The sequence below is a fragment of the Octopus sinensis genome, linkage group LG25 (assembly GCF_006345805.1).
Source record: "Octopus sinensis linkage group LG25, ASM634580v1, whole genome shotgun sequence".
In the NCBI taxonomy this organism is placed as follows: Eukaryota; Metazoa; Mollusca; class Cephalopoda; order Octopoda; family Octopodidae; genus Octopus; species Octopus sinensis.
The window spans coordinates 23,754,441-23,816,940 of record NC_043021.1 but is presented as its reverse complement, the minus strand read 5'-3'; the positions used below and the strand labels follow the sequence as shown (position 1 = coordinate 23,816,940).

The 62,500-nt window shown below is 37.6% G+C and overlaps 1 protein-coding gene across 1 annotated transcript; it reads left to right on the top strand.

Moving 5' to 3' along the window:
- The first annotated feature begins 27,775 nt into the window (after positions 1 to 27,775).
- On the top strand, positions 27,776 to 44,365 carry LOC115224535. Its single transcript, XM_029795445.1, has 4 exons — positions 27,776 to 27,881; positions 31,540 to 31,700; positions 41,273 to 41,499; positions 44,260 to 44,365. Exons 1-4 carry the CDS (start codon positions 27,776 to 27,778, stop codon positions 44,363 to 44,365), a joined length of 600 nt encoding a protein of 199 aa, XP_029651305.1.
- Positions 44,366 to 62,500: the final 18,135 nt, after the last annotated feature.

The following is a 62,500-nucleotide window of genomic DNA, read 5'->3' as shown; positions in this document are numbered from 1 at the left end:
GTATATATATACAGCCTTTTGACAGCAAAAATTAGAATGGCTTTTTTATACATCTCAGAATTTTAAGTACAAGGCGAGAATATGTTTTTACTGACCTGTTGGGATTAGCAGAAAGGCTGAACTGAGAGAACAGAGGAAGTAGCCAAGTGGTGTATACTTCCCCTTTATGCATGAATGATTTTGGGGTTATCAGGAGGTTAGTATGCGGGTGTGAATAGATGTGTTCGTGCCCGCTGGTCAGATAGCGTCTGTTTGTCACACACATATATACACACACACACACACACAATCAACAACACCACACACCACACACACACATAGTAAACAAACACACACCACATACAAACAACACACACACACCACAGAACACACACACCCACACACAACGCACCCACATATATCACATATACACACAGCACACAAATATAATATGTATCTATATATAACATACACAGATATATAACACACATACAGTATGTGTGTTATATATCTGTGTATGTTATATATAGATACATATATTTGTGTGCTGTGTGTATAGTGATATATGTGGGTGCGTTGTGTGTGGGTGTGTGTGTTCTCTGTTGTGTGTGTGTTGTTGTTTGTGTGTTGGTGTGTGTTTGTTTACTATGTGTGTGTGTGTGTGTGTGTTGTTGAGTGTGTGTGTGTGTGTGTGTGTGTATATATGTGTGTGACAAACAGACGCTATCTGACCAGCGGGCACGAACACATCTATTCACACCCGCATACTAACCTCCTGATAACCCCAAAATCATTCATGCATAAAGGGGAAGTATACACCACATTGGCTACTTCCTCTGTTCTCTCAGTTCAGCCTTTCTGCTAATCCAACAGGTCAGTAAAAAAACATATTCTCGCCTTGTACTTAAAATATTCTGAGATGTATAAAAAAGCCATTCTAATTTTTGCTGTCAAAAGGCTGTATATATATACCGAAGATTGTATATATATACATGTAATGTGACAATTTGCGACAACCAATAATTAACGCAACCAATTCCCAATAATATATTTGTTTTTTATCCTTTTCTGCCAAATTTCCCAAACATTCTCATCACACTATTGAACTTCTCTGTTACCAAACACTATATCTATACATGTAATGTGACAATTATGTATAAAAAAACATTTTTGAATTCATAATATCCAATGTGACAATTATGTAAAAACCTTTTTGAATGCATAATACTCAATGTGACAATTATGTAAAAACCTTTTTGAATGCATAATACTCAATGTGACAATTATGTAAAAACCTTTTTGAATGCATAATACTCAATGTGACAATTATGTAAAAAACTTTTTTTGAACCCATATTATTCAATGTTTCCTTAAATGTAACTTTTGACAATCTTTTACCAAAGAGTGAAACCGGTTAAGTAAATAAACATCGTTAAATTGCATTTTCAAACCTTTTTTCTTATAAATCCCACTCGTGCGATACCCCACAACTCAACTTTTTTATATATATGTATATATATATATATATATATATAATTATATATAATATATATATATATATATATATATGTATATATATAATATATATGTATATATATATATATATATATGCATATATATATATATACATACATATATATGACGGGCTTCTTTCAGTTTCCATCTACCCAATCCACTCACAAGGCTTTGGTCGGCCCGAGGCTATAGTAGAAGACACCTGCGTAATGTGCCACGCAGTGCGACTGAACCCTGAACCATGTGCTTCGTAATCAAGCTACTTTATTTCATAAAAGTTGTCATATAGACAGTACAAAGATTGTGTAGCTTTGCGGGCTGGACAATGCGACCATATGCGACACTCCTCCCCAAATCCTTTAAGCCTTTCCCATAAGGGAAACCTTATGACCTCCACAGCTATCTGCGGAGGCCATTCGGGATCCCGTGTGAAGGGCATACCTACTGTCTCTTTATGTTCTTCTACTATTTTTCCACCTCCCCGCCCTTGCAGAAAAAGATAATTAATTCAACGTCTTTAAGGGTGGGGGTCGTTTCTTCCACCGTGGGTGGCACAACTTCGGGACATGCAAACGGCACACCATTTCCACCCTGCGATGACCCGTTCTTCTTTCTTTTTTTTCTTTCTCATTTCGGGAGAGTGGAGCTCTTCCGCTTTGTCCGGACTCTCTGCTTCGCCTCCCGAAGCCTTAGGGTCCTTCGGCAGGCAACCATTATTGCCCGCCTTCTTCATTTTTAATCCTTTTTGGGTTGAGGTATTTGTGTATATACGTTGAAGCAGTCTCAGGAGATCTGTAACGAAAGAGCTTGACAAAGAAACAAAAATGATAATATTGAACCTGAAGCAAAGACCAACCTTACAGTGCGTGTGTTTAAGTGGGAACCTATAACAATCCCATATTTAACAATATCTGTTTCAACATACGATTTCACATCATGAGTTTAGCAAAACAAATACATAAAGACGTGTGTATGTATGTGCGTGCGCGTAACGTCTGCGCGCGTGTGTATGTGTGTAGGTGTATGCACCTGCAATTATGTTCTGTATCAACCTGTGCCTTTTGGGATTAGATGTTTGTGGTTGTGTACGTGTGTACGTATGTGTATGCGTGCATCATTGCTTTTTATATATGTGTCTGTGTGAATAGTCACAACTAAAAGTGTGTATGGGTTCATTTTAAACAATCTCCGATAGAGAATCCTGGATATGTTAAAAAATTTTTTAGAGTGCCACTACTATGTAAGTGTATATGTATGTATGTATGTCTGTGTGTATGTTTATATTTATTCGAAAGCAGCAGCGATAGATACGAGAATCCACACCAATGTACATGATGATTGCACTGTCGTTCTGGGTCAGCACGGTCCTGGGAGTAATGGTAATTTAGTGGTGATTCTGCGCTCACCACAATTCCCAAATTTCCGAACAAGAGCCTCACCTGTCATACCCAGGACTTACGTACATACATACATACATACATACATGCATACATACATACATACGCCCTTTGACTGTACAACTTTTCCATGTGAACCATGCGACACTCCTCCCCAATGTATGTATGTATGTATTTATGTATGTATGTATGTATGTATGTATGTATGTATGCATGTATGCATGTATGTATGCATGTATGTATGTATGCATGCATGTATGTATGTATGTATGTATTTATGTATATATGCATGTATGTATGTATGTATTTATGTATGTATTTATGTATGTATGTATTTTATTTATGTATGTATGTATTTATGTATGTATTTATGTATGTATCTATGCATGTATGTATGTATGTATGTATGTATGTATGCATTCATGTATGTATGTATGTATTTATGTATGTATGTAAGTATGTATGTATGCATTCATGTATGTATGTATGTATGTATGCATGTATGTATGCATTCATGTATGTATGTATGTATGTATGTATGTATGTATGCATGCATGCATGCATGCATTCATGATAATTGGGACAGAGGTCAATTTATATTCTGATTATAAGAGCTGTAACTTTCTAATTAGTTTTCCTAAATTTTTAATAGTATTCTTGCATGTCACCGAGCAGCAAGTCTCTACAACAGCGGCATACCTTTAGCTCCGTGTGCCATATAATAATATCAGGACGATTGCGTTTATACCAACTTGTTGTTTTTATTGGAATGTTCCAATATATTTTTAACGAACGATGATTCTAGTTCTGGTTCTGGTTGTGTGCGTTGTGACGGGGATAATATCTTCAACACTGGTATACCAAAACCGACAAGCAGCCTAACTCTCTTGCTGATGTCTTGCAAACAACTTGCACATGCAAGTGCTACCAGTTAAAAGCTCCGTATATCGGAAGCTAGCAAGTGCATGGGGTCATCAGTAGAGAATGCGCGCCGTTTCGGGGCCTACCTCTCGACGGCATCAATGCGCACCGGCCCCCCTCAATGATATGAGGCCCCGCTTGGTAGATCAGCTGGTTATGAAAAAACGTAGCCTTCTTTGATTATAGCAAAAACGTAGCCTTCTTTGATTATAGCAAAAACGTAGCCTTCTTTGATTATAGCAAAAACGTAGCCTTCTTTGATTATAGCAAAAACGTAACCTTCTTTGATTATAGCAAAAACGTAGCCTTCTTTGATTATAGCAAAAACGTAGCCTTCTTTGATTATAGCAAAACGTAGCCTTCTTTGATTATAGCAAAAACGTAACCTTCTTTGATTATAGCAAAAACGTAGCCTTCTTTGATTATAGCAAAAACGTAACCTTCTTTGATTATAGCAAAAACGTAGCCTTCTTTGGTTATAGCAAAAACGTAGCCTTCTTTGGGAAACGTGATTTATCTCTCACAGGTCCAGAAGACGCTGCTATTCCATGTATAACTTTCTATTAACATAATGATTGCTTCCCCTCCAAGTTTCTGTTTAAAAAGGTTAGTCCAGCTACTCTTGGTTCACATGGAAAAGTTGTACAGTCAAAGGGCGTATGTATGTATGTATGTATGTATGTACGTAAGTCCTGGGTATGACAGGTGAGGCTCTTGTTCGGAAATTTGGGAATTGTGGTGAGCGCAGAATCACCACTAAATTACCATTACTCCCAGGACCGTGCTGACCCAGAACGACAGTGCAATCATCATGTACATATGTGTGTATGTATGCATTTAGGAATGTAAGAGTTATTCTTCTGCACGAAATCTTTGTGAAACATCAAGCTTGACGATTAGATTAACCTGTCTCAAACGACTTTTCGCATTACTGCCTTCAATTCCACCTCATACATTTTCTCCAGTTTCAATGCATTATATTGTATACGTTTATATTTATTCGAAAGCAGCAGCGATAGATACGAGAATCCACACCAAATTGTAAAACAGAAGAATCCGAGGAAAGAGTAATCTCCATTCTAACACATTTCTTTGTCCTCCAGTTGAAATTCACCGTACACAAACAAGGTGGAGAAGAGGAGGACGTGGGTATGTGTTGTTAAGAAAGTTGAGAGCAATAACAAATAGAAAAAAATAAGTTCGCAAAAAAATTAAAGCGATGGGCAGTAATCAACAAAATTGTACAGTGATTGAATTAGAAAGTGAAAGGAGATGCTAGGTGTACCAAAGTGTCATACCAAACATACAGGGCGGCACGTTTTGCGGCACATCGTCCGCTGCTACATCCGGGTGCAGATTCCACTGAGGTCGACTTTGCCTTTCATTATTTCGTGGCAGGTGAAAAGAGTACCAGTCGGGTGTTGAGATCGATGTAATCGTCTATCCCCCTCCCCCAATGTCAGGCTTTGTGCCTATATTAGAAAGTATCTCTTATAAATAGATTATTTTTCGTACATATAAGTGCATCATGGTTTTAGTTTCTAAAATCCTTAAAATTTTCCCCAAATTTCCGTGAAAATGAAATTATCAAATTAATGATTTCCTCATACAATTCCCATAAGTTTGAAATTGTGTAATCAGAAATCTAAATGCCTGAGCTTTAGAGTTACTGTTACGTGCTGAATACAAATGAATGGAATTAACGAAAGAAAACAAAAAAAAACATGGAAAGATGCAGTGAGTTCTTCTGACACCAAAACAATGGAGTAGCGAATTCTCTTTCTTTCTCTTAAGACATTATGTTTTATTTATATTCTTTAACTAATTTATTATACTCTGCCAGCTTGTTAAAGATAGCGTGTGTATTATGCGTACGTATATGTGTGTTTGTGCTCACATATTCATTTCATATAGGAATACAATACATACGTACATTTCTCTCTCTCTCTCTTTCTCTATGTATGGATGTATATATATACATGGAAACATTTGAAATACTAATGTATAGAAAAAATAAGGAAATTTTATTGAACAGCAGGATTGAACTGGGTAATCTTGTATCCACGCTCGAACTAGGACTCTTAAATATTTTAAATGATGTTTTAATTGATAACAGTATATATTAAAATCACTTTCTATGAAATCACTTTGAATTAAACTTTACTCCTACATATTATATTATATTATATATTTAATTAGACAGCTACGATCTAATTAGCTATGATTATATTCTCTCTCTAACTGTACTAGGTGATACTTATTGATTTAAGTTATTTGATTTAATTCTTCATTCTATTAGACTATGTAGATAATTTAAATCTTTTCTCTCTATTTTTTCTCTCTATTTCTTAGTCTATTTCACTTTAACCTACTTATAGGAAATTAGTTAGTTAAACTTCTTAGTTTCTTTTACACTAATAACTAATTCTGCTAATCCCAAACCTATTATAATATAATATATTATAATATAATATAATTGTATGGTTTCATTAGAAAATAACTCCTTTTTCTTTTTTTCTTTTCTTTTCTTCTGACCTCTCATTGTAACCTGACAATCTATTAATAGTAACATTAATAAATAAAGAAATAAATTAAATGACCTCAGTTCGAATTTTGCACCAAATAAGCTAAGATGTTTTCTTATAGTAACAACTTGTGACCCTCCCTTTTAGCTCCCCGTTCCCTCTTTATATAGCAATTAATAGCAGTAACTGGTCAAATTTCAACTTTCTGCCTTAGCTCTGTGATTCTTGTAAATTTCAATAACAATCTGTTCTTCTACACGAAAAGACTGTCGCTTTGCTTCTTACTCGGATTATAATACAGCAGTTCTCAGAAATTTCGCACGATTGTATCCAAAAAATCTCTTCACATAGCTTGATTAACAATTTACTATGAACTATATATGGACAAGCACATATTCTGTAAGTTCAAGACCTCTCATCGGATCTCCAGGAATCAACCTTTCTTCAATACAGTTAAACTCACACCCTCATTTGTATCTTCACTCTCTGGAAAACTAGGATGTTTTGAAAAAACTTTTTAATAACCTGATATATGACTGTATAATACTAATTGAACTCTTAGAAACCAATATATTATCTAAATTCTCATTTTTATAGAATTTTCCATGATGTTTCATAAGTGTAACATTACCCCCTTTGATGTTTGGGAATCTCTGATGTTTTTTCGGCTGATGAGTACGAGCCACCTATATTTTTTCCTATATATATATATATACATATTTATATATACAAATATATATACATACATATATATATATATATATATATATGTGTAAATATATATATATATATATTATATATATATATATATATATATATATATATATATATATTCCTTCACCTGTTTCAGTCATTTGACTGCGGCCGTCCTGGAGCCCCACCGCTAAGTTACGGGGATATTAACACACCAGCATCGGTTGTCAAGCGATGTTGTGGGGACAAACACAGACACACACACACACATACACAAATGTATACATATAAGTATATATACGACGGGATTTTTCCAGTTTCCATTCACCAAATTCACTCACAAGGCTTTGATCGCCCCGAGGCTATAGCAGAAGACACTTGCCTAAGATGCGATGCTGTGGGACTGAACCCAGAACTTTGTGGTGGGAAAGCAAGATATTTGCCACACGGCCACGCCTGCGCCTAGGAATGGCTGTGTGGTAAGTAGCTTACTTACCAGCCACATGGTTCCGAGTTCAGTCCCACTACGTGGCACCTTGGGCAAGTATCTTCTACTATAGACTCGGGCCGACCAAAAACTTGTGAGTGGATTTGATTGACGGAAAATGAAGCAAAAATGTAACAAGAACATAACAAAACATCCGGACAGTTAGACGATACAAAAAAGGACAGGAAAAAACAAGGACGGGTCATTCGGAGTTTTCTATCTTCAGTCGCGTTCGAGATTTTCTCAGCAGACAATTTCTATAAAAGAACTATTACAGAAATAAATGCATTAGTCAAGTGCTCAAAAGTAAGCAGAATGACATTCACCTGAAGAAGTTTTTTTTACTTCTTGATGATCTCCCATGTGAACTCAAAATTGCAAAACTAGGAACCCTCACCAAAAATCTGGAACGAAAACACCCTGTAATCTTGAGGATAATAATGACGTGAAAAAAAAACTTCTTTTTGGCTCATGGTCATTAAGTTACGTCGTAATTCAAAATTTGTGCCAATCGCAAACGTAACAGGCATGATACAATACCTTGTGATAGAAAGAAAAGTCGTATATATTCACATTGGTCAGGTATTCGTGCGATGGGGATATCTCTGCCAAAATTATTAAGAAAAAGCACTTTATGGATAACTACTTCTGTCTCACTCACTATGAATTCATATTTCCACCAATAATTCTTGGAGTACTTGGATATACATTTTCTAATTTAGCTATGTTAGAAAATGTTTAAGCCATAGTCTTAGCTATGTTAGAAAATGTTTAAGAGATCCAAAGGAAAAGCTAAGCTTTTCAGGTGAAGAAAGTGACCAGCTAACACCTACTTCACCAATGCAATCTGTTTGCGGAACAGTACAATTATAAGACATTTCAACATATAACATTTATTGTTGTCTGTATCCAAATTACGGTCTTCCTTATAGGAAGAATACGAAGGCAAAAAGGACATACATACATATAAACAAACATACATACATATATATAAAAATACGTACTTACCTACATGCATACATACATTTCGAGATTACACGTTCAGGTTTATACCTGTAATTACTGGAACACGGGGATATGTAACATACTGCTTAAATAACAAACTTGAAAATTTAGGCTTCTCAAATTCTGAAAGGAGAGAACTGATTCGAAGACTACAGATCGAAATCATCACTGGAACTGTAAAAATCTGTTTAAGTATGTATGAACATATTTAGACGTTCAAATATACGAATGAGCATACATGCATAAAACAAAACATACGAATCTGCACATATACATATATACATACATAATACATACATGCATACATACATACATACACACATACATACATACATACATACATACATACATACAAAAACGCCCTGTTGATGTTCTTGAAATTCCAATGAAGGAGCCTCGGATCTTGGTTAGAAACCGGTTCTTGACGCACATACATATATGCATACGAACACATTGTTCATTCATTTAACATACATTCACATAAATGCGTTTACAGCTACCATATTGCGCAAGATATATTCATAAATCCACATGCCATCGTAAATCAAATGCGTTATGCCAAACATCTAGACATCTTTAAGCTAATGGTTTTTATTACTAAATAGAATACAGTCATTACTTAAGACGATATACTTATATTTATTGCTATTGCCTTTTACTAATTGTTGTGGTCACCCAGTGTAGCACATGTCACCAGTTGGAACCTACCGCCTGACACTATACTAAATCAGTCATATAGATATTATCGAATTGAGCAATGCTATGTCAACGAAATTTCAACGGAAAAAGTGATGAAAGCCTATCTATAGATTTATATAATATATATCTATATATATATATATATATATATATATATATATATATATATATATATATATAACTTGTATGTACAGTTTAGATCTACATTTTTAAGAGTTAAAGCTCTCCACGTAGATTATCATTATCCAATCAGCTTCCAGTACAGCAGTTAGTCTACCACTAGTCTTATCCAACAAAGAGGATGATTACCAATATCCTTGTGTAGAACGTTTGAATAAGTGCGAAATAATATATATATATTGGCTTGTTCGGAAAGTTCGTGCCGATATTTAAAGGAAAGAAAAAGGCCAATAAATACTTGCCATTACATTTTTAATCAACCAAATATAAATCATTTTGTTGTACAATGCGTCTCCATCTTTCCTTTTACTTGAAAATACCCTCTTCCCAAAATTAAGGTGGTTTCATGGCAAAGAATTCATCAAGGTATCTTTTTACGTCAACCAAAGAATTGAAATTTTTACCATTAAGACTATCCTGTAGAGACCTGAATAAGTGGAAATCCGAAGGAGCAATATCTGGTGAATATGGAGGGTGGGGTAACACATCCCAGCCGAGCTGCAACAATTTTTGTCTAGTTCCCAAAGCATCAAATGCCGAAAAGGGACTTTCTTATCTTCCATTTTAAAGGGTTACAGAATTAACACAGGTTATAGGAACATAAACTTTCTTCCACAAAAAGATAGCTTAAACTATGCTCTAAATGGAGGTATAGTCAAATCCTATTTTATGGACTCAACCATGTTTTAAAATAAGTCGAAAGGTAAGCTACTATAAATCGGCATGAACTTTCCGGACAACCCAATATATATATCAAATGCAACGCAGTGTCGTGCGCTCATTCTCAGTGTTTGCTATTACCGTATATATAGTGTATATATATATATATATATATATAATATATAATATATATATATATATATATATATTATATATATATAATATATATATACGTTTATATACATTTTTTCCAAGATTTTTGCTGTGATATCGTGTGTTGAAACAGATATTGTTGTATTTAGGAATGGTCATTTTGCCAGTTTAGTCAATAAAAAAAACACACGCACTATATATTTGGTGTTACTTTGCTTCAGCGTTATTTATTTTTTACATTAATCTTAATATTATTTCGGCCACAATTCTTTCGTCACACTCCTGTGACCGCATCAGTGGTCCTTTGCTTTCTTCTTTCTTATTTGTTTGTCTCCCCTTACTAACCGTCAGCCATTTTGTATTTCTATTGTGTGTGTCTTCATTTGCGTATATCTCTATGTGCGTCTATGTTTAGTTAGTGTGTGTGGGAGGAATGTCTGTAATATTTATATCTCCTGTTTATATTACAGGTATTCTCCCCCCCCCTACACACACACTAACTACACATAGACACACATAGAGATATACGCATGCGCAAATGAAGACACATACAATAGAAATACAAAATGGCTGCAGTTTAGTAAGGAGAGACACACAAATAAGAAAGAAGAAAGCAAAGGACCACTGATGTGGTCACAGGAGTATGACGAAATAACTCTGGCCGAAATAATATTAAGATTAATGTAAAAAATAAATAACGCTGAGGCAAAGTAACACCAAATATATAGAGCGTGTGTTTTATTGGCTAAACTGGCAAAATGACCAATCCTAAATACAACAATATATCTATCTATCTATCTCTCTATCTATCTATCTATCTATCTATCTATCTATCTATCTATCTATCTATCTCTCTCTCTCTCTCTCTCTCTCTCTCTCTCTATATATATATATATATATATATATATATATATATATATATATATATATATATATATTATATAAAATCCGTTCTGTCTGTCTGTGTGTATATCTTCTAGGATTTAGGACATCCTCCATCCGATTACACTCAAATTTGATCTGTAGATACATACGGTATCAGAGCGTGTATAAGTCTTGAAAAAACAACTACTGTACCTGAAGGTTCTTTTTATACCTCTTGCAGATTACACTTCGATCCTTACATATTACTATGTAAATATAAATATATATATATATAGATATAGATATATATAAAAGAGAGAGTGATATTCTGTCTGTCTGTTTGTCACAAAAAGTGAAACTAAAACCAGGCACCATCTCTCTATGATTTTCTTTTTATGTCCCCTCTGTTATCTCTCCCCCTCTATATTCTCTGTCTGCCTGCATGTCTGTCTCTCCGCCATCCTACTTCTGCCTCCTTGCTTGTCCTGCAAAGTGAAACTAAGACGAGATGCCAACTCCATGACTTTCTTTCTCTCATTCCCGCACAAAAAGAACACATACACACACATCTTTCCTAATCTTCTTCATAATTACAATACAGATTTAATATTTGAAGCGAGCTATTATTTTTATTAAGCATTCATAGATAAAGTACAGCACCGGAGAATGACTATTAGCAGTTTAGCCTAGCTCAGCCTATAGGCAAGCGATTCGACTTAAGTCGTCTCTTCTGGAACCAATTAACAACTTAGAGTGAGGTATACTTGTATATATATATATATATATATATATATATATAATATATATATATATATATAACAAAATAGTAAATAAAACATATGCATATATACATAAATATATGTACGTACCTACATCTATATGTATATATACATGCATATATAGGTACAGGACACCAAAAAACGTCGAACACAATGAGAAACGATAACATAAAAACAGAACCATGGAAACGGACATTTTTTTTAATGTTTCGAAGGTAAAGGCGAGACACGACTCCGGTGAAACGGTCCTTCCCGCAAAACAAATTAATAAAATTTGAGGTTATTTGCGGAGGGGTAAAAGTGGTAACAAAAAAAGGCACGTGTGTGTGTGTGGTGTGTGTGTGTGTGTACTTTATATTTGCACTTCAAAATTGCCGGAAGTGATACGGGAACACTCTAGCTTTCCTTTTATTATAATATTACTCATTATGTGAAAAGTTTGAAGAGTCTATGACCATCTCTGGAGCACAAGGGATTTATATTTCCAGCCTGAACGAAGTCGGATGAAAAATATTGATTTTAATAAGGAATCAATAAAAACGCCTGTACATACACATACACACACACACATACATACACATGCACACACACAAACGCACACACAGATATTATGCCAAATCCATTGCCTCCAAATACCAGATCCACAAGAACGCAGCTATTGCAGACAACGCAAAGTTCAATATCCTAATAGCGGACTTAGTGACAGTGATGAGGAATGTGACCCACATATGCGACCCAATGAAATTGGAAAAAGACATACAACACCTCATCCACCGCAGGCAATTCTCTATTTACAACTGAAGGGACAAATCTAGAGTGTACAAGGGAGCCGGAATACAAGGTCATCATAGAGAGTGATGTAAATAGTTTCTGCTCGCTATATTGGAGTAAATCCTGGAACACCACGGAAAGGACCAAGAAAAAATAGATAACGCCAACTCATGGTATAACAACAAAAATACCGGAGTGTAATGTTTGTTCAGACTGCTCCTAGTGGCGAACTAACATACCTTTTCAGAAAAGAATTAAATAAGTTAAATCTGCGGATTAAAGTAGTAGAAAGGCCAAGAAGCCCCATAAAATCCCTGAACTTATCCCTTCGATCGGTCCCCATGTGCGGAGAACAATTGTATATTATTTAGGATGAACCCACAGGTTAGTTGTAAGATTAGAAATGTAGATTATAGCTTATGGTGTACTGAGGGACGGTGCAGAAACAAGACAACTTACATCGGGGAGACGGCGCGTAGCATAAGGGAGAGAATAGACGAAACACTGACGGAAGTTCAAGGAGGAGAAAGGCTCGCCAGTGCTCTACCAACATATTCAAGTAGAACATAGAGGATCGGTTAATAACACAGAGGTTAAGGTATTATCGGCGCATAGAACAGACACAACACTTAGATTACAGAAGGCACTCACATGCTAATAGACAGACCAATCCTCAACAGAAAACACGAATGGAACAATAACACCCCCATCACCACACCACGCAACACAACGACTAAAGACAGACGGGAAGAAAAAAGACAGGTATGAACAGTGAAATACACACACAAAAGACAAACAAACACATATTTATGATGAAATATAAGAAACAGAGATATATAAGTAAGCAGAAAACTATATACATGATATGCATGCAAACAATATAGCAAGCAAACCCATACACACACACACACACACACACAAACACTCATACAGTGCTAAAGATAAAGCAGGTTGGACTCAAGATGTAAAACTAAGAACCTGGCTTATAGATGCAAAGTTACCACAGAGGGAAGATAATACGTTTACATAGAAGCCGGCTCTCTTTCTTTCAAAAAGAGACTGCCCAATCATTTAAATTCTTTGACAAATAGTAAATATTAAATAATACAAGCCTAACTAAACTAATTTTATCAATTAGAGACGAAAACAATAGCTATTCTATCGACTGGCAACTAATTAATCCTGCTAAGTCTTATCAAGTAAGGGGAAATATATGCAATCTATGCGCAGAACTTTACCAAATATTTTTATCAAACGCACATTAATTAATATGAGATATGATGTTTGCACAAACACGGTAGGACCTTTAAGAGATATGCGGATAATTCAAGAGAGCCAATGCCGCAGCAACAATTGAGCTTGATAAAACAAATAGAATAACATACACTGAACGTAAAAACATTAAAATATTTAATAACCAGCATGAATAAAAAAGAACCCTACACAATTTATAACACAAATCATGAACAGCCCAACTAAAAATTTATATAAACAAATATGAACGCTTCAAATACAAGCACTACGCTCGAAAACAAAAGCAACAAACACAACAATTAAAACGAACAAAAATAATAATCTCAATGTGGGCCTATTTTAGACAAAGCCCTAACTTCGGACAGAGACTGGGGTGAAGATGAGTTCAACAGCACATACCTATAAATAACAAGACCCCATCTTCCACAGAGCGCTATCTAACAAAAATTTACTTCGAAGATACCAAAAGGACAAACGTTGATGAAGCTGCACCGACAATATTGCAACAATGAGTAGTGTCTGCAGCGGAAACACGTGTAGATCATTATGATATGCAGTATATAACTACAAATTGAATTCTGTGTATGTACAAGTCTCCATACACTTTATTATTGTTAGTATTAATATCACGTGATCACGTGACCGACCAGACCATCAGATGTTGTTACACATCGCTGGTCACAATGCGTTCGCATTGTTTTAGCCTTCGAATGACACCACCCTGCTGGCTAAGCGAGCAGGCCAACTGCAGAAAGAGTGAGAGAAAGAGTGGTGAAGGAGTACAGCAGGGATCACCACCCCCTGCCGGAGCCTCGTGGAGCTTTAAGGTGTTTTCGCTCAATAAACACACACAACGCCCGGTCTGTGAATCGAAACCGCGTTCCTACGACCGCAAGTCCGCTGCCCTAACCACTAGGACACTGCGCCTATATATTAGTATTAATATATACTCCAAAATATGTTTACCGTCCAGCGAAGAGTATGCGGAATTGCACATCGGAAGAATTCACGGACCGGCTAACAACAGTATCTAATGTCACAGACATTAGATACTGACCGACGTGGTTAGCCGTTAACTGGAACTTAACTAAGGGCTAATACGGTATCCGCCCGGATAGTATATCCTTCCAGACTCACATTTATACACACACACACACACACACACAGATAGATAGATAGATTGATTGATTGATTGATAGACAGATATATTTATAGACAGAATGACAGACAAACAGATAGACAGACAGACAGAGAGACAGACAGATACACAGACAGATAGAGAGATAGATAGATAGATAGATAGATAGATAGATAGATAGATAGATAGATAGATAGATAGATAGGCAGATAGATAGATAGATAGATAGATAGATAGATAGATAGATAGATAGATAGATAGATAACTTTTTATTGTAGCCACACAAGGCTAAACACAGAATAAAAATGGACGAAATACAACGCAGAGTTTTTTCTTTTCGACGTGGGATGGGTGGGACATACAAAGAAAAAAAAACGTTCAATCAATAGGGATCTGTGGGTTGTGTGGTGTATAAAAAAGCAATATATATATATATAAGTTCACAGTTTAGGTGTAGCCTTGGAAAGAAAAACCTACTAAAAAGACCAAGGTCACCTCAGACAGTTCGAAATAGAACACATGAGTAAGTCACATTACCTCTCGTTGTCTCTTTTGGTTACAGATTTACGCTTAAAATAGTGTTGTCTTTCATACTGACCATTTTTGCCACTTTTACCCACTTTTTATTAAAACATTCGTTCGACAAAGACTTCCTCTCTATTCTCATCCTCCTTTTCAAGTGGTACTTGAAAAACTTGACGAGAGACTGACCAGAGAGGAAGGTGTTTGTTTGCAGTCCTTTCAAACGCGTCCACCACAGGCATTCGTTCGCCATAGCCATCAGCGTAATGTAAACCGTTTTCCCTTCCCGTTTAAAATAATGTGGTGGAGCAATATTCACGATAGACTCGGCCGATAAGCGGGCCCGTCCTGCACGCGACAACAGCTGTTCGACGAAGGTCCACAGCTCTGAAATATCTGGACACTGCACGACTGCGTGCAGAACGGTTTCGTCGCTCTGACCGCATCTCGGGAAGGTCGGTCCGGTGATGGTTTTCGAACCGTGCCTGTAGCTCTTCTCTCGAACATGTAGTGCGTCTCGATAGCACTGCCAAGCCAGGGATTTCTGGAAGTTATCCATAGGCCTCGGCCCGAACGACGTCCTGAACAGGCAGGTTAGGAATTTCTCGTCGACGCCCAAGTTTGCCCCGAGTGTGTCGTCGGACCTCCCCTCCACTAGTCCTCTATTGAACGCTTTAGTAGTTTGTAAGTTGCACAAGTTTGACCCTGGTCGGCAGAGCTGCTGTAGAGCTTGGCGACACTCTCGGTGCCAATCGCCCAGTTTCGGTCTCTTTTTGATCCACGTTTGCAGTTCGGTCAGTGAGACGAGCTGCGGGAAGGCGCGCCTCACAAACGGCGCCCACACCTGTTCACCGTCGTCGATGAAGTTCCAGAGATGTCGCAGTCTCAGCGCATGCCTGCGCATCATCAACCACGGCATGCCCAGTTTCCCATTTAACGGATGTTGACAGCAAATGGACTTCCTCACCATCGGAACGCCACCCTTCCACAGTAAGCGGAAGAGTATGCGTTTCAGTTTGGTGATGGTGGCGTCGGGACAAGGCACGACGGTCAGGCGGTAATCGATGACGGATGCGATGTACGCGTTCGCCACCTCTGCCCGACCTTTTAGAGACAGCTTTCTCTCGGCCCATGTTTGGCTGAGAGCGACCACTCTACTCATGATCTCGTCCCAGTTCTTATCCATTTGGAGGTTCGTGCTGAACCAGAGCCTGAGCAATTTAACCGGTCCGTCCGTCCAGTGTCCCACTAATGAGCCGCAGTCGGACGGCATGGGCTTGCTTCTCCAGATGCCGAGTAGCAAACCCACTGACTTTTCCGGGTTAATCTTCGCTCCCGTCACCGTTTCGTATTTTCTTAGTGCCTCGCCTATCATCTGGATGTGTTTTTCGTTCGACACTATGACGGTGACATCGTCCGCATATGCCGACAAATCTGCGTTGAGCAGAGTGATGGGCCTGAGATTATCTATAAAATTCCCATTGTTTGGGTCTTTCTTCAGCAACGTCACTGCACCTCGGCTCACGAAACCGGGGTTTCTCCCGTTTTGTTGCCAGTTGCAGTAGACTGATGCCAAGAGGTCGCCAAACAAGTTTGGCATTTGACAATACAGCTCATAGGGTAAACCATCCAATCCAGGCGACTTATCCCTCGCGCAGCCCGCCATCGCATCCCGCACGTCAGCGGCTGTGATGGGACTTTCACAACACTCCGCTTCTCTTGCCGAGAGCCGCGGCAGGTCGGTCAGGTAGGCACTGAAATCCATCCCGCGTTCCGATCCACCACTCGCACCAAACAGTCGAGCAAAGTGCTGTTGAAAGGCCTCACACATCCTTTCGGGTTCGAGTAAACTGCATCCCTGTTGATCTATTAGAGACCGAATGGTGGCTCTGTGGGCACGTTGCGCCTCCACTACCCGGGCCTCTCGCGCAGCTTCGATCCCTTCGTTCCTTAAGGCACGCATTTTAGCTCTGACGACGCAACCTTCGTGCTTGGCGTTGAGGTGTTGGTCGAGGGCCATCCTCGCAGCCAGCACGTTGGTTGTGCTGCCAGTGGCAAGTGCCTCTTCTAGTTTCTTAACCAGGTCTCCCTCTACTCTATTTCGATCTATCGCTAATTCCTTGCTAAACCTAATTGATTCCGATTTTATTGCCATTTTCAGGGCGTACCACCAGCGGTTGTTAACGACGGCTCACTCCAACGCCCTCTTAATTAACTCGCTAATCCGGTTCCTGTAAACCTGTCGCGCTAAGAGCGACGTGTTCATTTTCCAGTAACCGGGACCCTGTCTATATGTCTTATCTAAGTCGAGCGTACACGTCACAAATTTGTGATCTGTGTAGCTGATTATTTTAAATTGTGGACATCCTACACTATCCCTATCCGCTGTCCTGCATAGAATTCTATCTAGATAAGATCTCGACGATCCGACGCTGTTTGTCCAAGTCCACGTTGGCACGTTCGGATGGTCGAGTCGGAACCTGTCAGACAAATGGAAACGTCTGAGTAGGTCTTTGAGGCACTTACACCCCCTTTTATTCCTATCCATTCCCACATAGTCTAGATGCGTTTCCAAGGTAGCGTTCCAATCCCCTACTAACAGTAAAGGTCTAGACGTACCCAGGAAAAACTCTAGACGTCTGAAGAAATCCGTCCGACCCGTTACGTACGGTGCATAAACTGCCATCAGACGGAATGCACACCCATTTCTGCCATCCACGTCCAAGACAACCAGCCTACCCTCCGGGTCTAGGAATATTGTTCTTACTTTTACATTTAGACTCTTTCGAAAAAGCACTGCGGTACCTCCACCACCCATATTCGGCAGACAGGGAGAAAAATAAATGTCGAATTGATCGCCAAACATGGACGCGAGGGCCCGCGGCTTGCTGAGTCTGGTTTCACTGATAGCTACTATGTCCACGTTCAGTGATTTGATGTCGTTTAGAAGGTAACCTTGCTTCCAAGCCGACGCCAAGCCACGTGCATTCACACAACCTAATTTAGGCATAATTGAAGTTTAAGAAATTTGTGTTTCACACACTACATTGGAAGAGACAAGAGACAAGAGGGAAGGTCACTTTCTCATTTCGAAAGTTTCAGTTTTTTCTTCTTCTTTTGTAGTGTCTTTGAGGAGGTGTTTGTATAGTTTTTTGGAGAGGTATCGTTGAAACCCGCCTACCGCATTTGGAAATATTGTTTTCAGTGTATGGTGTTGTGTTTGTCTTATGTGTACAATTCTTATGTGTTTCGGTGGTGTGGTGCGCGGATGATTGTCTTAAAGTCATCTTCACAGATGTTCGTGTTGGATGCAATTTAATCCATTAGTTTTTCATTGTCTGTGTCTATTTGTGTGGTTTCGAGGGGGTCATTGATTTTTTTTTATTGTCTAAGGGGATGCTGTCCGGAGTTAAATATCTTCCTGCTTTACTTACTTGTTTGGTGGGCTTTTTTTATCTTTTCCTTTTACCCCCTGTGGCTATTTGCCATTACGTCGAACTTTTGTCGTTGGACGGCGAGTCCGACGAATCAGAAGCGGGTAAAGGCAAAGCATTTGCGTTAATATATATGTTTGTAGAAATTGTTGATGTTTTGTGCGGTGTTTGTGTTGTGGTGTTAGGGGTAGAATTTGTTTTCTCGTTACTGTTTTCTGTTTTTTTAGTTGTCATCATTGGTGCTGGTGTTGGTTTACATTTTGGTGTTGGTTCAGTATGTTGAATTGGTTGCGACGTCAACTGTGATTGTGTTGGTGCTGTTTCTTTTCTTGGTGATGTTGTTGGGGATTGTTTGCTGGTTTGTTGTTTTTCTTGGCATTGTTCCATAATTGAGTGTGGCGTTGGTGTTGGTAGCAAGGGTTTTTTATTTGTTTTCTGATTTGTTCTTTCTTGTTATTTTCTGTCCTAGAATGCACTTTGCAATTAAGTGTTCTGGTCTGCCACAGTTGTAGCATCTTGGCTTTTTCCCTTCTGCTACAACATATAGGCTTTGCCCATTTTCTAAATGGATTCTATCAGGTAGGTTCTCGATAGAGGACCCATCAATCTGGATGGTAACTTCTATCGATTTACCACCCCAATTGTAATTTTTGTACACGGCGATTTCTAATATATTTATCGTTTTTAAATGGTAACATATCGCCGATGTTATCCATTTCGGTGGTATATCTGTTGGGACATTTTTAATTCTAATTTTGCTCACTCTTTGTCCTTTGTAATACGGAATCATGATGATTTCATCATTTTGTAAAGTCTCCGTAGAGTGAGCTTTTTCCACTTCCTGGTTAGGGAAGCGGACCACCACTGTATTAAACTGGGGATCCCAGTTTATATATTCTTTTGTTTTCATGTTTTTTGCACACTTTTCTATGTCCGTTTTTGTTATCTGTTCATTTTGTTTTTTGCTTTTTTTAATAATTTTATATATAATCGTTTTGTTTTCTATTTGTTCCTTTACGTGTTGAGGTGTATGCAATACTAAATCCTGCCCTGAGGTTGTAAAGAGTGCTCTCGTTTCTATCAACTCTTCATTTGTAAATTTTATTATTTCCTTTTTCTGACGCAGGGTGTCAGCGAAATTCACTGTTCTATTCTGGCAGTTGTTGTCGTTGTGTGTTTTTGTTGTTGTTGTATCCAAAATATTCTTGGACGTGGCTTTTTCAGGTACTGTTGTTTCTGTTATGTTAATAATATCTTCACTATTGGATGATATGATATTTATTTCATCTTTGTTGTTGTTATTCTTCTTGTTGTTGTTGTTAATGCTATTTGAGTCAGTTTCATTTTTATCATTTATGTTGGTGGTGGTAGTGGTGGTGGTGGTGGTGGTGGTGGTGGTGGTGGTGGTGGTGGTGGTAGCAGTGGTAGTCTTGTTGTTGTTGGTGGTGGTGGTGACAGGGCTGTTAACGAAAGTGGTTGCAGCGTTCACTTCCACGTCACTCAGATTTGTCTTTGATGTCTTGCTGGTCATGTCTGTTCTATTCGAATGTGTGTGCGTGCAGGAGTTTCAAGGCTAGGAAAATGCTGGTCCATGAAGGAATTTGACCAGCGTTCGACAATAAAATTTATCGACATTTTTTAATGTCGAGAAGAAAACTATACAATTTAATTAGGGTTGAAACTGCCCCTAGGGGCTAATTCCTCCCTTGGAAAAGCACTCAAACGAAAGTTGGGTGCTTTACACACCTTATTTAGAAAAATGTACACAAAATGTGGGCTATAAATAGTCAGAATAAACGATTACCTTCGGAGCCGATGTGACAACACGTCAGTCGATAGATAGATAACTTTCTTTTATTAGCCACTCAGGGCTGAATACAGATGGGACAAATACAAATGTAGAGCTTTTCTTTTCGAGGGTGGAAAAAAAGGAAAATAAATGTAAGATTGCTATCAAAAGGGATCGAGAGGAGGCAACAAAAAAAAAAGAAATCGTGTATCACAGAAACATTGATAAAAAAACATTGATAAAACAAGATTAGGTTCATCCGTGGGAAGAAAAGCCTACAGAAAAGACCACGGGAACCTCAGTCAGGGAGGAAATAACCACATGAGAGCAAAATGCTCTCTCTCCTTCTTTTTTACGATCTACAGGATCATGCTCAAAATGGTTTCGTCACTCGCACGCACCATCTTTGCAACATTCACCCATCTTTTTTTGAATCTTTCGCGAGACAAACTTCCCTATCCATTCTCACCTTCCTTTTCAAGTGGTACTTGAAAAAGTTGATGAGCGATTGGCCAGAGAGGTAAGTATTTGTCCCTAATCCTTTCGCTCGGGTCCACCACACACATTCTTTCACTATGGCCACCAGTACGATGAAAACTGCCTTGCCTTCCCGGTTGAGGGAAGGGGGCGGAGCAATTTCCACGATAGACTCGGCCGTTAGGTGGACTCGTCCCACACGTGACAGCAGCCGTTCGGCATAAGTTTATAGGTCTGAAATGGTTGGACATTGCACGAGTGCGTGCAGAACGGTTTCGTCGCTCTGACCGCATCTCGGGCAAGTCGGTCCTGTGTGTCTGGGACCGTGTCTGTAGAGCTTATCCCGAACAGTTAATGCTTCTCGATAGCACTGCCAGGCCATGGATCTTTGGTGATTGTTCATAGGTCCCGGCCCGAAAGTTGTCCTGAAAAGGTGGGTCAGGTGTTCCTCGTCGACGCCCAGACTCTGCCCGAGTTCGTCATCGCACCTTCCCTCCACTAATCCTCTATAGAATGCCTTTGTTGTGATGGAGTCGCACAAGTTCGATCCCGGACGGCAGTGTTGCTTGAGAGCAACGCGACACTCGCGGTGCCATTCGCCTAGCCTCGGTCTCTGCTTGATCCATGACTGTAGTTCGGCCAAGGAGACGAGCTGCGGGAAAGCACGCCGCACAAAAGGCGACCACACCTGTTCACCGTCGTCTATGAAGCGCCGGAGATTTCGCAGTCTCAGTGCATGTCTGCGCATCATCAACCACGGCATGCCCAGCCCTCCATTTAGCGGGTGTTGACAGCAAATGGATCGCCTAACCATCGGGACGTTTCTCTTCCACAGGAAGCGGAGGAGTATACGTTCAAGTTTGATGATGGTAGGGTCGGGACAAGGCACGACGGTCAGACGATACTCGATGACAGATGCGATGTACGCGTTCGCCACCTCCGCCCAACCTTTTAGGGATAGCTTTCTCTCAGTCCATTTCTTGGTGAGAGTAGCCACCCTAGTCGTTATTTCGCCCCAGTTCTTCTCCATTTGGAGGTCCGGACCGAACCAGACCCCGAGCAATTTAACCGGTCCGTCCGTCCAGCGTCCCACGATGGAGACGCTGTTGGACGGCATGGGCCTGCTTCTCCAGGTGCCGAGCCGCAAGCCCACTGACTTTTCCCGGTTAATTTTTGCTCCCGTTACCGCTTCGTATTCTTTTAGTATCTCGCCGACCAGCTCGATGTGCTGGTAGCTCGTCACTATGACGGTGACGTCATCCGCGTATGCAGACACGCTCCTCCCGCATCCCAGCTCTCGTGGGATGCCCGTCAGCATCGCCAGTTTCCGCAGTAGTGGCTCAAGAGTCAATACATACAGAAGCGATGAGAGGGGGCATCCCTGACGAACCGAACGCATGATGTTAAAAGGTCTGGATAAATGACTATTTACGCGAACTACTGAGCGGATGCCGCTGTATCAGGCAGCGATCCAACCGCGGAAAACTGGACCGAAACCAGCCGCTTTAAGGACAGCCTCCAAGTAGTGATGGTCTACCCTATCGAAAGCTTTTGATTGATCCAAATTGATCAGCGCCCCACCCATGCCAGGATTCTTGACTACCCTGTCTATGAATTAGCGCATCAGATGGAGGTTGTCATGAATACTTCTACCCGACAGGGCGCATGTTTGCGCCTTGTCGACTAGTTTCCTGATGACAAGTGCCAACCTCTCGGCTAACACCTTGGCCAAAATGTTCAAATCTGCGTTGAGCAGAGTGATGGGCCTGAAATTATCTATGACGTCCCCCTTGTTTGGGTCTTTCTTAATCAGTGCCACAGCTCCTCGCTTTACAAAAGCAGGGATACTCCCGTTTTGCTGCTAGTTGCAGTAGACAGCTGCCAAGACGCCACCAAACAAGTCTGGCATATGAAAATAAAGTTCGTAGGGCAGACCATCCAAGCCTGGTGACTTGTCTCTCGCACAGCCTACCATCGCATCCTGTACGTCCGCAACTGTGATTGGCCTTTCACAAGACTCCACCTCTCTTGCTGTGAGTCGTGACAAGGCATGCAGGTAGGCACTAAAGTCTACTCTGCGTTCTGACCCACCACTTGTCCCAAACAGTTGGGTGAAGTGTTGTTGAAAAGCCCCACACATCCTTTTAGGCTCGAGCAATTCGTGCCCCTGTTCATCTGTAAGAGACTTGATGGTGGCTCTGTTGCCTCGTTGCGTCTCCACCACTCGGGCCTCTTGGGCGGCTCCAACTCCTTCGTTCCTCAGATCACGCATCCTAGCTCTGACAACGCATCCTTCGTGTTTGGCGTTGAGGTGTTGGTCGAGGGCCAACCTCGCTGCCAGTACGTTGGACGCGATGCCACTCCTAAGTGCCTCTTCTAAAACCTTAACTAAGTCTCGCTCTATTCTATTTCGGTCTAATGCTAGGGCTTTACTGTATCTGACTGATTCTGCTTTAATTGCTTTTTTTAGGGCATACCACCATCTGTTGTTGATGATGGTACCCGTCAAAGCTCTCTTAACTAATGTGCTGATCCGGTCCCTGTAAATCTGTCGTGCTGTAAAAGACGCGTTCAGCTTCCAGTAACCAGGACCCTGCCTATGTGTCTTATCTAAGTCAAGTGTACAAGTCACAAACTTGTGATCTGTGTAACTGACTATATGAAATTGTGGACAACCTACACTATTTTTATATATTGTCCTACAGAATACTCTATCTAAGTACGATCTGGACGACCCGATGCGGTTACTCCACGTCCACATTGGCACATTCGGATGGTCCAGTCGGTACCTGTCAGACAGTTGGAAACGTCTGAGCAGGTCTTTGAGGCATTTGCATCCCTTTCTATTGCTATCTCTGCCCACGTAGTCTAGATGCGTGTCCAGGGTGGCATTCCAATCCTCCACTAAGTAAAGGACGAGACGTTCCCATGAAAGACTCTAGACGTCGAAAGAAATCTGGTCGGCCTGTTAAGGACGGTGCATGAACTGTTATCAGTCGAAAAGCATACTCATTGCTGCCATCGACATCCAAAAACAACCAGCCTACCCTCCGGGTCTAGGAAATTTGCTCTTACTTTGAGGTTCAAACTCTTCCGGAGAAGCACCGCGGTGCCACCTCCGCCCATTCTCGGTAGACACGGAGAAAAATAAATGTTGAAATGTGTGCCGAACATGTGCTGGAGTGCCCCCGAGCTGTGGAGTCTGGTCTCACTGATGGCTATGACATTCAGATTTAGTGACTTGATATCATTTAACAGGTAGCCTTGTTTCCAAGGCGACCCCAAGCCACGTACATTTATACTGCCTATTTTGAGCATGCTCCTATAGAAAATTGTGTTTTACACACGAAAAGAAAGTGCGAAGAAAGGAAAGAGAGAGAGAAAAGGTTACTTATCGTCCGAAAGTCCTTTGTTTTTCACCTCACAGTCTTCTCCCATGAGGTTTTGTAAAGTTTCTTTGATAGGTATTTTTGAAATCTCCCTACTGTATCAGGGTAGAGAGATTTCAGGGTGCTGGGTGTGTGTTCTGTGTTACGTGTATTATTTTAATATGTTGTGGTGGTGTTGTGCGTGGGTGGTTATTTGTTTTTATGTCGTTTTCAGTTATGTTGGTGTTTGACCTAATGTATTCCATTAGGTCGTGGTTATTTGTGTTTATGGCTGTCAACATTGTTGGGGGGTTTGATGATGGTGTGTTTGTATTTAAATAGTGGCGCAATTTTTATTTTTGTTGTCATTGTTATTGTTGTTGCTGTTGGTAGTTGAGGTAGTGGATGAGGTGGCGGCGGTGGTGGTGGTGAAGGCGGTGGTGGTGGTGGTGAAGGCGGTGGTGGTAACAGTAGTAGTCTCTATGTTGTTCTTGCTAGTGGCGATGTTGGTGACAGGGCTGTTACTACACGTAGATGTAGCGTTCATTGCAAAGTCATTGATAATTTTACTTTGCGCGCAAAAATTCTTTTTTTCTCCTAGCGTTTCCAGTCTAGGAGAAAGCTGGTCGATAAAGGAACGCGACCATTGTTCTACAATACAATTTCTTGACATTTTGAAAATGTCTAGAAAGAAATTACAAAAATTAAATAGGGTTGAAACTGCCCCTAGGGGCGAATTCCTCCCTTGGAAAAGCACTCAAACGAAAGTTGGGTGCCTTACACAACTTATTTACAAAAATGTACACAAAAATTGGGCTATAAATAGTCAAAATAAAGAATTACCTTCGGAGTCGATGAGACAGCACATCCATAGACAGAGATAGATAGATAGATAGATAGATAGATAGATATATAGATAGATAGATAGATAGATAGATAGATAGATAGATAGATAGATAAGTTTCTTTATTGGCCACACAGGGCTGCACATAGATGGGACAAGTTACAAGGTAGAGCTTTTCTTTTGGGGATGAAAAAAACAAAAAACAAAAGAAAAAAAAGGGGTGGCGTAGGTTTTCGATCAAGAGGGATCGTAAAAGGGAAGAAAAGAACAAAAAAATAAATAAAATAAAATAAAAAGAATAAAAAGAAAAAAAAGAAAAGGAAAAGGAACAAAAGAAAAGAGAAATGAAAAAAGAAGAAAAAGGGGGAAAAAAGGGGAAGAGGAAAAAAAACGATCAATAGGGATCGTGTATCACAGTGTTATGATATATGGTGTAAAGGGGAAAACAAGTAAGGTTTATCTGTGGGAAGAAAAGCCTACGAAAAAGACCACGGTAACCTTGGTCAATATTGTTACATGTTACCACATTTGTTTGCAAGTGGGTAACCCTCTGTTTTCAATTTCTGGGTTCATAGGATTATGCTCAAGGTGGCTTCGTCATTCATACGTGCCATCCTTGCTACAGTCACCCATCTTTTTTTAAAACATTCGCTAGACAAAACTTGCCTCTCTAATCTCACTTTCCTTTTCAAGTGGTACTTGAAGAAGTTGATGAGAGATTGACCAGAGAGGAAAGTGTTTGTCTCCAATCCTTTCAGACGCGTCCACCAGATACATTCTTTCGCCATAGCCACAAAGATGATGAAAATAGCTCTTCCTTCCCGTTTGAAGGAAGGAGGCGTGACAATATTGACGATAGACTCAGCTGATAAACCGACTCGTCCCACACGTGACAGTTGTTCGACATAAGCTCACAGGTCGGAAATTGTTGGACACTGCACGTGTGCGTGCAGAACGGTTTCGTCGCTCTGACCGCATCTCGGGCAGGTCGGCCCCGTGTTTCTCGAGCCGTGTCTGTAGAGCTTATCCCGAACGTGTAGCGCTTCTCGGTAGCACTGCCAGGCCAGGGATCTCTGGACGTTGTCCATGGGCCCTGGCCCGAAAGTCGTCCTGAACAGGCGGGTCAGGTACTCCTCGTCGACGTCCAGGTTCGCCCCGAGCTCGTCGTCGTACCTCCCCTCCACTAATCCCCTATAGAATGCTTTGGTTGTGTTGAAGTCACTCAAGGTCGACCCAGGACGGCAGAGTTGCTTGAGAGCAACGCGACACTCGTGGTGCCATTCACCCTTCCTCGGCCTCTTTTTGATCCACGACTGCAGTTCGGTCATGGAGACGAGCTGCGGGAAAGCGTGCCTCACAAACGGCGACCACACCTGTTCACCGTCGTCTACGAAGAGCCTGAGATGTCGCAGTCTCAGCGCGTGTCTGCGCATCATCAACCACGGCATGCCCAGTCCTCCTTTTAACGGGTGTTGACAGCAAATGGATAGATAGATAGATAGATAGATAGATAGATAGATAGATAGATAGATAGATAGATAGATAGATAGATAGATAGATAGATATGGGTTATTATTTAACTGTTAATTATTGACTGCAAATGATAGGGAAGAATTTGATAACACCATGTAGGTTTGAGTTTACCGATGCCAGGCAAATTTTGGAAGCCCTTAAATTCAAAATGGTTGAAGTACAGGTATGTCTCCCTTTCTCTTTTTGCGAATATTGTTTTATGAAAACGAATCATATATTTTTTTTATATTCCTTTAGCTAATATATCAGTGTTTGTCAACTTGACAGAATACCAATGAATGAGTTAGCGGGTTGTCTGATGAGCGAGTGCGTTGGCATACATACATACAAACATACAAACATACGTATATATATATATTATATATATATATATATGCGTTCATACAAATATATATGTATGTATAGACACAGAGAGTCAGACACACACACATACATATATACGTGTATATATATATATAATATATATATATATATATTATATATATATATATATATATATATATATTATATATATATATATATATATATAATATATATATATTATATATATATATATATATATGTATATATATATATATATATATATATAATATATATATATATATATATATGCATATGAAGAGAGTGACACTGAGACAAGAAAGTGAGAGGGGGAAAATAAATTGTAACAAAAACTATATAATGCAGACATCAGTAATACAATTCGAGAGAAGGATTTGAAGAGAGCAGAACACATTGATAGCAGCACAAGACTTTGGTATTTAAGTAGGCAGAAAGAAGTAGAAAACATGTGGAGGTTTCTCGCGGTTCTTTTGATGTCATTTGTATTAGCAATCAAAGGATTTTATTTTCACACTGAACTTGACCCTGCTCGTGTTATTAAAGCCAAAGCAGGTGAGTGCATCAGTGTTTTTCTTTTTTGCATCAGTGTGTCTGTGTATATATTTATTAATATATATTATTTGTATTTTATGTGGAGCTTCTACATCAGGTCTCGAATTGTGTTTCCAAAGATTTCGGCACCTTCAAACAGTATCAATACTTATAGTGTTCTCTAACACTGTTATTTGCTAACAGGGACTGTTTAAATTGATTTGACCCAATGCATAGCTCACCGTCTTCCTTCTGTTAACAATGTAGTCACCTCACCTAAACAGTCGTTGTTGCAATAGCTAAGTAATTTTTTTCTGTTTTGGACAATTACAGTTTAATTTCAACCTTGTCTATCTCACAGATATATCTCATGGGTGGGGAGAACAACAAGCGTTTTGGAGTGCGAACAGGGCCCGGTGATGACAATGGGGTCATCAACTGTATCCCGTCCTATCTCTAACTGTAGTGACTTAGTCTTGTCACTGGACGATTTCCAGTATAGTGTAATGTATAAATGCAGACACATCAGCAAATATAATATACATACATACGAAGTGGTATCAAAAGTTTCCGGAACAGTCACAATTGTTGCTAATATTCCAGTACTCCATGAACAGGTTATCAATGCGCAGGATTGGCTGAGTAGTAACAGACGCAGGCGTGGCTGTGTGATAAGAAGTTGCTCCTCAAACACATGGTTCCGGGTTCATTACCACGGCGGGGCACCCTAAGCAAGTATCTTTTAATATAGCGACGGGTCGACCAATGACTTCTCAGTGAATTTCGTAGACGGAAACCGAAAGAAGCTCGTCGTGTATATGTATATATGTGTATATGTATATATGTATATATGTATATATATATATATATTATATATATATATATATATATATATCTATATATATATATATATATATATTATATATATGTATATATATTATATTAAATTAGTCCCTAATATTTATTATATGTATATATTATATATATTATTATATATATATATATATATGTATATATATTATATTAAATTATTCCCTAATATATATTATATGTATATATATATATATAATATATTATATATATATATATATATATATATATATAATATATATATATATATATATATGAATAAATAAATAAATGGAGTTGAACGAAGATGTTAATAAAATAAGAGAACAAAGAGTGATTCTCTACGCCATGTGTAACCGGATTACATAAATTAGTAGAGTGATATAGGAATAAAGTCTGAAAATCCGAAGGAACTACATGAATCTTAGCTTAGGCAATGTATGTATAACGGGGTTACATTATATTAGAAGGAGTGAGGAATTAAAATCTGGGGGAGCGATAGGTTTCTTGCCACAGGGAATGGTTTCTGATCTCGAATGCCCCTCGAAGTGAGTTCATATCTCCTCAACTCAAGCATTTCCAAAACATTTGTCTTTCCTCCTCTTGTCACCCTTGTGACCCATCGAGTTAATAACCACAGCACCCAGTCCATCTTTCCTCTAACTTACCTCCTTGTACATGTCTCTCCTGCAAGTCTTCAAGAGGAATATTAATTTTATTAATCCCATAGATTTAGGAGGGTCTTTCGACATGCTTGATTGCGTTAAAAACAGACAGTATGTACATGTTCAGTAGTGAAATATTAAAAAATGCTTTCTTAGATATTAAAGATCTCGACACATGGAAGGCTAATATCAAGGATTACTTTGTAGCATTTGTTTCAATATCTATGTTCTGAGTTCAAGTCTCCCAGAGGTCAAATTTGCCTTCCACCATTTTCGGAGTCATCAACAATGGTACGAATTCATAACAGAGAACTGACGATCTTTGAAAGCAGCTGATCGGGTACCTTGCTAGATTACTGCCCGGTCTTCGCGTTATGAGTTCAAATCCCGAGACGGCCAGCAGACACGGCATATTCAATCCGTTGTCCGGACTTAGCAGCACGACCTGGGACCTCAGCTGCCTTAAGCAAATTCTACTCTGTTGCAAGCATTCAAGCCAGGTTTGAATGCCAAATCCACTCACAAGGCTTTGGCGGCCTGAGGCTATAGTAGAAGACACTTGGCCTAGGTGCCACGCAGTGGGACTGAACCCGGAACCATGTGGTTGGGAAGAAAGCTACTTACCTCACAGCTACTTACAAAATAATGTAAACACCTAGCATCATAGCATCATAATTTTGAAATATTGATAAAACTGTCAAAAGCTTGTTTATTTTTCTGCTTTTGATTTATTATTAGTGTTGCTTAATATGTTTTGCTAAAATTGCTGTTTCTTTCAGATATCACCAGAAAAAGATAATCAAAATCCATTAACATGATAGATCTATCGGACTTTCAAAGGGGTCAAATTGTTGGTGCGCATATGGCAGCCCAAATGTTTGGTGTATCAAGAAATACTGTCTGGAAAGTAATGGCAGCCTTTGAGAAAGAGGGAAAAACTTCCTCGTTGAAACAAATCTCCGGACTCTTACGCGAATTATTAGAAAGGATCACAACAGTACAGCTCCCCAATTTACTGCAGAGCTTAATGACCACCTTAAGAACCCAGTTTCCACAAAAACTGTTCGCCGGGAGCTGCACAAAGCCGGATTTCACGCGAGGGCTGCAATCAGAAAACCACTACATTCAAAAATAAACGTTGCAAAGCAATTAGAGTGGAGTAAAAACCTACAAAATTGGTCCCTAGAGCAGTGGAAGAATGTTACTTTCTCGGACAAGTCAACCTTTATATTATTTCCGACCACCGGGCGAGTATACGTGTGGAGACAGCCAAAAGAGGCATTTGACCCAGACTGCCTTCTTCTAACTCTTAAACATGGTGGTGGATCTGATGATCTGGGGGCTATATCTTGGAAATCCGCCGGCTCAATGGTTTTCCTTCATGGCAGTATTAATAGTCAAGACAGTTTAAGCATTTTATCTCATCAAATTCATCCTATGGTTGCGGAACTGTTTCCAGAGGGAAACGCAATCTTTCAGTATAATGATGCACCAATTTACACAGCTAAAGTTGTTATTGAATGGCACGAGGAACATTCTAGTGTAGTTGAACATCTTATCTGGCCACCACAATCCCCAGATCTCAATATTATTGAACATTTATGGTGCATTTTAGAAAAACAAGCTCTAATTACTGCCAAAGGTGGTCCTACCCCATATTAAAATTAATTTATTTGAATTTTTAAGGTGTTTCCATTATTTTGTCCGATTGGCTCCCACCATCAAAATTTCATCTTTTATTTACCTTTTACCCGTTTCAGGTGCGTAGCTTAATGGTTAAGGTTCTCGGCTCACAATCGTAAGGTCATGAGTTCAGTTCCTGGCGACACATTGTGTCCTTGCGTAAGACACTTTATTTCATATTGCTTCAATCCACTCAGTGAGCAAAAACAAAAAAAATAGTAGTACCTGTATTTCGAAGGGCCAACCTGATTGCGTTTTGTGTCATGCTAAATCTCCCTGATAAGTACGTTAAACGTACACGTGTCTGTGGAGTGGCTGTTCCATTGATCGGATCACCTGGAACCCTCGTGGGAGCAAGCGACGGAATGCCAGCTTCTTGTCTTGCTCTCTTAGGGGAGGTGGGGGTCTTATTATTAATAACCAGAAAGAATCGGTAACACCGTGTTTAATACCTTTGTATTTCTTTTCTTTTTCTTTTTCAGACGTTACTCCCAAATGTCTCAAACATAGTGAAAATGTCAACTGCAAGTTTTACAAATGTTTGGATGAGAGGTTCCCTTGTCATCCCGAAAGAAAGAAGCAGGATACCTCGTATAGGCAATGTAGAAGAGCTTTGAACGTGGCAAAAACTTTGAATGATATAGTAAGTGAAATTCTTAAGTGGAAAGAATTGTGCGTGAGAAATAGAATGAGAAAGAGTGAATAAAGTTTGTACAGGGTGTTTGGGCTAAATTGAACAGTTTCTATAAAAGTAGAAGACAAAATATCCCATCTAAAAATAAATTACCTTTTAAATAATTCAAAAATATCAACTAGAATATTGCTGGCAAATAACACTTTACTCAAAATAACCTCCCTCGCCTTTCACTAAGGCCTTAAGACGGCTGCAGCATCTGGTACATACGTACCTCACTGTGTCTCTGAGAAGATCTTCGAACACCTTCATCTTGGCCATGAACGAGGCCTTGGAGTTGCACGCAGAGTGTTTGGCGTTTGGCGTCTGTCTCAACCGTGCCCAAACATGAGCTTATAATCGGAGAGAATTAGGAGGCCCAGAAATTAGGACTGGTAAAGACGCATAAATTCTCCGACAACCAATTCTAACTCTTTCCGAAGGTATAGCAAGGAGTTGAATCTTTGTGCCATATGTATGGTTATCCGCTAGCAACCCTCTCCAGCCAGAGATTTGCCACATTCTCCAGCAGCGTCACATAGCCGTCTGAATTGAACCTCAGTCCCTGTTTGGAGATGTGGGGCGGAATCTCGGCGTAGAAACCCAGTCAGAAAGTCTACTGTGCCCCTTCCGCTGATCATAGCTCACAACTTTGTAGCTGCCGTTGAAGCTGTCTATGTCATGTCTTACAGCTTTTACAGCGTTCACAGAGCTTTGAGCAGCGGTCGTGAGGTCGGCATTTTGACACCCAGCGAAATCAAGATGCATATAAAACTTTTTAAGATGGCATTCAGTACTCCAAGTCAGCTAACATTTTCTCTACTACAAATTTAGTATTTCTGCTTTCTATTCCCCAATTCATCACCCTGTGTATGAGTGTGTGTTTGAGAGAGTGTATAGTATGTGTATGTATATATATATATATATATATATATATATATATATATATATATATATATATATTGAAAGAATTTAGCTAAGGCAGAGAATATAGCAGGAATCAAAATTCATGCTATTTATGCACAATGACACCATTTTAAATACAAATTCAGGGACGATTTCGGATTGTACAAATAAAATAATTTACAGCTGTATCCATATGGATAGTAATTAGTTGTCAACATCTTGTCCTAAACTGATAGTGGACTGTGCATCTTCTTGAAGTGGTGACTGTGGAATATAAAGACTTTACATGTATAGATTTAGATACGTATAATATATCCAAACAAACATATACGAAATACAAGAAAATGAAGGTCCTCGCTGCGCTCAGCAATGACCCGATATTATATTAAAGATTTTGTACAATTATTTCCCAGAAGCTATCTCTCATTTTCCTCCTTTCTCTCACTCTTCCTCCCCTCTTCTCTTTCTCTCTCTCTCTCTATATATATATATATATACATACATAGACATACACACACACACACACACACACACACACACACACACACACACACACACACACACACACATATATATATATATATATATATATATGAGGCGCAATGGCCCAGTGGTTAGGGCAGCGGTCTCGCGGTTGTAGGATCGCGGCTTCGATTCCCAGAACGGGCGTTGTGAGTGTTTATTGAGCGAAAACACCTAAAGCTCCACGAGGCTTCGGCAGGGTGTGGTGGTGATCTCTGCTGTACTCTTTCACTCCTTCTTCTGTTGGCCTGGTCGCTCAGTCAGCGGGATGGCGTCATTTGAAGGCTAAAACAATGCGAAGCACATTTTGACCAGCGATGTGTAGCAACATCTGATAGCCTGGTCGGTCACGGTGATCACGGTGATATATATATATATATATATATATATATATATATATATATATATATATATATTATATAAATTAGAGACAAAACCACTATTAGGCAAATCATACAATGAAAAACTTAAGCCAATACATAAGATTATTTAATTTATATTATTTAAATATATAACAAAATTATTAAAAAAATATAATTAATATATCACTACGATCGTTTCATGGCTGTTAATTTCTTTAAATTTTCGAGTTGATGAATCACTGTAGCTCGAAAATTATATATATATATATGTGTGTGTGTGTGTGTGTGTGTGTGTATGTCTGTGTATGTATATATATATATATATATATATATATATATATGATATAATATAATTCGAGACAAAACCACTATTTTAAAACCAAACAAGGAAAGACTTAATCAATACATAAAATTTTAATATAAATTAAATAAACCGCCACTACAAATGTTTCATGTCTGCTCCGACAATCTTCAGGTGAATTTTCGATCTAAGAATAGCAATATTTTAAAATATAATTTAAAATAATTTAAAATGATAAAACAATAAAATTATCAATGAATAATGTAAAAAAATAAAATATAATCTATATATAATCTATATATAATCTATATATAATCAATATATAATCTAAAATAATCTAAAATAAACCCTATAAACAATTGAATATAAAAACCTATTATAAAATTTCTCATATTTAAAAATGTACAAAAACCAAAAAACAACAAGCAAAAAACAAAAACCAAAACCTAAAAAAAAAACAAAAAACAAAAAACAAAAAATAAACTATATATACACATACATGCTCATACACTCAACACATTACTTATTCATACATCCTCACACACACATACAACACTCAATTCATAAACAATATACATATACCCGCTCACACATACATATACATACACATACATACAGAACACGATATATACCAATATATAAACACCCACACCCATACAGATAAATAAATTACGCAAACAATCACACACACACACACACATTTTCACACATACATAAACACTCAAAAGAAAACCGAACAATTCTTAGCACGTGGATATCAAACATTTAAAAAAAATTATGAATGGAAATGAAATCCATACATTCAAGTATAAATATAACTATACAAACCCTAACACAATACACACAATACACACACATATATACACACACCCACAACATAACCATATACACACTCACACATACATATACATACGTACAAGTCCCGATACAAACAAACTTTAATAAAACGACCATTAAAAACGAAAACTCATATATATTAATATATATATAAAAAGAGTGTGTACACGCAGACGGGTGCAATCACACGCACATTCAAAACTTACATATATACAAGTGCATAAATAATCACACCCAATTACATAGCACTCATACACTCCCACATCTACACTTACACTTGTACACTCTCACACATACATACACACCCATACCTACATACAAAAAATTCTTATTAAAATAATCATGATAAATAAAATCCATACATACAAGTATAAATATAAAGATACAACCCATTACACAATACACATAAATACACACACATATATACACACACACCCACAAACATAACCATATACACACTCACACATACAAATAATACGTACAAACTCGATACAATCAAATACGCACACGCACACAAATTCACACATACATAAACATACAAAAGAAAACAACATCTCTACACATAATACGATATATAAAATACTCCATAAGAAATCAGATATCATAAGTAACAAGATTAACAAGGAGAAAAATATACATACCTTCTAATCAGTATCAAATTTTGAAGTGAATAACTTTATCCGTTATTACAATAAACAAAAAATTGCGTTACCATGGAACCGAACATATAAAAATTATTAGCGCCGCGTAAAACAGCGTCTTTAAAATTATGAATGGAATATAAAAATCTTAGCGCGTAGTAAACAAACGTAAATTAAAAAATTATGAATGGATATACAAAACTTTCTACAAATTCTTTAAAAAAACCAAAAAAACGAAAACTCATATATATTAATATATATATAAAAAAAATGAGTGTGTACACGCAGACGGGTGCAATCACACGGACATACAAAACTTGCATGTATACAAGTACATAAATAATCACACTCAATTACATAGCACTCATACACTACCGCATCTATACTTACACTTGTACACACGCACACATACATACACACCCATACCTACATACAAAATACTTATTAAACTAATCATGACAATGAAGTCTATACATACAAATATAAAGATAAAGATAAAACCCCATTCATACACAATACACACAAATACACACACATATATACACACACCACAAACATAACCATATACACACTCACACATACATATACATACGTACAAACTCGATATATACACTAATATTCATTCACACACTCAATAAAATATTAAGTAAATACAAAACAAAGAAATACCAATTAAATACTAACTATAATTAAAGTCTAAACTATATAACTAAAAATAAATATATTGTACTCTAAACTAAAAACAAATTAATCTACAGTAACCTTTAATAGGGGGCTATTAATTTTATTAATTTATATATCATTTATGAATGAAATCCATACGTACAAGTATAAATATAATTATACAACCCCTAACACAATACACACAAATACACACACATATATACACACACCCACAAACATAACCATATACACACTCACACATACATATACATACGTACAAATCTCGATACAAACAAACTTTAATAAAACGACCATTAAAAACGAAAACTCATATATATATATTAAAATATATATAAAAGAGTGTGTACACGCAGACGGGTGCAATCACACGCACATTCAAAACTTACATGTATACAAGTGCATAAATAATCACACCCAATTACATAGCACTCATACACTCCCACATCTACACTTACACTTGTACACTCTCACACATACATACACACCCATACCTACATACAAAAATTCTTATTAAAATAATCATGATAAATAAAATCCATACATACAAGTATAAATATAAAGATACAACCCCTTACACAATACACACAAATACACACACATATATACACACACCCTCAAACATAACCTTATACTCACTCACACATACAAATACATACGTACAAAACTCGATACAAGCAAAAACTCACACACACACAAATTCACACATACATAAACATACAAAAGAAAAACAACATTTCTACACATAATATGAATGGAATATACAAAACTTTCTACAATTTTTTTAAAAACCCATAAAAACTAAAATTCAAATAGATATTAATATATATATATATAAATGAGTGTGTACACGCAGACGGGTGCAATCACACAGACATTCAAAACTTGCATGTATACAATTGCATAAATAATTACACTCAATTACATAGCACTCATACACTACCGCATCTATACTTACACTTGTACACACGCACACCTACATACACACCCATACATTCATGCAAAATACTTATTAAACTAATCATGATAATGAAGTCCATACATACAAATAAAAAGATAAAGATAAAACCCCTTTCATACACAATACACACAAATACACACACATATACACACACCCACAAACATAACCAAATACACACTCACACATACATATACTTACGTACAAACTCGATATATACACTATTATTCATTCCCACACTCAATAAAATATTAATTAAATACAAAACAAAGAAATACCAATTAAATACTAACTATAATTAAAGCCTAAACTATAAAACTAGAAATATATTTTTTGTATGTAGGTATGGGTGTGTATGTATGTGTGAGAGTGTACAAGTGTAAGTGTAGATGTGGGAGTGTATGAGTGCTATGTAATTGGGTGTGATTATTTATGCACTTGTATATATGTAAGTTTTGAATGTGCGTGTGATTGCACCCGTCTGCGTGTACACACTCTTTTTTATATATATATTAATATATATGAGTTTTCGTTTTTAATGGTCGTTTTATTAAAGTTTGTTTGTATCGGGACTTGTACGTATGTATATGTATGTGTGAGTGTGTATATGGTTATGTTTGTGGGTGTGTGTATATATGTGTGTGTATTTGTGTGTATTGTGTTAGGGTTTGTATAGTTATATTTATACTTGTATGTATGGATTTCATTTCCATTCATAATTTTTTTTAAATGTTTGATATCCACGTGCTAAGAATTGTTCAGTTTTCTTTTGAGTGTTTATGTATGTGTGAAAATGTGTGTGTGTGTGTGATTGTTTGCGTAATTTATTTATCTGTATGGGTGTGGGTGTTTATATATTGGTATATATCGTGTTCTGTATGTATGTGTATGTATATGTATGTGTGAGCGGGTATATGTATATTGTTTATGAATTGAGTGTTGTATGTGTGTGTGAGGATGTATGAATAAGTAATGTGTTGAGTGTATGAGCATGTATGTGTATATATAGTTTATTTTTTGTTTTTTGTTTTTTGTTTTTTGTTTTTAGGTTTTGGTTTTTGTTTTTTGCGTGTTGTTTTTTGGTTTTTGTACATTTTTAAATATGAGAAATTTTATAATAGGTTTTTATATTCAATTGTTTATAGGGTTTATTTTAGATTATTTTAGATTATATATTGATTATATATAGATTATATATAGATTATATATAGATTATATTTTTATTTTTTTACATTATTTCATTGATAATTTTATTGTTTTATCATTTTAAATTATTTTAAATTATATTTTAAAATATTGCTATTCTTAGATCGAAAATCCACCTGAAGATTGTCGGAGCAGACATGAAACATTTGTAGTGGCGGTTTATTTAATTTATATTAAAATTTTATGTATTGATTAAGTCTTTCCTTGTTTGGTTTTAAAATAGTTGTTTTGTCTCGAATTATATTATATAATATTTTACTATAAAATTGGATTTAACCCTAAATCTGATTTTTCCCTGTAATTTTGGATTCATTCCCTAATATTTATTATATATATATATATATATATATATATATATATATTAAATTCTAGAAACGAGATTTATAGCCCATGCCTTCATCTCAAACGCTTCATACTACGGGTGTGGTATTCCCCATACGTTGATTTGAGACGAAAAATGTCCCCGCAAACTTGAAACTGCGTAAGGGCGGAGATTCCCCTTTCGCCACTTCAGATCATAAATTTTGCCATCTGAACTTGTCTCAGTGAAATAACTCGGACAAGTCTCAAACGGTATTTTAGCTTTTGTTAACAAATTAATTGACCATAACATTTCCCTTTTCTGTTTGAAAAGGGATATATACCATCTGCCATTTGTGTCTGACGAGCCGTCCATGAAACTTAACGCTTTATGGATGCTAACCCATTGGTTACTTTATGACCGGACATATAATTAACTGCTCAGTCCTTTAGAGTGTGCTTATTTTAGGACATATCACCCCCCCACACACACACACACATATGAGCGTGTTTGTATGTATATCTGAGTGTATGTATATATGTGTGTGTATGTGTGTATGTTTATGTGTTTGTGTGTGTTTATGTGTGGGTGTGGTTGTCTCTATAAGTATGTGTACTTACGTATTTATGGATTTTTAGGTGTATATATTCGCGTGTATGAAGATGTATGAAGCAATATATTGTTTAGATGTGTATAAATCTATGTTGATGTGTGTGTGTGATAACGAAGGCTCCAGTTGCGGTAATCACTTGAATGGCACAAAGATTTAGACGCCATGATGAACTTTCTTTCCCTTTCTTCCTCTATAATATTCTTTATTTTCCTTTCTCTATCTTCTTCTCATCCTTTATTGCCTACCCCAGTCCTCATTAGGTGCATAATTAATTATGAGAGCGATCTATAAAAATGTTGTTGCCTTTAATCTCTGCCGTAAGTCAATCGCCGACAGTCATTTAAATTTTCAACGGTTCTTAAATTCTGCATTGCTAATGGCTTAGCAAAGTGGATCGGATCGTTTCGGTTTAGAATGCGTTTATAAAACATCTTTTTCTCTTGGCTTTATAGAGAAAATTCTATAGTTTCTAAGATATTTGTTGTTTTTTTTCTTCAATTTCTGCAATTTCAACCAATCACTGACGTCTATTGAGGTAAAAACATTCTGTGCCGTATGAATATGTCCCTCGTTTAAGAAACAGATTGTGTTTATTTACATTTCTGAAGAAAAAAAAAGATAACCTTCCACCCATTCCTAACAATAACCCTGACTAACTCTAACCCTAAAACAGATTGAAATGCAATAGATCGATTCTAGGGTCATAATTATGGGTGACAATTTCATATGACACCGCTAGAAAAACTGCCTTTCAAACCGAAAAAATCTAGTGGGTCTGTATAAATTTTCTCTTCCTGCCCATGTTTAAAATCACCTGATGATTGCGGATTTTTCCGCGATATAATTGCAATAACCAATTCGAAATGTTGCTGAAACAGATGTTGTGAATTTTTAAACTCCACTTACTCTTTTACACTTTTACTCTTTTACTTGTTTCAGTCATTTGACTTTGGCCATGCTGGAGCACCGCCTTTAATCGAGCAACTCGACCCCGGGACTTATTCTTTTGTAAGCCCAGTACTTATGCTATCAGTCTCTTTTGCCGAACCGCTAAGTGACGGGGACGTAAACACACCAGCATCGGTTGTCAAGCAATGCTAGAGGGACAAAGACAGACACACAAACATACACGCACACACACACATATATATACATATATACGACAGGCTTCTTTCAGTTTCCGTCTACCAAATCCACTCACATGGCATTGGTCGGCCCGGGGCTATAGCAGAAGACACTTGCCCAAGATGCCACGCAGTGGGACTGAACCCGGAACCATGTGGTTGGTTAGCAAGCTACTTACCACACAGCCACTCCTGCGCCACTTGTTTTTTTTTTATATATAAACCCTTGAATCATCCTTATGTTGGATCTATAACTTGCATTATATCAATAACCTATGTGTGTGTATATACATATTCGTATAAATGTATGTATCTATATGAACGTTTATGTACGTGTTGGGATTCGACCCTTTTAGGGCGTCCTGATTGTTGAGATAACTGGATTCTAACCAACATTACAATTGATTGCTAATTTATCTGTGATGTGTGTGTGTAGGTGTGTGAGCGCGTTTAGATTCATTTACTTTTCTGAGTTTTTCATTTCTATGTCTCTTTTTCTAATTAATATCTCATTCATACATGTTTCACATCTGCTTTTAAATAACATAATAATGATTAGCATATGAGTAGCTGTGTGGTAAGTAGCTTGCTAACCAACCACATGGTTCCGGGTTCAGTCCCACTGCGTGGCATCTTGGGCAAGTGTTTTCTGCTATAGCCCCGGGCCGACCAATGCCTTGTGAGTGGATTTGGTAGACGGAAACTGAAAGAAGCCTGTCGTATATATGTATATATATCTATAAGTGTGTGTATATATGTTTGTGTGTCTGTGTTTGTCCCCCCCTAGCATTGCTTGACAACCGATGCTGGTGTGTTTACGTCCCCGTCACTTAGCGGTTCGGCAAAAGAGACCGATAGAATAAGTACTGGGCTTACAAAGAATAAGTCCCGGGGTCGATTTGCTCGACTAAAAAAAGGCGGTGCTCCAGCATGGCCGCAGTCAAATGACTGAAACAAGTAAAAGAGTAAAGAGTAAAGATACGATTAGTTTTCCATAATGATCCGTATTAATCGTCAGAAAAGAAAACCACAAGAATAACCGCTCATAAACTAATTTCATTTTTCACTCAAAAACTTCCTAACTTTACAGGGGAAAATTTGGATCAATTCAATAATTGGATGTTTCATGAATGAACTCACTGATATGTACAAATCTGATACACTCGATTGTAATTCTATCCTCGAAAAAACCCTGGCTATACAACACACTTGTTACATGAAAAACGATTTTTGTGAAGTCGGCTGGGATAATCGCGAGGGACTGTGGCAGATTTTTAAACGGCCCATAGAGAAATCAAAATCACAGCATTATAAAGCGTAAGTATTTCGCGTACATCTGTTTCCATCGTTGTTTTCTTAGCTTTTATTGTTATTACAGTCGTCGACATTGTTTCTGCTGTTGCTGCAGCTGCCGTTGTAGTTGTTGTAGTTGTTGTTGTTGTCATCGTCGTCGTTGTTGTTGTTAGTGATGTTTGTGAGGAACCATTTTTCCACTGTCAAGTTTTGCTAGATTGAATTTCATAGTCATTTCATAGCTTTGAATGGCCATCTTATATACCAGCAATGCATTCCGGCGTTGCCCAGCTGTTATGACCTACAAACACATTGCATTATTCGTTCCTTACTTATGGGCAGAATCGGCACAGCTGATATATAGTGAACTGGATTACTGGAGTAATGGAAGGTATTGTTTGTTTAAAAGTGAAGTGGGTTTTAAAATGTTTGTTTAAAAATGAAGTGGGTTTAAAAGTAAAGTGAGTTTTAAAAGTGAAATGGGTTAGCGCGAAAGCGCTTCTGTTCTTAAGAAGGATCACAAACTATGTATTGTTTCATCGTATAAAACAGGGTTTATACGATTTTACCCAGAAATCACGTTTTCAAAATTTTTATTTCTCCCCGTTCCCACAACAATTTCTGAATTTGTAACTTCTTTTCGATTTTTTTATCCCCTTAGAAAAACACTGCGACTACGAATCTGGGAAATATACATATTTCTTTTAAGTTTATTTTTTCTCTAAGAAACACTCAATACCCCACACGCCTACCCATCACCTACCCGCTTTCAGAAAGCTAAAACTTTCCAATGTTGCACATTTGTCTGATGCTTCAGGCTTGCATAGAATTGTACTGAAATAGCAGGCGCAAAAAATACCAGATTGCCACCAGAAAATCCAACATGCTAGAATCAACAGGTAAACGACATTATTTCTGAAGAAACTTCCCTGCTTTCCATAAGGTTAAAAGTGAAACACAGGGAGTTTGTACCTTTTTGAAAGTGGGAGGGTGATGGGTAGTTGTTTGCGAAGGAGATTTTAGTGATTTTATTTAGGAAAAAGGAAGATGAAAATTCTTAAAGATTCGTACTCTGTTTTTTTCTCCGTGGGTTACCAAGAAAAGAATTGATATGAAAATGAAAAAAATGGGGTGGGGAGGGAGAAAATTAAAATGTTAAGAACGTGTTTTGGGGGTGAAATCTCCTGTATCAAAGGCATTGGAATCGGAAGAAATTTAGGAAAAAAATAAGGTAGGGGCACAAATGTCACCTTGGACATCCTGGAAACAACAGGATTTCTGGGTAACCTTCCCTTTAAGTTTATATGGAAGATCAGGTTTATAAATTCGCTCATCACAAACACAAATTGAGGAGCATAAAATGGTAATTTCAATTTGATTTTAGCTGTAATTTTGCTCGTGCACACAGCAACAAATAACATAATTCGTACAGAAGTTTTACCTAGAGTGTGTGTGTGTGGTGTGTGTGTGTGTGTTGTGTGTGTGTGTGTGTGTGTGGTGCGTGTGTGTGTGAATGTATATGTGTGTGTGCGCGCGTGTGTTTGCCAAAAGAATTTATTTTATGAAATTCTTTCGTTTGAAGCATCAAAGTTGTCAAATCGTTCACATGGTCGATCATACAGGATCTTATGATTGTTCGTTAATTTCCGTAAAAAATATCTAATTTCTTTATGCTTGAAAAGAGAAGAAATTGAAAGACAGGAGAAAGTGAAAAGGAGACATTTGCTTTGAAGTGAGAGCAAAAAGTGAAAGATAGGAGACAGTGAAAGATGTATGTACGTGTATCTGAATTGGATGTGTTATATTGTTATATAACAATATCTGTTTCAACACACGACTTCACATAAAAATCTTGCCCAACAAATATTTAAACGTATATATATATATATATATATATATATATATATATATATATATATATATATATATATATATACATGCATGCATGTATGTGTGTGTGTGTGCCTGTGTGTGTGTCTGTGTTTGTTCCCCCAACATCGCTTGACAACCGATGCTGGTGTGTTTACGTCTCCGTAACTTAGCGGTTCGGCAAAAGAGACTGATAGAATAAGTACTAGGCTTACAAATAATAAGTCCTGGGGTCGATTTGCTCGACTAAAGGCGGTGCTGCAGCATGGCCGCAGTCAAATGACAATAATGTAGTCTGGAGATACCTTTTTGCTGAAAATTAGACATGGCAACCATGTTTGAAATGTCTCCGATCATATGTCAGGTCTGTTAATGTTTGTACTGAGTCGGTACTAAAACAAGCAGGCGGTGAGCTGGCAGCATCGTTAGCATACCGGGCGAAATGCCTAGCGGTATTTCGTCTGCGTTACGTTGTGAGTTCAAATTCCGCCGAGGTCGACTTTGCCTTTCATTCTTTCGGCGTCGATAAATTAAGTAACAGTTACGCACTGGGGTCGATGTAATCGACTTAATACCTATGTCTGTCCTTGTTTATCCCCTCTGTGTTTAGCCCCTTGTGGGTAATAATGAAATAGGTATTTCGTCTGCGTTACGTTGTGAGTTCAAATTCCGCCGAGGTCGACTTTGCCTTTCATCCTTTCGGCGTCGATAAATTAAGTACCAGTTACGCACTGGGGTCGATGTAATCGACTTAATACCTATTTCTGTCCTTGTTTGTCCCCTCTGTGTTTAGCCCCTTGTGGGTAATAATGAAATAGGTACTAAAACAAGCACACGAACAACAGAAAAATTTTAATTTGCTTGTGTGTGATTCAAAAAGACACCAATATTTCTCTTTTTTCTTTTGCGTTGCAGGTTATGGGAAAATATTGGTAAGATATCTTCAAAATGCACTTCGGAAAACGCGCCTAAGTTGACAGCATGGATCAACGCCAAAGCTGGAGAATCATTGACGAATTAAAGAGAATGTATTGAATAATATGTTATGTAAATTTCGGGGACAACTTTTTGGTCAAAGGTTCATTAATATTGTCCTTTCTTTGGTTTTTAGGCTTTTGTGCCGTGTGTCACCAATAACAACGCCAAAAACCAAAAAAAACATCATCAACAACAAAGCAACAACAGCAATAATCATAATAATAATAATAATAACAACAACAACAACAACAACAACAACAGCAGCAGCAACAACAGCAACAACAACAATAATAATAATACAGCCTGTAGCATCTATTTGATTAGTGCTTTTAATCACATACGCGCCCAGTCAGATATACGAACACAAATACCCTGTGTGTGTATATATATACGCATATACATTTATATATGTGTGTGTATATGTATATATACATACATATATATATATATATATATATATATATACATACATATATATATATATATATATATATATATATATATATATATATGTGTGTGTGTGTGTGTGTGTGTGTGTGTGTATGTATGTATGTATGTATGTATGTATGTATGTATTTGTATGTATATTCATGTATATGTATATAAATATATATATATACATACATATGCATATATATTCATATATACATGTGTTTTTGTGTGTGTATGTATATGCATGGATAAATATAGTTATACATATAAGTTTGTGAATATATGTTCATGTTTGTAATATGTATATTTCTATATATAACATAGTAAAGTTATAAGGTACCGCACGTGTGGAAATATATGAAAGAAGGTTTGAAAATGATATTTTAACATCTTGAAAATTGCATTTTCAAATCTTCTTTCATATATATATATATATATATATATATATATATATATATATATATATATATAGTGGTACTAATTTTTTCTTTCCCCTGTGGACTCGGAAATAACTTCCCTAATATTAATATTAATTACATATATAATTTAAAGGAGGAAAAAACAAAACAAAACAGGAGAAGCTCATCAGATCATTGTGAATATTTTAATTAAGGTAAATGCGAATGAAAATTCCAGTCACCTTTACTATAATTAAAATATTCAAAACGATCTGATAAGCTTCACATGACTTGGTTTTTTTTCCTGATCCTTTAATTTATTCCCGCTGATTTGGAACCCTGCCACGCTTCCCTAGATCCAGTCTCCTATTGTTTTACATCATCAGTGACCTAAACAGATCCTATGCACCAAAGGATGATGTTTTTTGTTTTTGCTACAAATAAAATTTGACATGATTCCTTGCAAATTGTCGTTGTGTTTATATTTCTGTTATTGTGTATGTGGTCGTTCAACGGTGAAACCATGCAAAACAGGCGTTCTGTTATCACAGCCATCACATTTCTTTTATATCCGCGACCATGTTGCTGTTCAATGCGTCCTTTCTGTTCTTTGTGAGAGACGGAAGAGCACGAGGTGAGACAGGGAGGAGGAGGAGAAGAAGAAGAAGAAGAAGAAGAAGAAGAAGAAAGAAACAGAAAAGGAGGAGGAGGAGGAGGTGAAGAAGAAGGAGAAGAAGAAGAAAGAAACAGTAAAGGAGGGGGAGGAGGAGGAGAAGGAGGTGGAGGTGAAGAAGAAGAAAAAGAAGTAGAAGAAAGAAAAAGAAAAGAAGGAGGTGGAGGGGTAGGAGAAGAAGAAAAAGAAGAAGAGGAAAGAAAAAGAGAAGGAGGTGAAGAAGAAGAAGAAGAAGAAGAAGAAGAAGAAGAAGAAGAAGAAGAAGAAGAAGAAGAAGAAGAAGAAGAAGAAGAAGAAGAATGAGGAGGAGGAGGTGGAGGTGGAGGAGAGGAAGAATCACCTCCAGGACTGGTCATTTCATTTAAGAACCCCAAAATAGCAAAATTCAAAGATGATTTGGACTTTTATGAAGGCAAATAATTGGTAAGTATGCTACCAAGCAATCCGTCCGACGCTTTAATACTTCCGGAAGAAAGAAAGAAAGAAAGAAAGAAAGAAAGAAAGAAAGAAAGAAAGAAAGAAAGAAAGAAAGAAAGAAAGAAAGAAAGAAAGAAAGAAAGAAAGAAAGGAAAAAGAAAAGACTTATTAGATGGTAAAGTCCTAGATGTAATATGTCTGAAAATACGACAGGATGGTCATTACTGGAAAGACTTAGTTCATAAGTTATGGTTTGTCGATGATAGCTCGATTCGTGCTACAACTTGTGCAAAGTATTTAGAGTTATCCCCCCTTACACCCATCATAATTACAATAGTAACTAATAGTTACAATGCTTGCAGGTGCTTTATTATAACAACGATTCTTAAGCCCGCAAACGCTGCTGCTGCTGCTGCTGCAGTGGATTTCATACTTGCAGCTGTTGTTGTTGTAATTATTATTGTTTTTGGTGGTGATGGTGGCGGTGGTGGTGTGGTGCTGCTGCTGCTGTTTTTTGTGGTAGTGGTGCTGGGGCTGATGGTTAGTTAAATTCAGGCATGCTCCAACTTAAGGCATAGCGACATTTTGTCCTTAAGATGACAATGGTATAGTGTGTAGAATAAATGGCTGCTATGTCTAGCACTTTAGGGACTTATAATGACAGAGGATGGGGTCGGGTGGAGGTGAATGAGCGGTCCAAGCTGCTAGGCTTTGGAATAGATTTCAGTTCTATCAGGTTGTCAGAAAAATATGTTCGTTTCCAGTCACCTCCCCTCCCACAAACCAACCCACCTGTCTATTTTGATCTCTCTTTTTACTCTTTTACTTGTTTCAGTCATTTCACTGCGGCCATGCTGGAGCACCGCCTTTAGTCGAACAACTCGACCCCGGGACTTATTCTTTGTAAGCCCACTACTTATTCTATCGGTCTCTTTTGCCGAACCGCTATGTGACGGGGACGTAAACACGCCAGCATCGGTTGTCAAGCAATGCTAGGGGGACAGACACAGACACACAAACACACACATACATATATATATATACATATATACGACAGGCTTCTTTCAGTTTCCGTCTACCAAATCCACTCACAAGGCATTGGTCGGCCCAGGGCTATAGCAGAAGACACTTGCCCAAGATGCCACGCAGTGGGACTGAACCCGGAACCATGTGGTTGGTTAGCAAGCTACTTACCACACAGCCACTCCTGCGCCTCCTTTACAATGTTATTCGAATTAATATTTCTTTCGTAGTGTTTTATGGTTTATTTATAGACTTGTTCTTTGTCTGCCACTTTGGTTTATCGTTTATCTTTACACTTTTTAAAAGTGAGAAGCAGGGGGAAAACAATAAAAAAAATTATCTGACACCTTAATGTATTCGTTTCAAATTTTGGCTTATGGACAGCAATTTTAGAGGAGGGCTAAGTTGATTACATCAACTGGTACTTATTCTATCGATTTCGAAAGACGAAAGGTAAAGTCGACTTCGCTGGAATTTGAACTCAGAACGTAAACGCAGACGAAATGCCTCTAAGTATTTTGCACGGCATGCTAATGATTCTGCCAGTTCGCCGCCCAATGTTACGTTTCTACCCTTCTCTACTGCACAAGAACTGAAATTATGGGGGGTGATTACAAACGAGTACATCGACCCCTGTGGTCAACTTCTACTTGTTTTATCAACCTTGATATGATGAGAGGTAAAGTCAACCTCGGCGGAATTTGAACTCAGAACGTAAACAAGAACGAAATACCTATTTCTTTATTACCCACAAGGGGCTACACATAGAGGGGGCGAATAAGGACAGACAAACAGATTAAGTCAATTACATCGACACCAGTGCGTAACTGGTACTTATTTAATCGACCCCGAAAGGATGAAAGGCAAAGTCGACCTCGGCGGTATTTGAACTCAGAACGTAGCGGCAGACGAAATACCTATTTCTTTATTACCCACAAGGGGCTAAACACAGAGGGGACAAACAAGGACAGACATAGGTATTAAGTCGATTACATCGACCCCAGTGCGTAACTGGTACTTAATTTATCGACCCCGAAAGGATGAAAGGCAAAGTCGACCTCGGCGGAATTTGAACTCACAACGTAACGCAGACGAAATACCGCTAAGCATTTTGCCCGGCGCGCTAACGATTCAGCCAGTTTGCAGCCTTCTGACAGCCTAATATATTAAACAGATGTTAGGTGGCGAGATGACAGAATCGTTAGCGCGCTGCGCAAAATACTTGCGGCATTTCGGCCGTCTTTACGTTCTGATTTCAAATTCCACCGAATTCGATTTTCGGGGTTGATTGAATAACTACTAGTGGAGCACTGGTGTGGTCGATGTATTTTACTTGGCAATTCCCTCAAAATTGCTTGCCTTGTCCCCAAATTTGAAACCAGTGTATTAGACAAATGTAAGCTGCATTAAAGGAGGTGGGTAGAATCTCATTACTTTATGTTGTAGCTCTTCTATTTTTAGCCATAAAGGATATCGCCTGTTAGACTTAAATTTTATTGCTTTAAAGTACATTTAACTATCCTCCCATTTTATTCAAAGTATAGTTTATGCTACTATACACAGATAGAGGTGAGATCAAGTCTAATACACCAGATATTGTTCTCAAGGACAACCAAGAAAATAAATGCCTTCTAACCGACATATCAGTCCCGACAGATGGTAATCTATCTCTGTATCTCTAAAAGAAACAGATAAACTGCCGAAATACCTAGACCTGGAAATAAAAACAACCTGAATGTGGAGCCTGAAAGCAGAAACAATGAAGCGCCTGATTAGTGAAACACCTCCCTACCACAGAGAGCGGAAGAATGCGCGCTCAAGTTTGGTCAGGCGTAAACTGGGTCAGACGATAATATATAACGGAGTGACGTAAGCATTCGCCACCTTTGCCCGACTTGTCAGGGACAGCTTAATCACAGCCTATTTCTCAGTGACATTAGCCACCCTGATCGTTACCTTGTACTATCTTTTCTCCACCAGGAGATGCAGACCAAACTAGACCCCGAGCTATTTAACCGGCCTTCACGTCCAGCGTTCCACGACGTTATTGGACTGTATGGACCTACCTCTCTGTAGGCCCACTGATTTTATTTTGTTAAAGTTTGCTCCTGTAACCTCCAGAGTAGTGCTATTTGTATATAATACTTTTTTAGTGTCTTCCTCTATTTCCTCTGGCGTGTTTAGAAATATTATTCTGTCACTCTTTGTAAAGTGTGCTTTTGCATCGCTTACCTTGTTTTCAGACACGTCAACGTCCTTCCTTCTACGACATAATTGTGCGAAGCGAAACCCAGTTTGTTTAGAAATAAGAACGCCGATGTTTTGGTTGTATTAATTTTTGTATTGGTGGTAGCGGTAGGGGAGGTCGTGCTTGTGTTGTTATTTTATCATTATTTTCAAAATTCGTCTTTCAAAAGCGAAGTTTTCGCCAGACCAGTGAACTGCAAGCAAAGCGAGCTACCTTATCTAGTAAACAGTTAAACAATAATTCGTATACCAAATAATAAAACATATTCTAAAGGAAACTGACGAGCCATGAACAAACGTTCTATTTTTCCAAACAATAATAATAATGATGATGATGATGATGATGATGATAATAATTATTATTATTATTTCTACTCTAGGCACAAGGCCTCGAAAATTTTGTGGGGAACTGGTACTTATTTCATCGACCTGAAAGGATGAAACGCAAAGTCGACCTCGGCGGAATTTAAACTCAGAACGTTGCAACAGACGAAATACTTGTTTATTTACTACCCACAAGGGGCTAAAAACAGAGGAAACAAACAAGGACAGACAGACGGATTAAGTCGATTATATCGACCCCAGTGCGTAACTGGTATTTAATTTATCGACCCCGAAAGGATGAAAGGCAAAGTCGACCTCAGTGGAATTTGAACTCAGAACGTAACCGCAAACGAAATACCGCTAAGCATTTCGCCCGGCGTGCTAACACTTCTGCCAGCTCACCACATTAACAAGATGCTCAGTATGCATAACAGACACCACTCTAAAGATAATACGACAGGCTCTATTTACTAAGAAGTGGAGTAGGTAAAGGACTGTGTTGCATGTAGAAGATACCACCAGTGCTGGGATTTCTTCCAACATAACATTGGCAGTCCTGGTTTAGGACGAATGTTGCTGTAATTTAGCCCAAGGAGACATCGTCTCCAGCTAACTATACGACACGATCTGTGTCCTTATATTTTCGAACAAGGGCATTTAGCACACCCTCACAGCTCAAAACAATATTAGTATCGAGATTTCCGGGTTATTTCCCCTCATCAGCACAGAATAATTGTTCAGTTATACATACATACATGCACATATGCAAGCAGGCAAACACTCACACACTCATACATACATACATACATACATACTTAGAAGCGTACATATATATATTATATATATATATATATATATATATATATATATATTATTTATTTATATTCCCTCGTAAGCTCTACTGACGAAGAACGTATCCTTTATAGGATTAATTCCGAAATTGATTCAATATAGAGATAACGAAATTTAAATTTTCTAAAGGTTAGTTGCCCGATTTTCAGTTCAATTTTTCGTGTAGCAAGTGGATTATAAGTGGATAACCAGTATATTGGCTTCAGAAATATCTTCTTTAGCCCTTTATTATAAAATGTTCATATTTCAACCGTAAAGGTTTTTTTAATATACTGCCACGCTTCCTGATGGAATTCTTTTCTGTAGAGAAAGGGGCTTCATCCTATATTTGTTAGTAGGTATATATATATATATATATATATATATATAGATATATATATATATATATATATATATATATATATATATATATATATATATATATATATATATATGAGTGTACATACATAAATTTACACATGATAAATATATACAAACATATATGCATGTATATATAACTACAACGCAGCTGTTTCATAGACTCATAAATCAGTCCTCACCGCATCGTGAAACAAAGTTCTTATATCTTAAGTTGGCATCTTTTATGCTATTTATCTTTATGACTCACCATAAATATAATTATTAGTTGTGCGCATTATCATTTATGTATGTTCATCTCTTTCTCTTTTTAATTGAGAATATATTTTGACCGGTCACCTGCTTGGTGGCAAGGTTGTGAAGGACAGCATCTTGCTTCACTCACCACCTGTTAAAACTTAAAGCCTTGAAGAGTTTTATAGTCTCGGATATCGTGATCATTTGTAGTGTATAAATTAATGATTTCCGTTCACCTGCCAAAACCCATGTTCATCCATACTTTGCTCCAGACGGGCCGGTATGTATCCTATTGCTCTATTAATAATCATCAATAATATTAATAGGCTATTTTTTTTGTTTTGTACGTACTGTTGTGTGCGTCGCACTTACTTCAAAGAAGTGGCAAAGCGAGAGAGAGGAGGATAGAGAGGAAGTAAGAGAGAAAGAGAAAGAGAGAATGAAAGAGACAGTGGGTGGGTACGGAATTCGTTTTGTGTTTTTCAATGTTAATCACATCACAAGAGAAGTAGATACATAGATACATATATACATTGTTAAATCAAAAGAGAAGAGGGGCACAAAGGAAGTGAACTAGAAAGAAAGTGCGATAGTAGATACAAAAATCCAAAGAAAAGTTCGTATCTAGATACACAGACACAGCAAATATTGGGTGTCAAGTTCAGTTTTCATTACCACACGAGGATAAAATTAACTCACAAATGGCTGAGTACTCCACAAGCATGCATAACATTAACATAGTTCTCAGGTAGATTCAACCTCACAAAGAATATGACAAGACGGCATTTTTGAATTACAGCTACAACTCCAGACATATATATATGAATGTATTTGTGCGTGTGTATAATTTAGGTCAGTCAAAACATGTTTGCAAATAATAAATCCATTTATTATTTCGTTCTTTTGCATTTCAATTTGTACATTTGTACCCAGAAAGTTTCACCAGCTGCACGCTAAAAATTCTGACTGTCTTGCAATAAATGAAAAAGTTCTTAATATTATACCAGAGGCACTTAAAACGTACTTAAGGACAGATTCAGTGTCCTGCAATAATGAAGAGGAGGTTCAGAACTATCCATTTAAATTCATAAACTCATTCACTCCATCCGGTATGTCTCCTCATCGCCTCAACTTAAATGTAAGGTTATTGTAATGCTGCTAAGAAATCTTTCGATCAGTTAAGGATTATGTAATGGAACTTGCATGAGAGTGCAAAGACTTCATGAACATTGTATAGAGGCATCATTGGTAACAGACTCCAAAAGAGGTCGTACAGTTCTAATTCTCAGAATTAAACTTAGCCCAAGTGATGCAAATATTCCATTCACATTAAACAGACTTCGGTTTCCACTTCAATTTGCATATTCAATGACAATTAATAAGGCTCAAAGGCAAACATTTGAAAATGTAAGAATACATTTGCCTCAACCGGTATTTTCTCATGGCCAATTATATGTCGCATTTTCAAGAGCACGATCTATGAACAATATCAAAGTGAGGATTATGATACTCAATTGGGATAACAAACAAGGCCAAAAACGTGGTGTGGCATACACACAAAATGTTGTCTACCATGAACTACTGTGGGGAAGACCGCCGCACCAGCTAGCATCACCACCACACCAGCCGCTCGATCATTACACATCCACATTACACTTTTAAGTTTGGAGAACCAGTTAGGGGCTCGCTGGATCTCTCCCGGCATAACAGAAAACCACAAGATCGCACCAACCAGCATCACCACTACCTCCAAGCCTTTTCTATATGTATGTATGCATGTATGTATGCATTTATGTATGTATGTATGTGTGTGTGTTTGTGTTTGACCACCACCACCACCATTGTTTGACAACCGATGTTGGTGCGTTTGCGACCCTGTAATTTAGCTGTTCAGCACCAGGCCTACAGGGAATAAGCACCAGGCTTCACCCCTTAAATACCATTACTCCAAGGTCCGTGCTGACCCAGAACGATAGTGGCTGTCAGAGTCCCATCTACGAGTTGAATATATTTCCCAAGGGTAGGAGAGGCTTCCGTTATTTTTGACAGAACCGTGAGTACGACATCTCTTCTAGGAGCAAGATACTCTGACATAAAACATTCTATCAAAATAGTAACAATCATCTTGCAATGCTTACCACTGGAACCAACATCGGCAATCTTTGTCACCTAAATTCAATGACGTATTGATGTCTCGCTATCATTTCATTTCTTGATCAACCGTTTTGTACTTTATGAAGTCCTATTGCGCTGGATGTGTGGCGACATCCTGGAAACAGATCTCCGCACACATGCAGGGGTGAAAATATAACAGAACAATCAGGCTGAATGTGAGACGGGTATCGTCCGACAAGGCGAGGTAATTATCATATTCATATGTACCTATGTGTGTATGTATGCATTTAGGAATGTAAGAGTTATTCTTCTGCACGAAATCTTTGTGAAACATCAAGCTTGACGATTAGATTAACCTGTCTCAAACGACTTTTCGCATTACTGCCTTCAATTCCACCTCATACATTTTCTCCAGTTTCAATGCATTATATTGTATACGTTTATATTTATTCGAAAGCAGCAGCGATAGATACGAGAATCCACACCAAATTGTAAAACAGAAGAATCCAAGGAAAGAGTAATCTCCATTCTAACACATTTCTTTGTCTTCCAGCATATACAAACAAGGTGGAGAAGAGGAGGACGTGGATAGGTGTAGTCAAGAAATTTGAGAGCAATGACAAATAAAAAAAATGATAACGAAAAAATTAGTTCGCAAAAAAATTAAAGCTGTAGGCAGTAATCAACATAACTGTTCAGAGAATGAAGAAGACAGTGACAAAAAGAGCTGCTGGGTGTATCAAAGTATCATACCAAACATTATTTTTAAAATAGAAGGCGGCGTTGGCACGCCGGGCGGTGTCTTTGCGGCATGTCGTCAGTGGCTACGCTCTGGGTGCAGATTCCGCCGAGGTTATCCTTTCGGAGTCGATGAAAAGAGTACGAGTTGACTATTGGAATCGATGTAATCGATTAGCACCCACCCTTAGTTTCAGGCCTTGTGCCTATAGTAGAAAGGGTTATTTTAAAAATAGATTATTTTTTCGTACATATATGGATATCATGGTTTTAGTTTTTAAAATCGTTAAAACTTAACCCAAATCTCCGTGAAGGCGAAATTATCAAATTAACTGTTATGTCATACAATTTCCGTAAGTTTGATATTGTGTAATCAGAAATCTTGTTACCAGGGCTTTAGAGTTACTGTTACGTGCTGAATACAAACGACTGGAATTAACGCAAAAAAAAAACATATGGAAAGATACATTGAGTTTTTCCTGACACCAAAACAATGTAATAGCGAGTTCTCTTTCTTTCTCTTAAGACATTATGTTTTATTTATATTCTTTAACTAATTTATTATACTCTGCCAGCTTGTTAAAGATGGCGCGTGTATTATGCGTACGTATATGTGTGTTTTATAGGCATACAATACATACATACATTTTTCTCTCACTCTCTCTTTCTGTATGTATATGCATATATATATATATATATATATATATATATTATATATATATATACATATATATATATACATATATATATATATATATGTGTGTGTGTGTGTGTGTGCGTGTGTGTGTGTGTATATGTAGGTATGTAAGTATGGATGTATGCATATCTTTATATGTATATATATATATATATATATATACATATATATATATATATATACATATATATACATATATATATATATATATATATATATATATATATATATATATATATATATATATACATATACATACATATACATACATACACACACACACATATATATTTAAAATATGTGAAGTGTGAGCGCGTGAGTCCGAGCCTATAACTTGAAGACAGTACACGTTAGAAGCAACACAAGACCTTGTCATTTAAGTATAAAGAAAGAAATAGGCAAGCATGTGGAAGTTCTCCACGGTTATTTTGATGTCATTTGTATTAACCGGATTTTCTAATCCAAGGAAACAAAGAATGCCAGATGTTATGCTACCCCGCAAAGGTTAGTATATCAGTGCTTCAGCATATGTATATATTAATGCATTTCCTTTTATCTTTTACTTTTTTCACTCATTGGACTGCGACCACGCTGGGTCACGGTCTTGAAGGGTTTCAGGCAAACAAATCGCCCTCCATACTGATTTAAAAAATATTTGGATACCCATTCTATCGGTGTCTTTTTGCGTAACCGCTTAGTTGAGGTTAGGAGTCTTAAATAAACCAACACCGGTTGTCAGATGGTGGAGAAAGAAATAAACATAAACGTATACACACATACAATTCTATGTATGATATGTGTATATATGTATATATATATATATATATAGGAGAGTTTACGAAAAAAACAAAAGACGAAGACAGGTGGTGCACAAAACAAACAGATGTATTAGTATAACGCTCAGGAATAGAAAAAGTCTTTTACGCTTCGAGCCTACGCTCTTCTACAGAAAGGGACACAGAAAAAACAAGGAGATAAAAAATGTGTGTAGCGGCTAACGATCTAGAGGTTGAGAATATACTGCTCGTAGTGTACCCAATTATTCATAGTCAAGTACTTGTTATTGCATGGCAATCTCGTAACTGAGTATTATATATTCATACGGCAAACAAGAAAATGGAGAGGATATAAAATGGACAGACATCAGCCAGTAAGCATTCAAGTATGCCTATTTATTCAGTTGTATTGGATGAATGCACACACTTGTATGAGTGATACAGATTAACGAGTGGGAAAAGCTGGTAACTGCATTATACTTTAACTCATTTGTTTCTATATACTTGTATGTATTCACAACCTTGTCGATGCAGTTACCAGCTTTTTCCACTCGTTAATCTGTATCACTCATGCAAGTGTGTGTATTCGTATGTATGCATGCATGCATGCATGCATGTATGTATTATGTATGTATGTATGTATGTATGTATGTATGTATGTATGTATGTATGTATGTATGTATGTATGTATGTATGTATGTATGTATATCAGGTCACTTTCGAGTGCTACTGGTAACATGTAACCCAGTACAACCTGTTGCATGGTCGGGTCGTCGGCGACTAAACCGGCAACCCCACCAAGCTTGCTTGGTTAGGAGAGTGTTTATTGGACACCATGCGGGATGAAAAACAAACCCCGTCAAAGGGCGGAGGAACTTTTGAGAGTCAATGGCCATCCAATAAATGTCTTAAGGATATATCATGCGCGGGGACATAGAAATAATCGGACTGAATACCCGATCGCTCGGTTAAGCCATTGGAAGTGAAGGACTCCTAGCCTTTGTTAGGGCATCCTTCTAGGAGAAGGTAACTCAGGTAACTGGGATAACTCCGACATAAAACCTGCGGTTCAGTGGTTACCGGCGATGTTCTTTTCGGATTATGGCTGCTGTTGCTTAGTGAGTGGGATTGACTCAGTGCACAGCCTTTCCTCACTTTAAAAAAATAATCTTGCACAGGTATTGCACGATAACAACATTGATTAAGCTTCACGCAATGGCCATACTCGGTAGCGAGGGGCAGCCACCATGTATGTCTGTATGTATATACGTGTGTGTGTATATGCATGTATATATATATATATATATATATATATATATATATATGTTTGTGTGTGTGTGTGTGTATTTGTGCGTGGGTTTGTATTAGTCTGTTCGGAAAGTAATTGCGTTTTACCAGGATATAGAAAGCAATGTAAACTGCATTTATCTGAATAGTTTTAGTCAAGACTGTAATTACCATCATTTTAAGTGGCAGCAGCCCAGCGGGAAAGTGACATTTTTATGCCACGTTCAAAGAAACCGATTTTTCTCCCTGAAAAATGTTTGAAAGTCTGTTTTCAACTTCCTCTCAGTTTCATAAAATGTTCTAGTGGCCAGAACAGAGGGAATTCCGCAGTTGCTAAATCAGGCGAACATGGAAGATGTGGAAGAACTTCCATTCTAGCGATCTTATTTGGCGGGGTTGTTTTGAAGAATGTGGCTATGCATTATCCTGCTGAAGAATAACACCCTTTCCGTTTACCAAAGATGGTCGCTTTTGACGTAATTTTTCATTTATACTATCAAATTGTTGGCAATAAATATCTGCATCCATGGTCTTTCTAGAGAAACGAGTGAAATTTTCCCATAAACGGTTGGTGGATGCGGTAACACAGTTGACACTGACCGTGCTTATTTATAAAAACGTATTAACCAATCAGAGACATGGATAGAGGTGTTGAGAAACATCTGATACTACGAACCGTAACCCCCTCTAAATATTTTAAAATGAAATTAAAGGCAAATTCAGACGAATAGTATCAAGTTTACGGCGGCTTTTGAGTAAAATTAAATTTAAATCAATATCAAAATTATTATTATTATTATTATTATATTATTATTATTATTATCATCATCCTCATCATTATTATTATTATTATTATTGCTATTGTTGTTGTTGTTTTTGTTACTGCTGTTGCTTAGCGGTATTTAGTCTGCCGTTACGTTCTGAGTTCAAATTCCGTCAAGGTCGAGATTGCCTTTCATATTTTCGGGGTCGATAAATTAAGCGCCAGTACTGGTGTGGAGTAAACGATTGTTCCCCTCTCCACAAAATCCAGGCCTTGTGCCTATAGGAGAAAGGATTATTATTATCATCACTAATAATAAATCATTGTTGTTGCTGTTGTTGTTGATCTTACTGTTGTTGCTGTTGTTGTTGATCTTACTGTTGTTGCTGCTACTGCTGCTGTTGCTCTCGTTGTTGTCCATTCAGAACGGGTTTAAGCTACTCAATAAAACGTTTTTTTTTTTCTTGCTCTTCGCTTGAGCCGTTAAGTTTGTAAAATGAAAATATTCTTTTCTACTTTAGGCACAAGGCCCAAAATTTTCGAGGGAGAGGGGGCCAGTCGATTACATCGACCCCAGTACTCAACTAGCACTTAATTTATCGACTCCGAAACGATGAAAGGCAAAGTCGACCACGGTGGAATTTGAACTCAGAACATGAAGACAGACGAAATACCGCTAAGTATTTCGCCCAGCGAGCTAACGTTTCTGCCAGCTCGCCGCCTTGTAAAATAAAGATATAAAAATTATTTTCTTACCGCATGCTTCTAAATGATTGCTTAATGGGATCTAATGAATATTTTGGTTTGGAATTTGTTGCTTGCGTGATCGCAGGCATTTCGATAATGTGTTTCCTGTCTGAAAAATATATAGTTCTCCATAATTCGAGCTTTTGATGCAATAGATAATTTACAGTTCATATTTGCATTTGAAACTAGCGGCTGATAGACTCATGGTGTGTGCCGAGAGAGCGCTTTTGTCGGATTTCTTCAATGATATATATATATTAATAGGTGCAGACATAGCTGTGTGGGAAGAAGCTTGCTTCCCAACCACTTGGTTCTGGGTTCAGTCCCACTGCGTGGCATCTTGGGCAAGTGTCTTTTATAAAACCTTGGGCCGACCAAATCTTTGTGATCTGATTCGGTAGGTGGAAGTTAAAAGAATCCCGTCTTATATATATGAATGTGTGCCTTTACTCTTGTGTCTGTCTCCACCTCGTCACCGCTTGACAATCGGTACTAGTGTGTGTCCCCGTAGCAGTTCGGCTAAAGAGGTCGATAGAATCAGTACTAGGCTTTAAAAATGCCTGGGGTCGATTTGTTTGACTATAACCCTTCAAGGCGGTGCTCCGGCATGGCTGCAGTTAAATGACTGAAACGTGTAAAAGAATATATATATATATATATATATATATATATATATATATATATATATATATATATATATTATATATATATATATATATATATATATATATATTAGAAATAATTAAGATTCAGTTGAATTAGGTACTTAAATTGAGGTGCCTAGACAGTCCGGTGTTATCGGCACACCTCGAAGTAAGGTGAATAAAAAAGCAAATAAGTAACAAGGATGTCAAAGTATTATTGCATTACAGCCGTTTCAGGCGGCACCATTTAATCGAACAATGCAAGAATTACATCAATTTGAAATGCACCGCCTTCTTCGGATGCATAAAACCATGTAGGTTTTCAACATTCAGGATACTCCATTATAATTCTTTAGCAAATATTTCATCAGAACTAGGGAATAAAAGAACTACATGCTTGCTGCTATTTTTATAGCATAATGAACCTAGGGAGAAAATACCCCAACTTTAATTTGGAGTGGCAGAAGAGAATAACAACAGAGTTCATGAGATAGTATATTTATCTCTCTCTTTATCACCATCAAAAGATCTAATGCAGCTTATACTATGTCCACTAAGAATTAAAACCACTGAGAACTGACAGTTAAGTTCTAGCTGCTGATAATAAACTAATGTCAAATACTCTCCCAAACCCCTAATTTACTATGACTACATAAAGAAACAAATCTCAGAAGTCAGTAAGATAGTACTATATACCCAGAAAATGGGAGGGTAGGGGTGACATTAACTATTTCATTATTATCAATTAAAGGGGCCTAAAATAGAAAGCAAAGGACGTCACAATGAGATCGAAATGGACATTAAGGGTACAAGGGGAAAACACTTTACCAAAAATTTAGCAAAATTTATATAGTATTATATTTTGTATAATAAAACGTAAAATTTTAAAATTTAGAAAGGGATATAAGGACCGAATAAGAAAAACTGGAGATATATAAACCAATTTAAGTCATAGAAAAGTAGACTGCTTTTATATAAAATAGAAGCTTCGTAGCAAATTTTTAAGGTGGTCATGATACAACCATTCAAACAATGAACCCATAATTACATTCAGATTACATTCATATATTATAATTATAAAATGTAATTATAAATAACTGAAAACATAAAATGTAAATACCATATCGTATTTTGCTTTACCATGATTAACTGTAGAGAGAAGATACAATCCCTCTACAAATCATAAAATCTTACACCAGTGTATGGGAGGGTAAACAAGTATGCTAAATGCAAAATTTAATTCAAGATAATATAAAATAAAAGAGTAAATAAAATACACCAAAAAATAAAATGAAGAAATAAATGCATACACACACATACATATACATATATATACATACATGCATATATATATATATATACCGTTGGCGATTTTTTTCCTCTGTCTTCCCTTCTCGGGATCTTTCCTTCTACTATGTTTCCGACGAAGAGCTCCGCTCGAAACGTTAAACCCTCCTTCTTCCCTTCTTTCCTGAGCGTCCAATAATACTATATTTGTTCCACGTCCTCGCGTTGATGTGTTTTTTTGTGTTTTCTTGTTTGGATTAACTATATATATATATATATATATATACATATACTCTTTTACTTGTTTCAGTCATTTGACTGTGGCCATGCTAGAGCACCGCCTTTAGTCGAGCAAATCGACCCCAGGACTTATTCTTTGCTAGCCTAGTACTTATTCTATCGATCTCTTTTGCCGAACTGCTAAGTTACGGGGACGTACACACACCAGCATCGGTTGTCAAGCTATGCTGGGGGTGGGTACAAACACAGACACACAAACATACACACACACACACACACACATATATATATACGACACATGCTTCTTTCAGTTTCCGTCTACCAAATCCACTCACAAGGCTTTGGTCGGCCCGAGGCTATAGTAGAAGACACTTCCCCAAGGTGCTTCGCAATGAGACTGAGCCCGGAACCATGTGGTTGGTAAGCAAGCTACTTACCACACAGCCACTTCTACACCTATGTATATGTATATATATATAATTTTAAATTTGGGATTTATAAAATGAAAAAATAGACAAATAAACATAAAGTTAAAAACTTTTTGTATTGCCGAAACCATAAGACACATACTGGATATAAGGAGAGATGAAGAATAAAAAAATAAATATAAAAAGATAAAAATAAAACTATTAAGAAAAGATTTCCGGGGGCACTCTCCCTACCCTGATTCTTGCGGCTCGTTTTCTGCAGCAAGTTGGCATGAGTGCCCACTTGGCCATTCTCAAAGGCACCGTGGAGTACCTTTTTGCTTCTTCTTTGTTCACGAAGCGCACTGCCAATGTGCCGGATTTCCTTCCTCTGGCGTAGAATGTGGTCACCCCTTTGACTTCCCACATACACTCTTCAATGGCTTCAATCTCTGCTACTTCCACACGTTTAGTTTCAACGTTCAACGTACGATAAACTATAATTTTCTTCTCAGCTTTTTGTAAAGAGTCGCCAGGAGGCGTTAACCGGAGGTAATCCCCCTCCTTTTCAAACAGTCCATTAAACTTTTTAAAATTTTTGTCTTCTAACTTCACTTCTTTCAGTTGCGGCTTGTCAGCTTGCAGGCCTTTTCCTGCCACCGCAGCGTAACTGCCAGCTTCCATATCTCCACAAAAAAATGGGGAAGAAAGAAACAAATTCAACAATAATTAACAAAATTCCAACAATATAACAATTAAAAAAATTTCAACGTAGAATAACTCACCGCTCTCAACAACAATGTTATCGCCAGACTAAATTAACAACTCAAAAATTCTCTACTCGACGCTTCCCGTCAACCTATCACGTCCAATATTTACACGTATTGGACTAGCCTACTTATCGTCTGGGGGCATCCACACAAAAACTTCTGTGCGTCGAAGATAGTATTCCAGTCCCCCACTAGTACTAAAGTGCGCAACGTTCCCAAGAATGTTCCTAGACGCCTGAAGAAATCTGGCTTTGCAGCCTCTGTTGGGGCATAAACCGCCACCAGTATAAAGGCGACACGTTCACTTCCATTCACATCCAAGACCATCACCATACCATCCGGGACAAAGAAAGATAGCCCGTACTCGGAGATCTAAGGATTTCCGGAGTAGTTCTCTTACACCGCTACCCGCTCCCGACAGACCTCGAATTTGGATGCCAGAGTGTGTTTCCCGGAGATCCTTGTTTCACTAATGGCTACTACATCCAAATCAAGTGACCTGAGATCGTTGAATAAGTGACCTTGTTGATCCCAGGCCTCGCACATTCACCCCCCATCTCAACACAGTCATGCTAGTCGGAGAAAGAAAATGAGGTTACTCACCTTGATTTTCGAGAACCCCGGAAGTTCCGGGCCTCTCTACCGACGAAAACGTTTTAACAGGCTCTTCCAACAACCGTTTATCAACAGATTGTTTTTTTTATTCCCCACACTATCTGGAAATTTTACTATTAGTGTTTTATAAAC

Bases quoted from the DNA above. Each gene is read 5' to 3' on its own strand.
- LOC115224535 (XM_029795445.1), top strand. From the start codon at position 27,776: ATGTGGAGGTTTCTCGCGGTTCTTTTGATGTCATTTGTATTAGCAATC. The intron at 27,882-31,539 runs GTGAGTGCATCA...TTTCTTTTTCAG, and splicing joins TGTTATTAAAGCCAAAGCAG to ACGTTACTCCCAAATGTCTC. The intron at 31,701-41,272 runs GTAAGTGAAATT...CTAACTTTACAG, and splicing joins CAAAAACTTTGAATGATATA to GGGAAAATTTGGATCAATTC.